Source organism: Arachis hypogaea, chromosome 14 (assembly GCF_003086295.3).
Source record: "Arachis hypogaea cultivar Tifrunner chromosome 14, arahy.Tifrunner.gnm2.J5K5, whole genome shotgun sequence".
NCBI lineage: Eukaryota > Viridiplantae > Streptophyta > Magnoliopsida > Fabales > Fabaceae > Arachis > Arachis hypogaea.
Genome location: NC_092049.1, coordinates 132,260,226 through 132,332,113, shown reverse-complemented (window position 1 = coordinate 132,332,113; position 71,888 = coordinate 132,260,226). Strand labels below are relative to the sequence as shown.

General features: G+C 39.4%; 4 protein-coding genes and 1 non-coding gene across 5 annotated transcripts; 3 read left to right on the top strand and 2 right to left on the bottom strand.

Annotated features, from left to right (window-relative positions):
• Positions 1–33,806: 33,806 nt before the first annotated feature.
• On the top strand, positions 33,807–35,020 carry LOC112744211 (RING-H2 finger protein ATL67-like). Its single transcript, XM_025793761.3, has one exon. It carries the CDS (start codon positions 34,114–34,116, stop codon positions 34,681–34,683), a length of 570 nt encoding a protein of 189 aa, XP_025649546.1. The 5' UTR covers positions 33,807–34,113; the 3' UTR covers positions 34,684–35,020.
• Positions 35,021–49,313: 14,293 nt separating this feature from the next.
• On the top strand, positions 49,314–51,365 carry LOC112744210 (reticulon-like protein B3). Its single transcript, XM_025793760.3, has 5 exons — positions 49,314–49,787; positions 50,217–50,397; positions 50,484–50,625; positions 50,748–50,817; positions 50,911–51,365. The coding sequence occupies exons 1-5, from the start codon at positions 49,550–49,552 to the stop codon at positions 51,078–51,080; spliced, it is 801 nt and encodes a 266-aa protein (XP_025649545.1). The 5' UTR covers positions 49,314–49,549; the 3' UTR covers positions 51,081–51,365.
• A 164-nt stretch (positions 51,366–51,529) lies between these two features.
• LOC112744209 (golgin candidate 3) lies at positions 51,530–58,134 on the bottom strand. The gene is made up of 15 exons (XM_025793759.3): positions 57,606–58,134; positions 56,300–56,398; positions 56,070–56,165; positions 55,690–55,845; positions 55,162–55,294; positions 54,999–55,063; positions 54,442–54,609; positions 54,192–54,305; positions 53,940–54,086; positions 53,404–53,700; positions 53,187–53,252; positions 52,791–52,993; positions 52,522–52,576; positions 52,111–52,296; positions 51,530–51,995 (listed from the first exon to the last, which is right to left on the bottom strand). The coding sequence occupies exons 1-15, from the start codon at positions 57,852–57,854 to the stop codon at positions 51,678–51,680; spliced, it is 2,352 nt and encodes a 783-aa protein (XP_025649544.1). The 5' UTR covers positions 57,855–58,134; the 3' UTR covers positions 51,530–51,677.
• A 431-nt stretch (positions 58,135–58,565) lies between these two features.
• TRNAA-AGC (transfer RNA alanine (anticodon AGC)) lies at positions 58,566–58,638 on the bottom strand. The gene has a single exon. It is a non-coding gene; the product is annotated as a tRNA-Ala (tRNA).
• Positions 58,639–64,516: 5,878 nt separating this feature from the next.
• On the top strand, positions 64,517–69,746 carry LOC140178748 (uncharacterized). The gene is made up of 5 exons (XM_072215985.1): positions 64,517–65,627; positions 65,720–66,216; positions 66,379–67,136; positions 67,245–67,889; positions 68,810–69,746. The coding sequence occupies exons 1-5, from the start codon at positions 64,517–64,519 to the stop codon at positions 69,744–69,746; spliced, it is 3,948 nt and encodes a 1,315-aa protein (XP_072072086.1).
• Positions 69,747–71,888: the final 2,142 nt, after the last annotated feature.

The following is a 71,888-nucleotide window of genomic DNA, read 5'->3' as shown; positions in this document are numbered from 1 at the left end:
ATCACCGCGTCGACCCCGTACGTTAGGCAAAAAGGGGTTTCCCCCGTAGAGCTTTGTTCGGTTGTTCGGTAGGACCAGAGGACCGAAGCCAGCTCGTCGGCCCATGCGCCTTTCTTGTTGTCTAAGCGCTTCTTGAGGCCAAGTAGGATGACTTTATTTGCGAACTCCACTTGTCCGTTTGTTTGGGGATGTTCCACTGAAGAAAATTTCTGTTTTATCCCTAGGCCGGTGAGGAACTCCGTGAACTTCTTGTCAGTGAATTGCGTCCCGTTATCCGAGATGACCACCTCCAGGATATCGAAACGGGTTATCACCTGTCTCTACATGAATTTCCTGCAATTGGGGGAAGATATGCTGGCCAGTGGCTCAACCTCTATCCATTTGGTGTAGTAGTCGATGGCCACTATAAGATACTTGACTTGCCCTGGGCCAACCGGGAAAGGTCCTAAAAGGTCAACTCCCCATTGAGCGAAAGGTCGTGTAGACGTCAGCAGGCTCAGCTCGAAAGCCGGCGCCTTGTGGAAGTTGGCGTTTTGTTGACACTTTACGCACTTTCTGACAAATTCCCTGGAGTCTTTCATCATTGATGGCCGGTAATATCCAGCTCGGATGAGCTTCCTCGCTAGGGCCTTGCCCCCGATGTGGTGGCCGCAACATCCCTCGTGTACTTCTCTAAGTACATAGTCCGTCTGGTCGGGGTGTAAGCACTTCAACAGGGGTTGGCTGAGCCCCTTTCTGAATAGTTGCCCTTGTATGATTGTGTATCTGGCTGCCTCCCTTCTCAATGTTTTGGCCGCCTTCTCATCGTCAGGTAACTTGCCAAGTTCCAGGAAGTTCGTGATGGGGTCCAACCAGGAGGGGCTTGACTCCGTCAAATGGAGGGCGACAGTCGGTTCCTTCACCATGCCCTGGATGAGAGACCGGTTACCCGCTCCTGGCTTCGTGCTTGCTAGTTTGGACAGGAGGTCTGCCCGTGTGTTCCTTTCTCTTGAAACATGTTGGACCGTGACCTCTTGGAACTCTTTGGTCAATTCTCTCACCTTTTCCAAATATTTTTGTAGAAGGGGGTCCCTTGCTTGATAGCTTCCGTTTACCTGTGAGGTGACGACTTGTGAGTCGCTGCATACCTCCAGCCTTGCTGCCCCGACCTCCCGAGCTAACGTTAGTCCACCTAAGAGGGCTTCGTATTCTGCTTGATTGTTCGACACAGGGAACTTGAACTTGGTCAATTGCTCATAAATGACCCCCGCCGGGCTTTCTAAGATGACCCCGGCTCCCCCGGACGTCTGGTTGGAGGCCCCGTCTACATGGAGCCTCTACCGTGTGCCCGCTTCCTCGAGGGGATCACCGGTCACCTCTACCAAGAAATCTGCCATTGCCTGTGCCTTAATCGCATGCCGGGGCTCATACTGCAAGTCATATTGGGAGAGCTCGATGGCCCAGGTCATCATCTTGCCGGCCAAATCGGGTTTTTGGAGTACTTGGCGAATTGCTTGATCCGTCCTCACGACTATACGGTGACCCTGGAAGTATTGCCTCAACCTTCAGGAGGAGGTCAAGAGTGTCAGCGCCAGTTTTTCTAGTTTGCTGTACCTCAGCTCTACTCCTTGTAGAGCCCTGCTTACGAAGTAAATTGGTTGCTGAGCTTTCCCTTCTTCTCTTACGAGCACTGCTGCAAGTGCTTCCTCTATTACTGCTAGGTAGAGGTAGAGTGGCTCTCCGGCCTTGGGCTTTCCGAGCACCGAAGGCGTTGCTAGGATCTCCTTGAAGTGGTTGAACGCTTCCTCACACGCTGGGGTCCATTCGAATGCTATCCCCTTTTTCATCAGATTGAAGAAGGGTAGGGCTTTTGCTGCCAATGCGCCTAGGAAGCGAGATAACGCCGTCAGCCTTCCCGCCAACCGCTGGACGTCTTTGATACAACCCGGGCTCCTCATCTGGAGGATCACTTGGCATTTTTCAGGATTGGCTTCTACTCCTCTTTGGGTGATCATGAATCCCAGGAACTTCCCGGCCTCCATGGCGAAGGCGCATTTGAGCGGGTTGAGCCTCATGCTGTGTTGTCGGAGGGAGGCGAACACACTCCCCATGTCGCTCAGGAGATCGTCGGGCCGTGCGGTTTTCGCGAGGTCTACTGTCTTGCCTATGAGCTCATTGAATATCTTGTTCATCAGTCTCTGGTATGTGGCGCCAGCGTTTTTCAGACCAAATGGCATCACCTTGTAACAATAGATCCCTCCTGGCATTATGAACGCCGTTTTGTCCTCGTCGGGTCGGTGCATCGGTATCTGATTGTACCCAGAGTAGGCGTCCATGAAGCTCAGATACCGGTACCCCGCCGCTGCGTCGACGAGTGCGTCAATGTTGGGCAGGGGATAGTAGTCTTTAGGACATGCCTTGTTGAGGTCGGAATAGTCTACACACATTCTCCACCTCCCACTGTATTTTTTCACCAAAACCACGTTCGACAGCCAAGTCGAGTAGTCCAGTTCTCGGATGAACCCTGCTTCAAGTAGGCTGGCCGTCTACCTGGCCACCTCCTCTGCCCTTTCCTTTGACATCTTCCTCCTCCTCTGGGCAACTGGCTTGGCCTCCGGCTTGACCGCCAGATGGTGTGACATGAGCTGGGGATCTATTCCTGGCATGTCGGCTGGTGTCCAGGCGAAGAGGTCGGCATTAGCTCTGATCATCTCCATCAAAGGTTCTTTTAATTCGTGGGGGAGGTGGTGCACGAAATTGTGATGTCCAGGCTCGAACAAATCCTGGTAATGGCTCCAAAGCTTGGTGCTCTGATCTTAATTCATAATTGTCACAACTTCGATACAACTAACCAGCAAGTGCACTGGGTCGTCCAAGTAATACCTTACGTGAGTAAGGGTCGAATCCCACGGAGATTGTTGGTATGAAGCAAGCTATGGTCACCTTGTAAATCTCAGTCAGGCAGATATAAATTGATAATGGTGTTTTCGAATATTAATTAATAAAATAGGGATAAAGATACTTATGTAAATCATTGGTAGGAATTTCAGATAGGCGAATGGAGATGCTTTTCGTTCCTCTGAACCTCTGCTTTCCTGCTATCTTCATCCAATCAGTCTTACTCCTTTCCATGGCTGGCTTTATGCAAGGGCATCACCGTTGTCAGTGGCTACATCCCCTCCTCTCAGTGAATAATATGCTCACGCACCCTGTCACGGCACGGCTATTCATCTGTCGGTTCTCGATCATGCTGGAATAGGATTCACCCTCCTTTTGCGTCTGTCACTAACGCCCAGCACTCGCGAGTTTGAAGCTCGTCACAGTCATTCAATCATTGAATCCTACTCAGAATACCACAGACAAGGTTTAGACCTTCCGGATTCTCTTGAATGCCGCCATCATTCTAGCTTACGCCACGAAGATTCCGGTTAAGAGATCTAAGAGATATTCATTATAGCTTATTTCATGTAGAACGGAAGTGTTTGTCAGGCACGTGTTCATAAGGGAGAAGGATGATGAGCGTCACACATAATCATCACCTTCATCACGTTCTTGGGTGCGAATGGATATCTTAGAAGCGAAATAAGAAGAATTGAATAGAAAACAGTAGTACTTTGCATTAATCTTTGAGGAACAGCAGAGCTCCACACCTTAATCTATGGAGTGTAGAAACTCTACCGTATGAAAATACATAAGTGAAGGTCCAGGCATGGCCGAGATGGCCAGCCCCCTGAAACGTGATCAAAGGATCATAAGGTAATCCAAAGATGAACAATGGAATAAAACTGAGACCAAAGATGGTCAAAAAGACGCCTAATACAATAGTAAAAGGTCCTATTTATAATAAACTAGCTACTAGGGTTTACATGAGTAAGTAATTGATGCATAAATCCACTTTCGGGGCCCACTTGGTGTGTGTTTGGGCTGAGCCTGAGTGTTGCACGTGCAGAGGCCATTTGTGGAGTTGAACGCCAGTTTCTGTGCCAGTTTGGGCGTTCAACTCTGGTTTTGGATCCTTTTCTGGCGCTGGACGCCAGATTTGGGCAGAAGGCTGGCGTTGAACGCCAGTTTACGTCATCAATTCTTGGCCAAAGTATGGACTATTATATATTGCTGGAAAGCCCTGGATGTCTACTTTCCAACTCAATTGAAAGCGCACCATTTCGAGTTCTGTAGCTCCAGAAAATCCACTTTGAGTGCAGGGAGGTCAGAATCCAACAGCATCAGCAGTCCTTCTTCAACCTCTGAATCTGATTTCTGCTCAAGTCCCTCAATTTCAGCCAGAAAATACCTGAAATCACAGAAAAACACACAAACTCATAGTAAAGTCCAGAAATGTGAATTTATCATAAAATCTATTAAAAACATCCCTAAAAGTAACTAGATCCTACTAAAAACATACTAAAAACAATGTCAAAAAGTGTATAAATTATCCGCTCATCACAACACCAAACTTAAATTGTTGCTTGTCCCCAAGCAACTGAAAATCAAATAGGATAAAAAGAAGAGAATATACTATAAATTTCAAACTATCAATGAAACATAGCTTCAATCATATGAGCGGGACTTATAGCTTTTTGCCTCTTGAATAGTTTTGACATCTCACTTTATCCATTGAAGTTTAGAATGATTGGCATCTATAAGAACTTCAGATTTCGAATAGTGTTATTGACTCTCCTAGTTCAGTATGATGATTCTTGAACACAGCTTCTTTATGAGTCTTGGCCGTGGCCCTAAGCACTTTGTTTTCCAGTATTACCACCGGATACATAAATGCCACAGACACATAATTGGGTGAACCTTTTCAGATTGTGACTCAGCTTTGCTAAAGTCCCCAATTAGAGGTGTCCAGGGTTCTTAAGCACACTCTTTGTTTTTGCTTTGGACCTTAACTTTAACCGCTCAGTCTCAAGTTTTCACTTGACACCTACACGCCACAAGCACATGGTTAGGGACAGCTTGGTTTAGCCGCTTAGACCAGGATTTTATTCCTTTAGGCCCTCCTATCCACTGATGCTCAAAGCCTTGGGATCCTTTTTATTTGCCCTTGCCTTTTGGTTTTAAGGGTTATTGGCTTTTTTTGCTTGCTTTTTCTTTTTGCTTCTAATTTTTTTTTTTCGCCTTTTTTTTTTCTGCAAGCTTTGTTCTTTGCTGCTTTTTCTTGCTTCAAGAATCATTTTTATGATTTTTCAGATTATCAAATAACATGTCTCCTAGTCATCATTCTTTCAAGAGCCAACATATTTAACATTCTTAAACAGCAACTTCAAAAGACATATGCACTGTTCAAGCATACATTCAGAAAACAAGAAGCATTGTCACCACATCAATATAATTAGGCTAAGTTCAAGGATAAATTCGAAACTCATGTACTTCTTGTTCTTTTGAATTAAAACATTTTTCATTTAAGAGAGGTGATGGATTCATAGGACATTCATATCTTTAAGACAAAGTTACTAACTACTAATGATCATGTAATGAAGACACAAACATAGATAAGCACATAACATAGAAAACAAAAAAAAGAGAAAGCAAGAACAAGGAATGAATCCACCTTAGTGATGGTGGCGTTTCCTTCTTGAGGAACCAATGATGTCCTTGAGCTCTTCTATGTCTCTTCCTTGTCTTTGTTGCTCCTCCCTCATTGATTTTTGATCTTCTCTTATCTCATGAAGCATGATGGAGTGCTCTTGATGTTCCACCCTTAGTTGTCCCATATTGGAACTCAATTCTCCTAGGGAGGTGTTGATTTGCTCCCAATAGTCTTGTGAAGGAAAGTGCATTTGAGGCATCTCAGGGATCTCATGGAAATGAGTTTCTTGCGCCTCTTGAGCTCCATGACTGGGCTCTCTTGCTTGCTCCATCTTTTTCTTAGTGATGGGCTTGTCCTCTTTGATGAGGATATCTCCCTCTATGTCAATCCCAGCTGAATTGCATAGGTGGCAAATGAGGTGAGGAAAGGCTAACCTTGCCATAGTGGAGGACTTGTCAGCCACCTTGTAGAGTTCTTGAGGTATAATCTCATGAACTTCCACCTCTTCTCCAATCATGATGCTATGGATCATGATGGCCCGGTCTATAGTAACTTCAGACCGGTTGCTAGTGGGAATGATTGAGCATTGAATAAACTCCAACCATCCTCTAGCAATAGGCTTGAGGTCCAATCTTCTTAGTTGAACCGGCTTGCCTTTGGAGTCAATCTTCCATTGAGCTCCTTCTACACATATGTCCATAAGGACTTGGTCCAACCTTTGATCAAAGTTGACTCTCCTTGTGTAGGGGCGTGCGTTCTCTTCCATGTATGGCAAGTTGAACGCCAACCTCACATTCTCCGGACTAAAATCTAAGTATTTCCCCCGAACCATTGTAACATAGTTCTTTGGATCCGGGTTCTTACTTTGATCATGGTTCTTGGTGATCCATGCATTGGCATAGAACTCTTGAACCATTAAGATGCCGACTTGTTGGATGGGATTTGTTAGAACTTCCCAACCTCTTCTTTGAATTTCATGTCGGATCTCCGGATACTCATTTCTTTTGAGTTTAAAAGGGACCTCAGGGATCACCTTCTTCTTGGCCATAACATCATAGAAGTGGTCTTGATGGGCTTTGGAGATGAACTTTTCCATCTCCCATGACTCGGATGTGGAAGCTTTTATCTTCCCTTTCCCTCTTCTAGAGGATTCTCCGGTCTTAGGTGCCATCAATGGTAATGGAAAAACAAAAAAGCTATGCTTTTACCACACCAAACTTAGAATATTGCTCGCCCTCGAGCAATAAACAAAAGAATAGAAGAAGAAGAAGAGGAAATATGGAGAGGGAGAGGGAGATGTGTTTCGGCCAAGAAGGGTGTAGAGGGGTGTGTTGTGTGAATTTGATGAAGAATGGAGGGCTTTATATAGGGAAGGGAGGGGGGGTATTGGTTCGGCCATATGGGTGGGTTTGGGTGGGAAATTGGTTTTGAATTTTGAAGGTAGGTGGAGTTTATGAGGTAGGTTTATGGGGAAGAGTGGATGGATGTGAGTGGTGAAGAAGTGATGGGGAAGAGAGTTTGAGGTGATTGGTGAAGGGCTTTTGGGGAAGAGTGTTTATGGGGTTGTGTGAAAGAGAAGAGTGAGAAGAAGTGAGTGGAGGTAGGTGGGGATCCTGTGGGGTCCACAGATCCTGAGTGGATCCTGTGGGGTCCACAGATCCTGAGGTGTTCAAGGATTTACATCCCTGCACCCATTAGGCATGTAAAAATGCCTTTGTATCCAACTCTGGGCGTTCAGCGCCAGGTTGGTGGCCATTTTGGGCGTTCAGCGCCCATTTGTGTGCCATTTCTGGCGTTGAACGCCAGAACCATGCCTGTTCTGGCGTTCAACGCCCAGAAGCTGCCCATTTTGGGCGTTCAGCGCCAGAACCATGCTCTGTTCTGGCGCTGAACGCCAGACAGATGCTCCTCCAGGGTGTGATTTTTCTTCTGCTGTTTTTGATTCCGTTTTCAATTTTTATATTTATTTTGTGACTCCACATGATCATGAACCTAAGAAAACATGAAAAACAATAAAAATAAGAATTAGATAAACATTGGGTTGCCTCCCAACAAGCGCTTCTTTAATGTCAATAGCTTGACAGTGGGCTCTCATGGAGCCTCACAGATGTGCAGAGCTTTGTTGAGACTCTCCAACACCAAACTTAGAGTTTGGATATGGGAGTTCAACACCAAACTTAGATTTTGGTTGTGGCCTCCCAACACCAAACTTAGAGTTTGACTGTGGGGGCTCTGGTTGACTCTGCTTGGAGAGAAGCTTTTTCTGCTTCCTCTCCATGGTTGCAGAGGGAGATCCTTGAGTTTTAAACACAAGGGAGTCCTCATTCCATTGGAGGACTATTTCACCTCTGTCAACATCAATCACAGCTCTTGCTGTGGCCAGGAAAGGTCTTCCTAGGATGATGGATTCATCCTCTTCCTTTCCAGTATCCAGGACTATGAAATCAGCAGGGATGTAAAGGCCTTCAACCTTTACTAACACGTCCTCTACTTGTCCATAAGCCTGTTTTCTTGAGCTGTCTGCCATCTCTAATGAGATTTTAGCAGCTTGCACCCCATAGATTCCCAGTTTCTCTATTACAGAGAGGGGCATGAGGTTTATTCCTGAACCAAGGTCACACAGAGCCTTAAAGATCATGGTGCCTATGGTACAGGGTATTATGAACTTTCCAGGATCCTGTCTCTTCTGAGGCAATGTCAGTTGATCCAGATCACTTAGTTCATTGATGAACAAGGGAGGTTCAACTTCCCAAGTATCAATGCCAAATAATTTGGCATTCAGCTTCATGATTGCACCAAGAAACTTGGCAGTTTGCTCTTCAGTAACATCCTCATTCTCTTCAGAAGAGGAATACTCATCAGAGCTCATGAAGGGCATAAGGAGGCTTAATGGAATCTCTATGGTCTCTAGATGAGCCTCAGAGTCCTTTGGTTCCTCAGAGGGAGGCTCTTTATTGATCACTGGACGTCCCAGGAGGTCTTCCTCCTTGGGATTCACGTCCTCTCATCTCCTCACAGGTTCGGCCATGGCGCTTATGTCAATGGCCTTGCACTCTCCTTTTGGATTCTCTTCTGTATTGCTTGGGAGAGTACTAGGAGGGATTTCAGTGATCCTTTTACTCAGCTGGCCCACTTGTGCTTCCAGATTTCTAATGGAAGATCTTGTTTCATTCATGAAACTTACAGTGGCCTTAGATAGATCAGAGACTAGATTTGCTAAATTAGAAGCATTTTGTTCAGAGTTCTCTGTCTGTTGCTGAGTTGATGATGGAAAAGGCTTGCTATTGCTAAACCTGTTTCTTCCACCATTATTAAAGCCTTGTTGGGGCTTTTGATCCTTCCATGAGAAATTTGGATGATTTCTCCATGTTGAGTTATAGGTGTTTCCATAAGGTTCACCTAAGTAATTTACCTCTGCTATTGCAGGGTTCTCAGGATCATAAGCTTCTTCTTCAGAAGATGCCTCTTGAGTACTGTTGGATGCAGCTTGCATTCCATGCAGACTCTGAGAGATCATATTGACTTGCTGAGTCAATATTTTATTCTGAGCCAATATGGCATTCAGAGTATCAACTTCAAGAACTCCCTTCTTCATAGGCGTCCCATTATTCACAGGATTCCTTTCAGAAGTGTACATGAACTGGTTATTAGCAACCATGTCAATGAGTTCTTGAGCTTCTGCAGGCGTTTTCTTCAGGTGAATGGATCCACCTGCAGAAGTATCCAATGACATCTTAGATAACTCAGACAGACCATCATAGAATATATCCAGGATGGTCCATTCTGAAAGCATGTCAGAAGGACACTTTTTGGTCAACTGTTTGTATCTTTCCCAAGCTTCATAGAGAGATTCACCTTCTTTTTGTCTGAAGGTTTGAACATCAGCTCTAAGCTTGCTCAGCTTTTGAGGAGGAAAGTACTTGGCTAAGAAAGCCGTGACCAGCTTATCCCAAGAGTTCAGGCTGTCTTTGGGTTGAGAATCCAACCATAATCTAGCTCTGTCTCTTACAGCAAAAGGGAAAAGCATGAGCCTGTAGACTTCAGGATCTACTCCATTAGTCTTAACAGTATCACATATCTGCAAGAATTCAGTTAAGAACTGAAAAGGATCTTCAGATGGAAGTCCATGAAACTTGCAGTTCTGCTGCATCAGAGAAACTAATTGAGGTTTCAGCTCAAAGTTGTTTGCTCCAATGGCAGGAATGGAGATGCTTCTTCCATGTAAATTGGAATTAGGTGCAGTAAAGTCACCAAGCATCTTCCTTACATTATTATTATTTTCGGCTGCCATCTCTTCTGCCTGTTCGAAAATTTCTGAAAGGTTATCTCTGGATTGTTGTATTTTAGCTTCTCTTAATTTTCTCTTCAGAGTTCTTTCAGGTTCTGGATCTGCTTCCACAAGAATGTTCTTATCCTTGCTCCTGCTCATATGACAAAGAAGAAGGCACAGAAAAATAATAATAATAATAGAGATCCTTTATACCACAGTAAGGGGATCCCTGTATGAGTAGAAGAAGAAGGGGAGATAAAGAATGTGATGTAGAGGAAGAAACACAACTGTACAAATGGAAGAGATGTGAGATGAGATGTTAGGATATGAATGAATAAATAGAGTAAGATGGGGGAGGGGAAATTTTCGAAAATTATTTTGAAAAAGAGTTAGTGATTTTTGAAAAATGGTTTTTGAAAAATGTTAGTAATTTTCGAAAATTTTTGAAATCAAAAACAGAAAATAAAAATAATTAGTTAATTAAAAAGAAATTTTTGAAAAAGAGGGAAGATATTTTCGAAAATGAGAGAGAGAGAGTTAGTTAGGTAGTTTTGAAAAAGTTAAGAAACAAACAAAAAGTTAGTTAGTTAGTTGAAACAAATTTTGAAAAGATAGGAAGTTAGGAAGTTAGAAAAGATATTTTGAAAAGATATTTTTGAAAAAGATAAGATAAGAAGATATTTTGAAAAGATATGATAGGAATTAGTTTTGAAAAAGATTTGATTTTTAAAATCACAATTAATGACTTGATTCACAAGAAATCACAAGATATGATTCTAGAACTTAAAGTTTGAATCTTTCTTAACAAGCAAGTAACAAACTTCAAATTTTTGAATCAAAACATTAATTGTTAGTGTTATTTTTGAAAATTTGATATAAAAATAAGAAAAAGATTTTTGAAAAATATTTTTGAAAAATTTTCGAAAATAACTAAGAATTTTGAAAAAGATTTGATTTTTGAAAATGGTTTTGAAAAAGATAAGATTTTCAAATTGAAAATTTGATTTGACTTATGAGAAACAACTTGATTTTAAAAATTTTTGAAAAAGTCAACTCAAATTTTCGAATTTGATGAGAGAAAAAGGGAAAGATATTTTTTGATTTTTTTGAATTTTTATGAAAACATGAAAATTATGCAATGCATGAAATTTTTAGATCAAAACAATGAATGCATGCAAGAATGCTATGAATGTCAAGATGAACACCAAGAACACTTTGAATGTCATGATGAACATCAAAAACATATTTTTGAAAAATTTTTAATGCAAAGAAAACATGCAAGACACCAAACTTAGAATTCTTTAATGCTTAGACACTAAGAATTCAAGAATGCATATGATAAACATGAAAAGACACAAAACAAAAAATCATCAAGATCAAACAAGAAGACTTACCAAGAACAACTTGAAGACCATGAAGAACACTATGAATGCATGATATTTTCGAAAAATGCAAGATGCATATGCAAGTGACACCAAACTTATAACATGACTCAAGACTCAAACAAGAAACAGAAAATATTTTTGATTTTTATGAATTTCTAATTTTTTTGGATTTTTATTTTATATTTTTCGAAAATTAAAAGGAAAAATAAGGACTCCAAAATTTTTAATATGAATTCCAGGAATCTTGCCATGTTAGTCTAAAGCTTCAGTCCAGGAATTAGACATGGCTCACTAGCCAGCCAAGCTTTCAATGAAAGCTCCAGTCCAAAATACTAGACATGGCCAATGGCCAGCCAAGCTTCAGCAGGTGATCATGAATCAGCAGCAGGTGGATAAGCAACAACTAAATTGCTCTTGATAACGAATTGCAAGCCTCAGTCCAAATGAATTTAGACATGGCTTTACAGCCAGCCAGGCTTCACATGCTTCATGAAACACTAGAATTCATTCTTAAAAATTTTGAATAAATTTTTGAAAACATTTTTTTTTTCAAAAACATATGAGAGATTTTTGAAAAATTTTTTTGAAAAATTTTTTTGAAAAGAAAATAAAAAGAAAAGTACCTAATCTGAGCAACAAGATAAACCGTCAGTTGTCCAAACTCGAACAATCCCCAGCAACGGCGCCAAAAATTTGGTGCACGAAATTGTGATGTCCAGGCTCGAACAAATCCTGGTAATGGCTCCAAAGCTTGGTGCTCTGATCTTAATTCATAATTGTCACAACTTCGATACAACTAACCAGCAAGTGCACTGGGTCGTCCAAGTAATACCTTACGTGAGTAAGGGTCGAATCCCACGGAGATTGTTGGTATGAAGCAAGCTATGGTCACCTTGTAAATCTCAGTCAGGCAGATATAAATTGATAATGGTGTTTTCGAATATTAATTAATAAAATAGGGATAAAGATACTTATGTAAATCATTGGTAGGAATTTCAGATAGGCGAATGGAGATGCTTTTCGTTCCTCTGAACCTCTGCTTTCCTGCTATCTTCATCCAATCAGTCTTACTCCTTTCCATGGCTGGCTTTATGCAAGGGCATCACCGTTGTCAGTGGCTACATCCCCTCCTCTCAGTGAATAATATGCTCACGCACCCTGTCACGGCACGGCTATTCATCTGTCGGTTCTCGATCATGCTGGAATAGGATTCACCCTCCTTTTGCGTCTGTCACTAACGCCCAGCACTCGCGAGTTTGAAGCTCGTCACAGTCATTCAATCATTGAATCCTACTCAGAATACCACAGACAAGGTTTAGACCTTCCGGATTCTCTTGAATGCCGCCATCATTCTAGCTTACGCCACGAAGATTCCGGTTAAGAGATCTAAGAGATATTCATTATAGCTTATTTCATGTAGAACGGAAGTGTTTGTCAGGCACGTGTTCATAAGGGAGAAGGATGATGAGCGTCACACATAATCATCACCTTCATCACGTTCTTGGGTGCGAATGGATATCTTAGAAGCGAAATAAGAAGAATTGAATAGAAAACAGTAGTACTTTGCATTAATCTTTGAGGAACAGCAGAGCTCCACACCTTAATCTATGGAGTGTAGAAACTCTACCGTATGAAAATACATAAGTGAAGGTCCAGGCATGGCCGAGATGGCCAGCCCCCTGAAACGTGATCAAAGGATCATAAGGTAATCCAAAGATGAACAATGGAATAAAACTGAGACCAAAGATGGTCAAAAAGACGCCTAATACAATAGTAAAAGGTCCTATTTATAATAAACTAGCTACTAGGGTTTACATGAGTAAGTAATTGATGCATAAATCCACTTCCGGGGCCCACTTGGTGTGTGTTTGGGCTGAGCCTGAGTGTTGCACGTGCAGAGGCCATTTGTGGAGTTGAACGCCAGTTTCTGTGCCAGTTTGGGCGTTCAACTCTGGTTTTGGATCCTTTTCTGGCGCTGGACGCCAGATTTGGGCAGAAGGCTGGCGTTGAACGCCAGTTTACGTCGTCAATTCTTGGCCAAAGTATGGACTATTATATATTTCTGGAAATCCCTGGATGTCTACTTTCCAACTCAATTGAAAGCGCGCCATTTCGAGTTCTGTAGCTCCAGAAAATCCACTTTGAGTGCAGGGAGGTCAGAATCCAACAGCATCAGCAGTCCTTCTTCAACCTCTGAATCTTATTTCTGCTCAAGTCCCTCAATTTCAGCCAGAAAATACCTGAAATCACAGAAAAACACACAAACTCATAGTAAAGTCCAGAAATGTGAATTTATCATAAAATCTATTAAAAACATCCCTAAAAGTAACTAGATCCTACTAAAAACATACTAAAAACAATGTCAAAAAGCGTATAAATTATCCGCTCATCAGGAGGTTTCTGTTTATGAATGTGAACTTCTCGTCCCTGTCACCGACCCTAAATTTTTCCAAGTCCCCTTCTGGCTCATCTATCCTGGCGTCCAGGTCGGCAAGGAAAACCCCCGTTGCTTCTTTGGACTTTTTCCTGAGAGAGAGGCTGGCGTGGTCGCAAGCGACTGCCGTTTCTAAGTCTCCTCTGATGGATCCTACGGATCCGTCATCAGTAACAAACTTCATTACGAGCAGCTTCGTACTGATCGCCGCCCCAAGGTCGTTGATGGTTTTTCTGCCCAGGATGATATTGTAAGCTGTGGAGTCTCGTAAGACAACAAAATCGGCTATTATCATCCTTCGCCTCTGTCCTTGTCCCAGGGAGGTCGGGAGTGAGATGATCCCATCTGGCTTGATGAAGTGGTCTCCCAGCCCTACCATGCCGTGCTGGTGGGTCGCCAGATCGGCATCACGCAGTCCCAAGGCATCAAAAACGTTGCAAAACATGATGTTCGAGTCCGCTCCCGTGTCTACTAGGATCCGTTTGACGAGTCCGGTTCTGACTCTGGCCGTGATAACCATGGGGGGACTTTCCAGTACCTCATCGAACCATTGGTCCTCGGTGCCGAAAGAGATTGATGGGAGTCCCCGGGAATTTCTAGCGGATGAGGAGGAGGCCGCCAGGATCTTGGCGTCTTTTTTCTGCGCCGATTTCGACCTCGGGGCGGAATTCCTCGCTGTTACTACGTTCACCACCGTGAGACCGTGGTCGTCCCCCTCGGGTTCTTGATGTCGTCTTGTCGCCCTGGACCTGTCCTTGCTATCTTGATCCCGATTCCGTCTCCTCGATTCCCTTATGAGGTGGGAGAAGTCGGCGAGCTTTCCATCCCTGATTGCTTGCTCCAGGGCATCCTTTAGATCGAAGCAGTCTTGGGTCTTGTGCCCGTATCCCTTGTGATATTCGCAGTAAAGGCTCTTGTTTCCCCCCGTCCTGTCCTTCAGAGGTCGGGGTCTCGATAGTATCCCTTTCTCGGCTAACTGTTGGTAAACTTCCGTGATTGGAGCCGTGAGGGGGGTATAGTTGGTGAATTTTCCGACTCGGGGAAACAGCTTTGGCGCCTTGCTCGGACCGCCGTCCCTGGCGTGTTCCTTCTGTTTTTCTCCACCCTCGTAGTGTCAGGCTTGGTTGTAGGGGGGTTGCCGTTTATTGGCAGCCACGACCCTGCTGACTTCTTCGTCGTTAATATACTCCTTAGCCACGCACTGGATCTCCTGCGTGGTCCATACCGGCCTCGTGGTAAGGTGCTTTCTGAAGTCTTCATTCAGGAGCCCATTCGTTAAGCACAGACTCGCCACCGAGTCCGTCAGCCCATCAATTTCCAAGCATTCGTCGTTGAAACGATCTAGGTATTTCCTGGTCAGCTCCCCGGCTCTCTGGGTTACTCCCAGCAAGTTGATCGGGTGCTTGGCTTTGGCGATCCTGGTCGTGAACTGAGCCAGGAAGGCGTGGCTGATGTCAGAGAATTGGGTCACCGAGCCCTATGGGAGGTTATTGAACCACCGTATTGCAGGCCCCGCTAGGGTGACCGGGAAAGCACGGCACCTTACCTCATCTCCCACTCCTTCTAGGTTCATCCTGGCCTCAAAAGCCGTGAGGTGTTTCAGCGGGTCTTGCGTTCCATCGTACCTCATGTCCGTTGGCTTGTCAAAATGTTTTGGCAGCCGGACTTCGAGTATAGAACGGTGGAATGGGGTCGCTCCCATTATTACGGGTCCCCGTGTTCCCGTCGTTCTTCCCTCGTCGCTTTCCCGACGAGTGTCCTCGTCTCTGCGGTTCCCGGTACGCCGCCCCTCACGTCTGGCGTAAATGACGGGGTCACGACATCTTCTCGCGCGCCCTCTCCCCCCGGTGCTTTTGGATTCAGCTTGGGGGCTAGGCGTGCGTCTGGAGCGACTCCTGGAGCGAGAGCGGGAGTGACTCTGCTCTGGGGTGTGTTGGTCGCGTTCCCTATCTGCTAGCCGGCGCTCCAAGTCTTGCATCCTGTGGCGTAGCTCTTGCATTATTCTGGCGTGGTTGTCTCCGGTCCCCCCAAAGGGGTGTCTCTCATGCGACTGGGTTGCGTCCCTTGGGGGTGACCTTGGATGTTGTCGGGTTCCCGTCCCGGCGGTGTCGCCTCCGGGCACGGCCTCGCGGCCTGTCTCTGTTTCGACTAGCACGAAGTCCATGGACGATCCCCACAGACGGCGCCAATGTTCGGTAAGTCGGTTACCGGTCGATTTGGGTGATGATCCTGGGAGATGGTGGGGGCTCGTCAGGTCGTGGACTGCCGGTCAGAGGTGTGCGAGGTCCCGAGTACTTTGTGTGAAAGGGGGGTGCCACCTGCAAAGACACTTCGACGCCCTTGTCAGTAAATGTGCAGGCGGAAAGGGTGATGTGATATGTGACGTACCTCGGGGGAAGAGCCAATCTTCCCCTTATATATTGTCAGAGGTGGGCCCTGTGAAGGCAGGCCCACTATTCCCGAGACGCTCCCTTCACAGCTGTGGGTGAGCTGTTGCAGACACGTGTCCGGGTCGGCGATGGAGCGTCCTATCCCTGACCGCCCGGGTCAGGTGGAGCTCGGGTCGGCCCAAGCCAGCAGAGAGTTTGGGCCAGGTCGTAACACACGTTAATATCCAAAAGTTATAGCATTTTCTTTTAATTTTAGTGAGACTGGAAAGATATAAAATGAAAGATGACGTGAATTAATTGAAACATTAAAGTTTAGTTTGGGTAAACAGTTTAATTAAACTCTTTTTAAAAAATAATTTAAACAATAAATAACTATATTAAAAGTAGTTTATGAAAAATATGTTTCGACAAAAAAAATTAAAAATGGATTGTTTTCGCTCTACTTTTTCGAGTTGGCCGTGAGAGAACTCTATTTTATATATGTACTATCGTCCTAGCTATGGACATTTTTTATTTTATCCTTGAAACATAAAATATCTTAGTTTTGAAAAAAAAAAGTCTCTGAATATTATTCTTATTATATATATATATATATATATATATATATATATATATATATATTCTTAACAAATGTTAATATATATAATATAATTAGATCTAATTTGTCTCAAAAATTTTTAGAATAATACTGTAAACTCCGTTAAATTAGTAAATAATTAGTCGATAAATTAATTTTTAATAAAGAAGGTTAGAAACATGAATATTATATTAAATTAGGATAGAGCTCATCGAAACGAGAATTTTGACACTAATTTAAAAAAAAAGGGTCCAAAATTAGACCGAACGAATCGAACCAATTGAACTGGATCTAAACCGAACCCGTGAATCCAACCGGTCTAGCACTTAAGAAGACCGAAGCCATTTCTTTTCTCCCATTCAGCAGAAACGAAGCTGAAAGCTTTCAAGGGAGAAGAGAAACGAAAATTCCCCAACCCTCTTACGGTGATTTCAAAATTCTGTAACTTCTCCGTCCGAGCTCCGATCGTCGTACCGTTTGCGACCACGCGTCCACCACGTCGAGCTCTACGTTTCTACCGAAACAATTTTATAGGTAAGCTATTAATCACTCTCAGCCACTCATTTCCCCAATTTTTGAAAATATTGTAGGGGTATTGAATTTATTTGTTTTTTGATATTTTAGGATCCAATTAGCTCGAGGAAAACGTTCACTCTTACTTATATGAAGTTTAGGTAAGGTGAAGATACCATAAATTCGATTTAAATTACTTAATTTATGTTTTGAGTATTAAATTGGGTATATATGTGTTATAAATGTGTATTAGGTTGTGAATAAATAATTTGAGCTTGAAATTGTAAATGTCGGAACCTGGAGGAAGCTATTTTATTGGGCTTTTGAGGGCTGTGTTCTTTTTAGTAAAATTGCCTTGGATAATACGTGGGAATCGGCCAAGGTATGGTTTAGGTTTCTTGTATTTAATATATAATGTTCTGTGAAAACTTAGGTTAGATGACCATAGGATAAATTGGAATACAGAAGTATATTTAATGTTTAGTGACTTGTTATGAACATGTTTGGTTTGGTGCTTGTTAGATAATTGGTAATTTAATTAAGTGGTGGAGATTGTTATTATATTGATGTTAGAAAGAAACATAATTGAGTTATTGATGATATTATTGCAAGTATATTGAAGGAAAACATGATCGAGTTGTTGAAATATGAAATCGTATAAGGTTATTGAATGATGGTTGATGAAATGGTGTAGAGCTATGTTGAGTTTTGTTGTTGGCATTTGGATTGGTATTGGTAGGTTGGGTAAAGAATGGAATGAAAATGTTGATTGAAAATAAGGTTAAAGAGTTTGCAAAAGTTGGTTTTTGTCCGAATTTCGGCGGGCTATAACTTGACTTTCAAACACTCAATTTGCTTTCAACTTATTTTAGAGTGAAAATTGGGTTCATAAAGTTTATGCCATTCGAAGAACGGGTGAAAAATATTTTAAATCAAAGAAGTTATGGGTGTTGAAAGATTATGTCCAAAAACTGTTTTTCTCCAATTCTGCAGCTCGGCTACTGAATCTGATTTTTTTTAAAGAACGCGCGTCCACGTGTAGGCGTGGCTCATGCGTACGCGTGGCATAGAATTTTGGCAATGCGTATACGTCTGGATCTATGCGTATGCGTAAGGAGTTAGCAAGCATGTCCACGCGTACGCGTGACATAAAGTAACCACCTACGCGTACGCATGACAAAGTGATGCGCGCGCGAGCTACATTTTTACACTCCCACGCGTATGTGTGGCCCCTTTTTCAGTAAACATGATTTTTCTGGGTTTTAAATTCTATTTCAAACTTTTAAACCTTTATTTTCATTCCTTTAGTCATAAATAATAGAATTAAGCCTTATAATCAGATGAAGTTTGGAAAAGGAGATAACTTAGAGGTGAAGTAAAGCTGAAAAGTGATGAATTGATTATGAAATGTTACAGATGATTATGTATGATACTTGGCTTGATAATCAAATGAATGATCATGTATGATACTTGGCTTGAATGATTAAATGATCTAAGATACGAGATTCCCTGGATAAAGTACCGTGGCTTACCACCACGTATACCAGGTTGAAAACTTGATACTCTGTTGACCCTACGACGTAAGGGTAACCGAGCACTTATAAATTCCCGAGAATGGTACCCCCATTGAGCGATTTGATATATATATAAGAAAAAGCTATGCATAGACTCATGGGGATGCACGTCAGGGGACAGTCCAATGGTTTAGTAAACCGAACTTATCGGGTTGGCTTGATAACCGACAGATGAAACTCATCAGCCATAGGACAGGCATGCATCATGTGCATACTATTTGAATTACTTGTTTGTGCATTAACTGGGTGTGCCTAAGTGTACTAGCCATGCTAAATGTATATCTGTTACCTGCAATATTTGTAACATTCTTGTGCTTGCCTTTATCTGTTTATTTATCTGTGAAATGCTGACGGAGATAGAGGTATGGAGGAATGGCAGTATGGGACTTAGATTTAAGATTAAGTTAAGTTACGCTTAGATACTCTTAGAAAACCACCTTTTATGGCTTCTATTTAATACTTTAAGCTCTACAATCTGAGTGTCAATGTTCTAGGATTGCCTTTGGCATTGCCAGGACCTTATATCTTATGTGTGTGGCACCTTTACCATACTTAGAACCTCTGGTTCTCACCACGTACTATGTTGTTGTTTTTCAAATACAGGTCGAGAGACACCTCGTTAGGCGTCTGGATTTTTGAAGCAAAGTGGTTATCAGGTTATTTTGTTGTAAAGTGATGTATATATATGTACTTAGCTTTTTCTCCGCATAACTTGTTCCTTTTGATCCTCCTAGAGGTTTTGTTTATGTACATTTGGGTTTTGAATATATATATATATATATATATATATATATATATATATATATATATATATGTGTGTGTGTGTGTGTGTGTGTGTAAATATTCTCCGGACAGCCTTGACTTCGCGGGTTGAGTTAGGAGCTTGTTATTTTATACCTTTGGCACTTTATTTCTACTTTTATTATCTTATATTTGATAGTTATAATTTTCTTAGCACGCAAGTTAACTCGTTTCCTGAGCATTGCGTTTTTATTTCGCGATTTTTATTTCATCTATTCTTCAAGGCTCCTAGTATATTATAATCTTTCTGCTATTATATATATACATTTTACGATGGAGGTCGTAATATCACACTACCTCTATTTTACGGATTAAATATAAAGTTCAGTAGAGTGTTACAAATACAATCTGTTAGAGAATAACATATTCAATTCAAGAATTCACTACACAATATATTTCACCCTCACGTTTTTTTCCTTAATTATATAATAACAGGACAAAATAAATATAAATATAACAATAGGACAAAATAAGTAGAAATAATTTCCTCCCATAAATACGCATCATATTCAGTGATTGCATAACTAAATTCATATATATAATACAAAGATACTTCAATGGCATCCAATTCAGAGCCTGTACTCAGTTTTTGTCTGTCATCATTTGATGGGAAACATATAATATTGTAAAGAAAGAACAACCTGTGCAGTGTGCTACACCATTTTTTCAGCCATTTAGGTGTAGGTTTCAATGATTTATTGATCCCATAAATTATAATTGCCTTTGTTTGTTACCTTCAAGTTAAGTGATATCAATTTTTAGAAGGTATATTAATTTTGTTTAAAATCTTTATATGATATAACACATTAACATAAAAATATTCTTTAATTGGTATAGAGAAGTTAATTGAGCTGAAGAGATATATATAATTATATATACACAACCCCTTCCTCTTTCTTTGAGAAGTAATAATAATAAATGTCATAAACGAAGCAAAGTTGGCTCCACATATTTTATTTTTGCCAACAGAAACCCCGATGTTCACTTCAAATATTATATTCTTTTGATCACTCAATTTTATATTATTTAATGACAAGGAGTAACTCTTTGATATCGCATTATTACATATAAAGAAGTGAGCACTAGAATGAGTGCATGGTTTTTATTCTATGAACTCATGATATATACCCATGTATGCTTCACAATGGAGAAAAGAAGAAGATTAAACGAATATAATAATTAATACTGTGATTTGCACTTTCACTATCGAAGACACAAGTTTTTCTGGAAGAAAGCAGTGGCTAGCCACCATGTGCTTCAAGTGGAGACTCGAGATTCTGCTGATCCTATGTCGTAAGTGTGGCTGGATACTGTGAAAGTTCTAGATGAGCTCGCTCCCGTGAATATAAACCAGTGAGGATGTTGGATATGTATTATGATTATGATCACGATGATGATCGAGAATAACTCGAGTTGGGGATGCGTGACAGAGGGACAGTCCAATGGTTAGGTACCAGGACTTCTCGGGTTGGCTTTATAACCGACATATGATATTATCAGCCACTAGGATAGGCATGCATCATATGCATCTATGTGACATTATTTGGGTGTGCATATTGTACTTGGTTTGTCTTTGTGACTACTTGTGATTAATTGCTAATTGTTCTACTTGTAATAACTATTTGTTTGTGTTTGAATCTTCCTATCTGTGTTTGCGACTGAGACTCTGTTGGACTGTGGTGATTGGTTGTTGGTTGGAGTGTTTGGGCCTAAGGCCGTGGTTGGAATGAGATGGACCGATGGTTGGTTTCGGTTTTGTGTTTCTGGTTTGGAAAAATATGAAAGGCTACTTTGGTTCAGCATAGATAAACTTTTTTGAAAGGCTTTTGAGTTTTTGAGAATTGAACGGTTCTTCTTTCAGAAAAGATTTCCGACTTTACTTTTATTGTAAACCGTTATTTTTGAAAAGAGGCATAAGACAGTTATTAATCACTGGTACGATTTGCCTTCACGTATCCTATTACAGTAATTCCCAAAAACCCTCTACTGAGAACCCTTTCGAAGATGATGTTCTCACCCCCTACAATTTTTTCCTTTCAGGATATGGACGCAGAAGTCACGAAGAGCTTATTTAGTTATTGTTGAGATGCTCTGTATTACTTTAGATTATTATTTATTGTACCATCGCCTTTACCTTTATATATTCTGTAAGAGAGATAGGAATTGTATTGGATAATGCTTGTAATATTATTTTTATATATATACATATAGATATGTATGTACTCTTTGAGAGTTTTTTGTAAGTTGTATTATATGTATGGATGTACGTTGCATAGCAAAAGTGTTTTTGGATTGGTTTTGCGTTTTAAAGTTTTAAACAGGCTCATATTTTAGTATTAAATAGTATACGAGTCGTCGTAATGTCCGAACTATCAGAGTTGCGCAGCCGGAAGCGTGAGCTTTGGTAGTTAGGGTGTTACAAAACCTCTCTAAAACCTTCTCAATATACTTCTGCCGTGACAACCACTGTTTCTCATTCTTCCTGTCACGAGTGATACTGTAACACCCTCACTATCAGAAGTCACGCTTCCGGCTGTGCTACTCTGATAGCAAGAAGTATTACGACTACTTTACATACTAAATACTAGAATAGGAGCCTGTGACTCGATACTGTATCGCTGATTTCTTGAAAACCGAAAATAAATACTTTATTTTAAGAAAAATACAAGAAGGCATAGATTCATATACAAGACTCCTTACATAATGACTCAATATAATATACGTATAAAACATACAATTCCTATCCCTCTTACAAACTTGTAATAACAAAGACGAGGGGAGAAAATAATCTAATTAATACAACAACATATAAACCAAACGTAGTATAACTCTTCTTAATGCTTCTTCATCTGGTTCCTGAAAAGGTAAAGCATTAGGGGGGTGAGAACCTAACCACATGATCTCACCACGGAGTTTCAAAGTTGTCATAAGAAGATATTTAACAAGAAAATTGTTTTCAAGCTCAGTGATTATCATTGCCTTATGAATCTTTTAAAAACCAATAGGTAATTGTTCAAAACCTTTTCAAAGAAACAATGTTTAATCTTTCAGAAATTCAAAACCTTTCCTTTCTTATAAGAAAATCTCAATCAGAAACCAACCACGCAATAAAACAACACAGTCATTAATTCAGCACCAAAGTTCATTCTCAAATGTAGCACGCCAGAACAAACACAGGCAAGACAGACAAGGAAAGCACAAGTAGATAGCAGTTACAGCAAATAGTTTAAGTAGCAGTTAAGAACAGTTTAGCAATTAGGCAAACCAAAACAATTTCAAACCCAAGCAAAGCATACAAATGCATATGATGCATGCCTGTCCTATGGCTGATGAGGCTTATCTGTCGGTTATCCAGCCAACCCGATAAGTCTAAATTGTCCTTAGACTGTCCCCCGACGTGCATCCCCAAGAGTCTATGCATAGCTTTTTCTCAAATAATCAGTGTTGCTCAATGGGGGTAACATTCCTGGGAATTTATATAGTGCCCGGTCACACTTACGTCTTAGGGTCAACAGAATATCGAGTTTTCAACCTGGTACACGTGGTGGCAAGCCACGGCACTTAATCCAGGGAAACTCGTATCTCAGATATTTAAAATTCATAGGCCATATGAATAATTCAAAGATCATATCTCAACATTCTCAACGTCATAATCATTCATCAATCCAAATCTCATTTCCAAATTCATTCAAAAACCATATTTCAAAAAAAAATCCTCATCAATCCTCACCATCTTTCTTTCTATCCCGTTCATTAACAATCTCAATTCAAAACACAATTATTTCTTTGATAAATAAATCAATCTTAAAACATATAATATTTAAAAACAAATCTTTCTGATTAGTTACTTCAAATAAAACTTCCAATTTTATAAAATTTTGACAGCATCTCCTCTAAAACTTGGACACTGCCACCCTTTTCGGGTCCCAACCAAACCAAACCAAATGCCTGTTAATCAGTCAAATCACTTTCAATAGCCATTATCATAACAACACTCAATCCAAGAAAATTGCAAAATTCATAATTCAATCAACCAATCCTATAAATCGTAATTTAAACCGATTTCAACCAACAGCATCAATCAATAGTTAAGAATTCTCAGTCTTCTCAAATAGTTTCAAACCAAACCATTCAGCAGGGTTAGGATTACCAACAGACACAGGCTTGAAAGGCGGTTTCTGGCACCAGCAACAGCGGCAAGCTATTAGAGTTGCTGCCGCTGCTAAAATTAACAAAAGTGGAAGGGAGTTATCATGTTTAACCTATGTGAATTCAGCTAGTCGAGGTAGGGGCTCTTTTCTTAAACTTGTTTTACCTTCTAGAGTTGTTATAAATCAATATTAGTGCGTAAGATATATTTTTATGATTTCGTAAGTCTTATAAATTGAATTGAGTTGTTTTGGATGAATGGGATTATTAGTTTGATTGATAAACTGATCAATTGAGAAAGTTGGATATTTGAATTAATTGATTGATGTTATTAAAGTGGTTTTTCTTGAATTATTAGAGAAGATTTATTATTGCCTTTTAGGTTAATTTTGGAAACGGTTTGATTTTAGAAAAAATTTAATATTGAAATTTGATTTGATATTAAACCCGAATTGATATTTGAATTTGATTTTAAAATAAATTTGGAAAGGACTTGATATTTGAAAACGGGTTATTTATTGAGAATGATTTGCTATTTTGGAAATGATTCGAAAAGTGTTTGAGGAATGGTTTGGTTTGAAACTGTTTGAGAAGACTGAGAATTCTTAACTATTGATTGATGCTGTTGGTTGAAATCGATTTAAATTGCGATTTATAGGATTAGTTGATTGAATTCTGGATTTTGCAATTTCCTTGGATTGAGTGTTGTTGTCATAATGGTTATTGAAAGTGATTTGACTGATTAACAGGCGTTTGGTTTGGTTTGGTTGGGACCCAAAAAAGGTGGCAGTGTCCAAGTTTTAGAGGAGATGCTGTTGAAATTTTATAAAATTTGAAGTTTTATTTGAAGTAACTAATCAGAAAGATTTGTTTTTAAACATTATATGTTTTAAGATTGATTTATTTATCAAAGAAAGAATTGTGTTTTGAATTGGGATTGTTAATGAACGGGATGGAAAAAAAGATGATGAGGATTGATGAGGATTTTCTTTGAAATATGGTTTTTGAATGAATTTGGAAATGAGATTTGGATTGATGAATGATTATGACGTTGAGAATGTTGAGATATGATCTTTGAATTATTCATATGGCTTATGAATTTTAAATATCTGAGATACGAGGTTCCCTGGATTAAGTGTCGTGGCTTGCCACCACGTGTACCAGGTTGAAAACTCGATACTCTGTTGACCCTACGACGTAAGTGTGACTGGGCACTATATAAATTCCCAGGAATGTTACCCTATTGAGCAATATTGATTATTTGAGAAAAAGCTATGCATAGACTCTTGGGGATGCACGTCGGGGGACAGTCTAAGGACAATTCAGACTTGTCGGGTTGGCTGGATAACCGACAGATGAGCCTCATCAGCCATAGGACAAGCATGCATCATATGCATTTGTATGCTTTGCTTGGGTTTGAACTTGTTTTGGTTTGCCTAATTGCTAAACTGTTCTTAACTGCTACTTGAGCTATTTGCTGTAACTGATACCTACTTGTACTTTCCTTGTCTGTCTTGCCTGTGTTTGTTCTAGCGTGCTACATTTGAGAATGAACTTTGGTGCTGAATTAATGACTGTGTTGTTTGATTGTGTGGTTGGTTTTTGATTGAGATTTTCTTATAAGAAAGGAAAGGTTTCGGATTTCTGAAAGATTGAACATTATTTCTTTGAAAAGGTTTTGAACAATTACCTATTGGTTTTTTAAAGATTCATAAGACAATGATAATCACTGAGCTTGAAAATAATTTTCTTGTTAAATATCTTCTTATGACAACTTTGAAACTCTGTGGTGAGACCATGTGGTTAGGTTCTCACCTCCTACAGCTTTACCTTTTCAGGAACCAGATGAAGAAGCATTAAGAAGAGTTATACTACGTTTGGTTTATATGTTGTTGTATTAATTAGATTATTTTCTCCCCTCGTCTTTGTTATTACAAGTTTGTAAGAGGGATAGGAATTGTATGTTTTATACGTATATTATATTGAGTTATTAAGTAAGGAGTCTTGTATATGAATCTATGCCTGCTTGTATTTTTCTTAAAATAAAATATTTATTTCCGGTTTTCAAGAAATCAGCGATACAGTATCGAGTCACAGGCTCCTATTGTAGTATTTAGTATGTAAAGTAGTCGTAATACTTCTTGCTATCAGAGTAGTGCAGCCGGAAGCGTGACTTCTGATAGTGAGAGTGTTACAGATACTCATGCCAAGGATTTTCTTTGCAGGACCCAAATCTTTCATAGTAAAGGATCGGTTCAAGTCTTTTTTAAGACTTTCAATCTTCTTAGTGTCATGACCAACAATCAACATGTTATCAACATAAAGCAAGAGAATTATAAAATCACCATCAGAACATTTTTTAACATACACACAATGATAAGAAGAAGTCTTACTATACCCATGACTTTCCATGAAGGAATCAAACTTCGTGTACCACTGCCTTGACGCTTGCATCAACCTATATAAGCTCTTCTTCAACTTGCATACAAGGTGCTCCTTTCCTTTAACCTTAAAATTTTCTGGTTACTCCATATAAATTTTTTTATCTAGCTATGTCACCGTGAAGGAATACAATCTTCACATCAAGCTGCTCAACCTCTAAATTCAAGCTAGCCATCAATCCAAGCACAACTTGAATAGAGGAGATATTTACAACTGAAGAGAAAATCTCCTCAAAATCAATACCTTTCTTTTGCTCAAAGCCTTTCACAACCAATTGAGCTTTTAATTTGAACAACCATTTATTCTTAAATACTCTCTTACCCTTCGATAGCAACACCAATTCAAACGCATGATTCTCATGCAAGGATTTCATTTTTTCTTGCATGGCCTTCAACCAATCTTCCTTATGGTCATTAGACATAGCTTCCTAGTAGCTCTCTAACTCTTCAATCTCAGTGTTCATTATATACTCATGAGGATAGTATTTCTGAGAGAGATGACGCTCTCTAGTAGATCTTCTAAATTCATGCTCAATTGGTGGTTTAGGTGAAACTTCAATATCTGGTGGAACTTCTGTATCTAACACCTCAGGTTCAGGTGTAGGTTCATCATGCAAATCATCACCATCATTATCAACTTGTACATCTCTTCCATCAACAGGAGGTCTAGTGAAAGGACCAGGTTCATCATCAGCAGAACGCCTAACAGTTATTGTTGGTTTGTCTGTTTTCTCAAAATCTTCAATAGTTTGGTCTTTAAGAAAAATCACATCTCGACTTCTAATTATTTTCTTGTTCACTGGATCCCATAATATGTAACCAAAGTCTTCGTGACCACAACCCATGAAGATACACTACTTTGACTTTCTATTAAGTTTGGACCTTTCATCTCTTGGAATGGGAACAAAAGTCCTACAGCCGAACACTCGCAAGTGACTATAAGAGACATCTTTTTCTCTCCGAAATTTTTCTGGAACATCACCATTTAGTGAAACTCAAGAAGAAAGGTTGATTAAATCTACTGCAATCCTCATTGCTTCACCCCAAAAGAATTTAGGCAACTTTGCATGAGAGAGCATACACCTGACTCTATCATTGATAGTGCGATTCATTCTCTCTGCAACTCTATTATGTTGAGGAGTCTTAGGAACTGTCTTCTCAAACTTGATCCCATGTCCTTTACAATATTCTTCAAATGGACCCCTGTATTCACCACTATTATCTGCTCGAACACATTTCAATTTTCTTTCTGTTTTTCTTTCAACACTTGCATAAAAGTGTTTGAAGATACCGAGCACCTGGTCTTTTAGATTTCAAAATAAAAATCCACACTTTTAGAGAATAATCATCAATAAAAGTAATAAAGTATGATGCGCTACCTAGTGTCTTAGCATCCATAGTGCAAACATCAGTGTGAAATAAATCTAGAATATGTGATCTCCTATGAGGTCCAGAACTATGAAATGATACTCTAGCATGCTTTCTAACAAAACAATGAATACAAGTATTTAAAGTTGTATCTTTCACGGGAAGTGAGTGCTTCTTGACTAAGATGCTTAGTCCTTTCTCGCTCAAGTGACCAAGACGTATATGCCACAAATCAGAAGAGGAATCATTAGGTACATTCGCCTTTTCTTTGCACAACTTTTTTTGTAACCGGTAGAGAGTAGTGAGACTATTGTTTTCTTTAGCAACAATGAGTGCCCCTTTGGTAATCTTGCATTTTCCACTACCAAAGGAAGTGTAATACCCCTCTTGATCCAATGTCTTCATTGAAATAAGATTGAACTGCATATCTGACGCATGCCTAACATTCTTTAACTGCAACTTGCATCTCATGTTGGTTTAAACCATATACACCCATACTAATGACACACACTCCTTTATCTCCTAATTTGATCTTGCCAAAATTTTCAGCAGTATAGAAAGTGAAAAATTCACGCCTCGGAGTGACATGACATGAGACACCAGAGTCTATAATCCAAGTAGAATCATCACAGACAAGATTCACATAATTTTCATCATATGTGATAAGAACATCTTCATAAATAATAGCAGTAGTTTCTTTATCATTATCTTTACCTTTGTCTTCGTTTTCCTCCTTGACTGTTCTCTTTTCAAGAACTAATATACCTCTTGATACGCCCCGACTTGCCACAATAGTGATAAATGAACTCCTTTCTTGGCTTGTACTTTACTCTTGATTTACTTCGACTCTCTGACCTCACAGAACTCTGAAATTTTCTACGTTGACTTCTCTCCCATGACTCTGAAACAAGTGCTTCTGACTGGGAGGAGGCATTAATCAAACCTCACTCTCTTTTTCTGGCTTCTTCATTCAACATGCTCTCTTTAACCATTGCTAACGTCAACTTTTCATTTGGAGCTGAGTTAGTCAGTGTCACAACCAGAACTTCCCAACTATCAGGCAAAGAACTCAACAACAACAAGGCTTGCAACTCATCATTCAAAGTGATTTCATTATTTATCAATTGGTTCACCGTCTCTTGAAAATGCTCAAGTGCTCCGGCATTAATTTAGCTTCAATATACTTCATATTGACAAGCTTTCTAATCAAGAATGCTTTGTTTTGCACATTCTTCCTCTCATATAACTCCTTTAATTTCTTTCACATCTTCTCGACATTCGTTTCGGTGTCAACATGTAGATACATGCTAAGATCGAACCATTGCCTAATCAAAGCAACTGCCTTCCGATTCAACTTCTTCCATTCAACAAGATTTAGTACCTTTGAATTTATCTCCCTCCACAGGATCATACAAGTTCTTGTTATACAACATATCTTTCATGAGGGTCTTTCAAATTTAATAATTTTTGAAATTTAATTTGACCATATTTGGCTCATGATTATTTTTCTGAATTTAATCAGCACAGAGATAAACAATCAAAGCTCTAGATACCTCTTTGTTGAAAAAACAGAAGTTCGATAAGAACCAATCTAACAGCGAAAGCACCAAAAATAATTTTTTCACAACATGTGCGATTAAATAGGCAATACCAAAGATACTCCAAACAGCAAATATAATGGCAGAAATTAAATAATGAAATACTAGAATTTTATCATAGGAAAACTCCCAAAAAGAGGAAAAAAACTCATGGGACTTGGTCTAGTAAAAACTTCCACTATCAAAATAATGGGTACACAATCAGTCTTCCTAGTAGCACTAGGACATCTCAACAATCAACAAAATATATTATCAAAACTGATGGAATCAACATAAACTTTTCACAAAAGTGGGTATCTCAAATCACACAAAAAGGCAATACAACTAGTAAGTTATATCCTAATATTCATCTCTACTCCAGAAATAACATCTCAAATTTCATAAGAAATGGAATAAGTTTACCAATTTAATCAGATCAAAATGGCATGCCCTTTTTCCTTAGTTTTTCTTCTTCTTTTTGTCGAAGCGTTCTGTTTCGTTCGCTTTCTTTCAAAAATTGAAAGAAGTTTCTCTCTCTGGTGGCTTTTAGCCACTTCTTTCTTTTATTTTATTTTTTTTATTTTTAACTTGTGGCCCTACTTAATTGGAAACCCACCAACAATAATAAAACAGTAAAATTTTAAAAGAGTTATAATTTTAAAAATCTAACTTAAAATATATATTTTTAAATCTTTGTTGAATTTTTTTGTTTTCACAATATTTCACCGTTACAGTCTAGCAGATCAAGTATTAATATATACATTACAGATTTGAGTTCTATTTAAAAATTTGTCACTAATTAATGAGTTACTATATATACAATACAATATTTAAATTTCAACACTTGTTTAAGTAGAATAAACTAACTACTTATTTTTGTTTTTTCTTTTTTTCTAATTTCTTTATCGGGTTAAGTTTGTTTGTTCATTGGGCCAAGTCCCGAATTTCTTTTGACATTTAAGTCAACCAGTTCATCTCTGAAAGTCAACGACCTAATGAAGATTAGGTAGGTCCCATGTAAGGGCATCAATGCATGTGTTATTCTCTGGTGTGTCACTTTTAGTGAGTGTGCGTGTAGGATGTTTTTAAATTAATTTCTAAATTTTCTTTTATTTTTCAAAATCCAACAAAAAAAAAAAATCCTTTAGTGTAAATGTGAATGACCATTGAAAATCCAACATAGAAATTATTTTATAGTATTTAAATAATGAATTTAACTAAATGACAATCAATGGAGAAATTTTAGGGTTTTATGGTTTATATTTTCATTTTTTATTTTTCAAATGAAAAAAATTTATTTTTATTTTTTTTATAAAATTATGAAATACAAATATGCTAAAATAAATTTAAAAAGTATTCTTTTTTCAAACTAAACAAATTTTTATTTTTCTCGTGTTAAAAAGTAAACTATCATTTTTTTACCACATGAAAGATTAAAGCATAGACAAATATAATGATTAAAAAATATAAACTAATTTGATATTCATAAAAAAAATTAGATTAATTTGACAGAACTATTTATTTTGGATATATAGTCTATTAAATTTTTTTATTAAACTAACCAAATTCCTAATGATATAAAATTAATCTATAATTCAAATTATTAACACTCAAATTTTTTTATCATAGAAAATAATAGTCTAATACCCTACCAAGTATGTGAACTAAAAAGATATAGATCTAAAATCAATGATAATGTAGCAACAAAAATGGATAGCTAAACTAGGTAGCATTATATATCCAATCAACATAAATGAATGTGAACCAATTTGTCCAACACTCGCTTTCAATCCCCACCACCACCATCACCACCAACAACCACCAAACCTTCTTATTTTCTCATTTGAAGGTTGTGGCATTTGCAAGCACCAACAATGGAACAACATGCACTCCTACCCTTTTTCATTGTACCTCTCAATTTGTAACCTCTGCCACCACCACCAACAACCATTACATATTTAATTTCTAGTTTCATTATTATTTTAATGTATAAATAAGGCAAAACAAGAAAGAGAACAAATGAAAGCTAGGAATCTTAAAAAAAGGAGTGTTGTAATTGACTAGTTTTCTCAACGTGTCAAAAAATTAAACGGGAATAAAATTAATTTCTAATTTAGGATTCAATGAATTTGAATTTAATTAAAATAGAGTAATATTTGGAAAAAAAATGCTCAATAGGAAGTTTATTATTACAACATTAACTGTTCAATAGGAACTAAATTAAAGTAATTAAAATTTCAAATATTAAATTAAACCTCGAATATAATTTCAGAGATCATACTGGCTATTTTCTCATGTTATTTCCTTTGAAAAGAATCAAAATCAAAGAAATTTGTAGGCAGGTGATAAATTTTCAAAGATACTATTGAATATTTTTGTCATTTTACCAAAATTAAAAATGTTTAATAATACAAATAATTCAATCTATATTGAATTTGATTAAAGAGAAAAATCTTTTTTAAAAGAACAATTATATAGTTCAAATCTTAATCAAAAGTAGGTCGAATAGGACTTTGTAGCTGGCTGTGTTTTTTTTTGTTTTTTTTTTTACCAAATAAGTGTTTATATCTAATATCATCATATTTTTTCTTAAAAAAAACTAAAATCAACGTGGCTATAAAAAACCTTAAAAGATTATATGAACTCAAATTATGGCGACATACATTACATTTTTTTTTTTAACCAAAGATAGGAGACTCGAACCTGCAACCTCTTAATTGAGTATGGGGAGACTATGCCATTTGAACTATTACACATTGGCATACATTATAGGTTATTACACTAATAAAAGTAGTTATTTTTATGCCTATGTAGTTATATTTTCAAATTATATTTAAAGATTGATATAAATCATCACATACAAGGGATTTTTATAAAATTAAAATACAGTAGTACAAATTAAACTCTTTTTTCTTTTCTAACACCGACGAAATTCAAAATAATTTTTCTTTATTATGATGTATTAATTTCATTTAACCTCAAAAGTCAAAACATGCCAATATAATTTATGCTAAAATATAGTAATATTAACATTAATGAATATGATTTTAATTTTAAGGTTGTCTACAAATTTCTGTCCCAAAATGTATAGTGGAGAAAGAAAGCATGGTTGTGATAGCTACAAAAAGTGCAAAGGTCCAAAGTCTAGCACCCTCTTCACTTTTCCACACCACAAAAACAAAACCACACACAAATATTTTTTGTTCTCATTCTTTTTCAACATTTTAGTATTATACTTAGATGTTTCTTTTATCCTTCTTAAATTCTTGACACTATTACTAAATTAATGTAACCAACACTCAAAATGTTCCTTTAATTTTCACCTTTTTAAATTTAGTTGGCAAGTAATTAAATCTTAACTTTTGTACGATCAAATAATTATTGTATTTTTTTATTATGAAAAAACTTAAAAATTTTGAACTAACTTCAATTTTTCACCCATTAAAACTCTTATTGAATTCATAGTATAGTAATTAAAATTTTGATTTAACTCTTAATTTTTAATATTATAATTTTAAATAAATCAACCGTTTTTAATATAAATTTTTAAAATCTTATGATCAAACTTATTTCAATTTTATATTTTAGAATTTAATTTATTCTTTTCACTATATCTTACATAAAATTTTAATTTTTCGTGTCTTACTTACCACATATGACTAAACTTTTTAAATTTAGGGAGAAATATTGTGAAATGCAAAAATATTGTGATTTTTTGTGTTTTACCAAAATATGAGAGACAATTTATAACATAAAAAATTATAAAAATCAATTTGTAATTATTTTTACAATTTTCAATTATTATTTTAAAAATAAAATATATAAAAAATTGCCCTGTAATTTATATTTTTAAAAACCTAAATGCATTATTTTCTAGTTAAATAACATGCAACATGCCTATACGGCTATACCTATAATAAAAATAATAATTATATTAGATGTATAAAAAAAATAATTATTTATATATAAATATATAATTATTTATCTATTATTTTTATAATAACTTGAATTGATTTACTGATTATCTTATATATTGATTCACTTAAATAAGTAATAAAAATTTAAATCCTACTTTATATATGTAGAAATATATTGTTCAACCACTAAAAAATATTATCTTTGTAAAAATAATTTGGCACATTAAATACCCAAATTTGGAAAAAAAAAATCAATTAAAGCTTAGTGTAATGAACTACCAATTCGACTCTTGTCTATTTTTTAGAATGACAACATAACTCCTCAACATAAAAACGATTTATTTTGGTCCCTATCTTTTACTTTTGTGACACAATATGGTCCCTAGAGATGTTTTTTCGTCAAATTTGAACGAAAGATACTGACGTGTCAGATTCAGAAATAAATAAAAATCTAATTATCTCTAAATTTAAATTGATTAGAGGTTTATTTTTCTTTATTTTTTAAACAATATCTTTTATAAATTTTTTTATTTATTATATTAATATTTTTTTAATAAATTATTAAATATATAGTATAATAAATATAAATTAATTAATAAATTATTCAAATTTTAAAAATATTATTTATTATGAAATTTAATAAATAATTTTTAAATATATAAATAATAAACATTAAAATATAATTAATACATTAATAATAATCTTATGATATATTATTAATTTTATAATTTAAATAATTTTTACAATAAAATAAAAATTAGTAAATACATAGTAAAATTATTTATCTTAAAAAATCAGATTGTTATTCTGAGAAATGGATAAAATGGGGTTGGTAATTCCCACATTAAAGTATTAAAGCTTAGTTCATGTGTGACCGACTGAGGGCAGAGGCTATTACTCTTTGGCAACGGATTCTGCCGTTAACTACTCTTTCTCTCTTCCTTTATTCTCTCTCTCTACCAACAAATTTAATGCATTCTACCTTCCCTCATTTAAAGCTTTTGATTTCAATCTCATTGAGCCTCTCCCCATAAACCTTACTATTAAATGCACCACTCTCTCCCCCCCCTCCCCCCTCTTAAAATATCCCCACACGCTCTCTCTCTTTCTCTCTCACTCTTCTCTCTCTCTCTCTCTTCACAAATGGATTCACCAAAGAATCACAACAACGCTTTCTCCTCCTTCTTCTCCCTCTCCTCAAACCCATGTCCATGTCTTCAACCTCATCATTCCTCAACCACCTTGGCCTTGGCTACTCCATAGCCATAGCCCTTGCTTTCCTCGTTCTCCTCTCCACCCTCATCTTATCTTCTTACCTCTGCTGTAACCGCAACCGTAACCGCAACCCTCACAATAATAATAACAACTCCACCACCACCCACCGTGACGGCGTCGTTCTCCCGCGAATAATCTTCGTCGCAGAAGGCGATGATGACGAAGACGGAGACGAAGAGCGCGGCGCGGTGGGGTTGGAACAGAACGTGATAAACTCGTATCCGAGGTTTCAGTTCAGCAGGGACAGCAGTAATATCGGACAGAACACCACGTGTTCCATATGTCTGTGTGAGTACAAGGATTCGGAGATGCTGAGGATGATGCCAGAGTGCAGGCACTATTTCCACGTCTGCTGCCTTGACTCCTGGCTTAGGCTTAATGGCTCCTGCCCCGTTTGCCGGAACTCGCCGCTTCCGACGCCGGTTCCCACGCCGCTGTCGACGCCGCTGCAGGAGGTGGTGCCGCTGTCTCAGTATGCTGCTGATAGGAGGAGGAGGTGATGCCTCTTTTTCAAGGGAGAGGGGAGGGGTAATTTGGGTATTTTATTCACTAATTTTAGGAGGAAAAAACATGGGGATCTGATTTTTCTTTTTAATTCTTATTTTGGGACTATTGGGGTGTTGAAAAGGTTATAAAGGAAGGATTTTTAGTTTTTCGGGTTTGATGTAAGTGGGAATTAGGGAATAGAGAAGTAGTAGAATGCTTAGTGCTAGTTGTTGGACTAATGGAAATTTCATAGGAGTTTTTATTTTTTTTCAATTAGAATTTAACGTATCATAGCATAAAGTTAAATAGTTTGATTCTTGCTTTATGAATTAGAGATTTTTTGTGTTACAATTCAAAGGTGCTGGAAAATGATTTTATCTTTAAGAAATTCAGATTTGAAAATAGAATTTCATCTTTGAGCATTTGTTCTGTGAATATGAAACCTAACTTTTTATGTCTGTGTTTATTTTTTAACAAGATCTTTTATGGGATTGAATCCTATTAGTAAAGTTGAATGTTAAGTTCCCTTATCTATTTTGTACCTGTCATTAACCTTGGTGTAGATGTGACCTAAATAAGATGTTAGATTTGAAACCTATGAAGGGTTTTTCTTTCTCTTTGTCCATATTATTGTACTAGTAGATTATGGTGAACATATTTATAGTGTTGGTGCCATGTTTTTAGTGTTGGTGCATACTGTCCGCTATTAGAAGACAATCTGAGTTTGTTTGCTCAATGTATTTTTGGCGGTTTGGACACTCCCTCCTTCCAGTTCAGTGTTGGCTTTCTGAGTCTTGACTTATTTTGGTTGAATTTCAATCCTTTTTTATTTTCTTTTAATTTTTATTTTGCATTTTATTGGTTCAGATCTCCTTTTATGGCAATAATATAAACATACTACCTTTATTACTAATTAGAAAAGAAGAAAAAATATTGAGAAATTCTTAGGGGTATATAACTTTTAATATTTTTACTTTTTAGCAATTATTTGTGACAATTATTTGGTCAATATAAACAGAAATTGTCTTTAATAAATAATTTTTATTAATTTATTTTTATAAATTTAAAAAATATAAATATAAATTGTATTGATTTATGTGTATAAAATTATAATAAATATAAGTATAAATTATATATTTTTTATATGTAAAATATTTGTAAATATAAATATAAATTATTATTAATCAAGTATTAAGTAAAAAATGATAATATTTGTTAGTTACATAAGATTATTTAAAAATATTATATCTGATCGTCATTATTTTTTGGTTGAAATATTTAGTGTATATCCCTGGCCCAACTCCAAAATTATAATACCCTTTAATGAACTTTATTCTTTGTTCTTTGGCTCCACTTCATTTCAGAATAATATATAGCTTACTTTTTTAGCTTCTCTTTCCATGGATTCATTTATTTGTCGTCATATGTAGATAGTTTCGACATGGGATCCACCAATTCTTGATCCTGTTTAATTTTCTCTCCACATTTTTCTTTTTTATATTGTACCTTCCAACTTCCAAGCACGGTTTAAAAAACAGCTACAAAAGTGTCTTTTAATCTTATCAAATAATTAAAAGAATTAATATCAACTTAGATACTTGACAAAAATAATGAACAATATTACTAGTATATGGTTTATACTTCATTCAGAGATCAATTGAAGTGGTCAAGATATTCTTTTCTAGGTACTAGTGGTCAATGATATTTTACGCTTTGCTTCATCTACAATTAATGCTTTCTCCACCTAGAAGTCAAAAGATTGTGTATAATATGTGGTGTGGCGATAATTAACAACATAACATTTCTGCTGTTGTTGGTTTTTAATTTTATTTACCTTTTTCTAAGTTCTTGTCTTCCGGAGTTAGTAGAAGACATGAACTGTTGTACTTGTACATGTGGTCTCTCTCTCTCTGTCTAAAATTTGTTTAGAGATTATTTATTTTATTTTTAACAATAATAAAAATAGCTATTAATATATGAATAATTCTCTGTATATATAAGTATTTTTTTCGTACAAATCTTTACAAGTCATTTATATTCACGCATTTTGAGTCGTTACTGCACGTTTTTTACTGCACATTCTTCTTCTTCTTCTTCTTCTTCTTCTTCTTCTTCTTCTTCTTCTTCTTCTTGCACCTCCTCCTCCTCCTTCTTTTCTTCTTCTTTTCTTTTGTTATCGTCATCATCAATACCACCACTTCTTTCTTCTCCTCTTCCTCCTTTTTTTTATTGGAATTTCTTCTAGTTAATTTTTTCGTTAGTAGTTTATGATTCTGTAGGTGAATAATGTTTCATTGTTGATGGTTTGAATTGAATATAATGTAAAAGTTCTGCATTAAAAAAATATTGAAGGTTGTGGTAGGCTTAGAGAAGGGGGGTTGAATCTATGCCTTCCTTTTCGAGTTGCTATTATGACCCTTTAAAACAAACTTTCAATTCTGATTCTGTTTGTACTCAGCAGCGAAAATTTATGAGACAATTTATTTTTGTCTCATGAATATCAGAAAACAGAACACAGCAGAAAAGAGAAAAGCTAACACCAGTATGTATCCTGGTTCGGTTGCCTTGTGCTATGCAACCTACATCCAGTCTCCTCCACAACAGTGGAAGAATTTTCACTATAGTTAACAGTATTACATACACCAATTTCACATGATTGACCTAATCCTTTCACACTCAAGTTCTAACCTAACTTGACATTGGCTATGCTAATACCAAACTATTCACTCTTAGTGCTAACCCAACTAAGAAAGGGATACCTCACAGGTACAAGATACAAGACACTTAACCAACCTAAAGAAATCAGAAAATAACTCTAGGCTTTTCTCTCAAGTGTATCACTCAGCCTTTTTCCACTCATGGCTTTTACTTGAACTTTCTCACAATGCCTTTTCTCACAAGAAATTATAGAAAGATAAACATAGAAAAGTACATCACAATCTGTAAAACATGAAGGAGATTGACTTCATCAGCAGTCTCTTTGCTATGTGCAAAACCAAATTCGCAAACCTCAGATACAGTTCTTCAGTATTGGCCGAATGCTTCTTTGAAAGAAAGCATTATCCAAGTAGAGGAACTTCTTTGCACAACACTATTCTCAAACTCTGGTTTACTCTCCTTGACTTCTGAATGAGCAGCAAGCCTCTTTTATCTCCTTGCATGTTGCTAGGTTCTTCTTCCAAGGTCAGCACCTTGAGCCTTGAGCTTCACCAACTCACAGACTCACTTTTTCTCCTTAATCCTCAGAGTAGAAACTTTGCTTCCGACTTCTTCATCTTGACCGAAAGTCATAAAGCAGCAACCATAAAAGTCTTCCAATGATCAACTTAATCTGAACCCTTGAAAACCAACTTGGTCCCCAAGACATGTTTGAGACCGTGGATATACAGCAGAGAGGAATAGAAATCCTCTTTTCCATATAGCTCAAAACGGGGATACAGAGAGTTGAAGATGAAGAGAAGAAAGTGTGTTGCATGTAAAAGAAAATGGGTTACCTTTAACCTAAGCTTGATTTGGTTTGAATTTTCTGATTAGACTTCTGTGTTTCAAGCTTGGACTTTCTCTTTCTTACTTCTTTGAAGATCATCTCGGGGAAGAAGCTTTCTCTTTCTCTTTCTCACTTTTCTGAGTGTGTGATTTGACTAAGACAGAGGGGAGAAGAACGTTGCTTTGGCAAAAGCAAGTAAGAGGGAATGAAGACTTCAATCTTGTATGAGAAGTTTGGTGGGATCAACTTGGATTTATGGATATGGGCTTGGATCGGGTTTGATTTGCTTGGCCCGTTGGTTCCTTTGGCTTTTTTCTTTTGAACTTTGCTTGTTTATTGACCCACTAGCCTTGCTATATTATTTTCATACCAATTTGGGCTGCTTGATTTAATTTTGGCCTGCAACAATTTTATAAATAATTAGTAACATATAATTATTAACACTTAACACTAATTATTTATTTTGCCCAAAAATAATGTTTGTCATCAATAATTTAATTTAGTTAATTTCTTAACTCAACAAATATTTTTTTGTATTTGCAGTAAATTTAGGTGTAATACGAAGATATTTGGGTATAACATGAAGATATTTGGGTGTATTTTTATTCTAATAAATTCTGCATAATTCAAAACTTTTTCTCTTCCTCTTTTTCATCTTCTACTGCTTCTTTTTTTCATCAACATCACTATCTTCTTCTTTTTTCTTATTCATCTTTTCCTTTTTGTTTTATCTTCTTAAGTTTCTTCTTGTTTTGCTCTCTTAACAAGAATAAAAACAAAAAAATCAAACAAAGAAGAAGAAAGAACATATAATGCTGCAAAATTATTTGGAAGAGGATGAACTTACATTCATTTAACTAAAAGAAAGAAAGAAATAAGAAAAAAAGAAGAAAAAATGCAGCATTAGAGGAAACATTTTTCTGTATTTACAGCAAATTTGGATGTAACGCGAAGATATTTGGGTGTAACACGAAGATATTTGGGTGTATTTTTAAGAATTTTGGGTGTATTTTTATTCTAATAACTTCTGCATAATTCAAAACTCTTTCTCTTCCTCTTCCTCCTCCTCATCTTCTACTGCTTCTTCTTCCTCATCTTCTTATTTTGTTTCTTATAATTCTTCTTGGGAGAAAAAATCAAACAAAGAAGAAAAAAATATATAATGTTGCAAAATCAATAGAAAGAGAAAAAGGAAAAAAATGCAGCAACAACAGTAAAAAAACAACAACGATGAAGATAAAACACGCGAAGAAAAAGGAGGAGAAACGCAAAGAAGAATGAGAAGAAGAATGAGGAAGAGGAGGAGAAATACGAAACACACTATGAAAATCGTTGAGTAGCGTGCGTATAGTTTGACCCAACTTGTATGACTTATAAACCCAAACGACTTGTATACGTAGCACTACTCTTAATATATTTATTGATAATTATATATTAATTATTTTATATTTTATCATTAAAATTTTTTTTGTAGTAATTATATAATTTCTGGTAAAAAAAAATTTAATAGTCACTAAAAGTTATTTTTGTCATAGTAATTCAGCTTTCAATTTTTTTTTTCTTTTAATTACTAGTTTAATATACCTTTTCATCTTTATGTTAGTTAAATTGCTGAGGTTAATCTTAGCAAATAGTGAAATTTGAATTATGAAAGAATAATAGTGTTCTTTATGATTCAAATTAAATCTATCCTATTGAGTGAGGATGACTATGCGAGCAAAGACAATAATATGATCATGATGCAATTTCCTAAATATGGTTGCAACAAATAAAAATAGAACACAAAGGAAAAAGCAATAACATAAATAGTTTTCAAGCACTGCGCTTAAGAACTTACTAATTATTATCATCCTGTTCTAAGCTATGTCTCAACTCTCAATGGAATGACACAGAAGGAAACCTTCTAGAATTAGATATAAACGATAAAAGATTAATGTATTTAAATATAAGAGCGCAGACGTCATAGATAACCCTAAAATCTAGTTAGGCCAACTCGACACGCCAAATTATTTACTTGTGCATTGTACCCACAACTCTCTAATATAAAGTCTAATCTAAAAATTTGGGCAAAAAATCATATTGAGCCAAAGCAAGAATCTTGTAACCAAAATGTGCCAAATTCAATTTCGTTTCAGCAATGAGCCAACGTGTATTTTAATATAATTCGAATCAAGCTGGTTCGAATTGCACTCCTTCATAATTCGAACCAACATGGTTCGATTTAGTGTTGTACGTATTTGAATAATTCGAACCAATAAGGTTCGAACTCCTCCCATACATAATTCGAACCACCATAGTTCGAACTTCTCTCATGCATAATTCGAACCAGGTTGGTTCGAATTATGCTTTGACATCGATTCCATGTAATTCGAACCAGGCCGGTTCGAATTACTCCTAGTGCACTCCTTCATAATTCGAACCATTATCCCTTCACCCCTACCCCACAAAATCTCAGAGAAAACGACCCAGATTCTCTCCGAGGAAGACCTGAACGGACTACTCTGCTGATGGGGGACGATCCGGCACAGTTATATCGGTTGGACGGAGTCGCTCATATAGCCGGGGTCATCAACGACGAGGTTAGTACGGAAATATTTTTGATTCAAGCGTTAGTTGTGCTTTAGTGGTTTTGTATCTTGGTTAGACGGTACTTTATGTTAGTGGTTTATGTAGGTGGTTTAGGTGAGGGGATTATGTAGGTGGTTTATGATAGTGGTTTAAGCTAGCGGTATAAGTTAGTGGTTTATGTTAGTGGTTTAGGGTAGTGGTTTTTGTTAGTGGTTTAAGTCAGTGGTTTTTGGTAGTGGTTTATGTTGGTGGTTCATGTTAGCGGTTTTTGTTAGCGGTTTTTGCAAGCGGTTTTTATATGTGGTTTAGGGTAGTTGTTTAATGCTAGGTGGTTTAAGTAAGCCGGTTTATTGAATTTGTTTCTTGTTAATGGCTCTCGTTAATTGTGGTATATGCTAGCGGTTTAGTTGTGTGGTTTAGGGTTTGTTTTCCAGTTAGTTATCTTTCATGTGATGTTATGCTGTTTAATTTAGCGAAATGGTTAATGTAAACCGGTTTATGGAAACCGTTTTATGTAAACCCGTTTATGTAAATCGGTTTACTGTAAACCGGTTTATGTGAACCGGTTTACTGTAAACCGGTTTATGTGAACCGGTTTACTGTAAAACCTGTGTAGTTATATATCTCAGTATGCGTTTCTTTTCATGCGCAGCCCGAGCAATGCATTAGGAGCATGAGGCGGCAGCAGGGCATGCGTCTTGATGACAGATACGTTCCATACTTGCAGATGGCAGGGCTATACCATCTTGCAAGGCTGAACGACCGGTGGTTCCGGCTAGACGAGGCGCTCGTCAGTGCATTCGTGGAGAGATGGCGTCCCGAGACGCACACATTTCATATGCCGTTCGGAGAGTGCACGATCACACTCCAGGACGTGGCATACCAGCTGGGTTTGCCAGTCGATGGCCGTTACGTGAGCGGGTGCCTGTCAGAGTTCCATATATACATCGATGGCGGCCGTCCACCCTGGGTCTGGTTCCAGGAGTTGCTAGGAGTTATACCTCCTCCCAGTCAGGTTCAGAAGTACGCAGTGAACTGCACCTGGTTTCAGGAGACCTTTGGTGAGTGCCCTGAGGATGCAGATGATGACACTGTTCGCCAATATGTCCGTGCGTACATCATGATGTTGCTGGGCACGCAGCTGTTTGCGGACAAGTCTGGCAACCGGATTCACATTAGATGGCTTCCATATGTAGCGAGGCTGGAGGAGCTGGGTACGTACAGCTGGGGTTCGGCAGCACTGGCCTGGTTGTACCGGTGCATGTGCAGGGTGGCAAACAGACATGTTGTGAAGTTAGCGGGCCCGCTCCAGCTACTGCAGTCTTGGATCTTTTGGCGGTTTCCTCAGTTTAGGCCTACAGGATATGAGGCCTTCAGCTGGCCGTTGGTGTCGAGGTACTATACTGGGCCTATTCTTTTTCAATATGACTTACAGAATTGCGTGTATGTTAATACTCTATTGCATAATGTAAACACATATATTAGTATATGTAACTCATGTGTATGGTGCAGATGGGCAGGTTACAACCCTTCCGGTAGCGAGAAGGGTCCGAGAGTGCGGGCGTGGAGGCTTAGGATAGACCGGTTACAGTCCAGGGAGGTTAGTATGCTAATTAATAACTGATGCTCTTTTAGTTAAATATTTTACACTTGGGTCGTACAGTTGCCCTGATAAGGGTGGGTTTGTTCTGCAGTTTATATGGATGCCGTACAGTAGCCCCGACGTACTTCAGGTGTTGCACCCGGAGGTTTTGGAGCCTCGGCACATGGCGGTGTGGCGCTCTGTGACCGCGCTGATCTACTTTGCTGTCATAGAGTGGCATCAGATAGATCGTGTTCTTCCTCAGTTTGGAGGGGTACAGGCCCCTCCGCGTCCCGCCTTGAACATCGACTTTTTGATGTCCAAGGACGGGAGAGGCGGCGATCGATGGTTCCCCTCTTCCATGCCGAAGTGGCATGCATACTGGGACGCTCGTCAGGACAGTGTATTGAGGTTCGATGTTGTTGCCGACCCTGGACCGTCTCATCAGTTCCTTCAGTGGTGGAGTCAGCATGGGAAGAGGTTCCTGGCACCGGACACTCAGCTGGGGGATCCGAGATCAGTTCCTATACCAGTTGAGGCCTCACAGCGGGGTCCGGGGCGTGTGCCTGACATGGATCCTCCGGATGACGTGCCTGACAGGCGCAGGGTTGAGAGGAGGATGGGTGTAGGGACACGGAGGAGCCAGCGTCAGTGGAGGTGGCCGGATCATACGGCGAGGAGTGGTTCTGACCATGGGGACGACGATGACGACCAGCCTGGCCACGTTGGAGGATGCACACACGATGGAGGTACTAGTACACACGATGGCGGTCATGGAGGTAAGTGGTATGGCACAGGGCTCGGTGACGGGGCTGACACTGGTGACGCTGGACCTGGACCTGGATCGGGCCCGCTTGGAGATTACTTCGTTAGTGTGCCAGCGGATGATCAGGCTGAGCAGGGTGGTACACCTTGGCGCATATCAGGATCACAGTGGGCAGACTTTGTTGGGTCAGACTCGTTTGTTGGAGACTTCGGGAGTCCACGCTTCCTAGATGAGATCACCGCCATCATGCAGGGTGAGGTGACCCCCCGCAGAGCTGGCCAGACCTCAGGGATCCAGGCCCCCTTAGATGTTGATCTGAACGAGCCTCCATCCTCATCCGCTGGTCAGCAGTTTCGTCTTGGAGGTACCCCTACATCCGCCTTCACCGCTGCATCAGAGTCTATCGCAGCATCGTCTGCAGCACCGTTGCGTGTTGCACCACCAGTACAGCCTGCTCCGCAGGAGGATGAGGATGAGATAGAGGATGAGGAGCCGCTTGTCCGTCGAGGTCAGAGGGCACGGATAGCACGTCGCTGTGGTACTGGTTCGCACCTGTTTAGATGAGTCACATTTCATGTATTTGGTTTCCTCTATTCCAGTCATGTATGATAGTTAGGTGTAGTTTTCTTGTTATGTAGTGCTCTGTTTATGTCTGTTTATGTATTAAATGAAACATGATAAGGTATAATGATTTCGTTTAGTTATTAAAATGAGGATCAACGAGTCCTGTAGCATAACGTGTAATGGAAGACAACATATTCATTACTACTCACAAATACCAAAGTTCAATGCATTAATCTCAACAAGTTAGATACGCAGTCAAGCAATGCATCTAACAAGACAATTTAAATGTAAATAACACTAACAATAACATCATGGAAACTAATTTCGCCCTGTCTGAGACGATCCTACTACCTGTGGGCATCTACGTCTAGTGTGTCCGGGTTGGCGACAAAGGCCACACCGTTTTGGCCTGTTTGGATCTGCCTCATCCATATTCGTCCGTATCCTTGTGGATCTAGGCCTCCCCTCTCTCGCACGCCTTCTGTTTGGGTCCGGAATCACCGTGGGCCCATCGTAGGGTGGCCAGTAGCCCTCCGGGATTGGAGGTGTGAATCCCATCCAATAGACATTGAACACCGAGCTAATCTGATAGACGCTGTGAACATAGGAGCTCCAACTCACACGTGCGTAGGCACAACATGCAAGTGCGTGCTGACACGGGAAATGAAGCGCCTGAAAGTACCCACAGTCACATGTCCGGGAGGCAAGCGATACTCGGTAAGTACCCAATGAGAAAGTACCAGTCGGAGTGGTCTCCGCTACGGTGAACTCGGAGTTATCACGGTCATACAACGTCACAGTGAAGCACCTGGCCGTCTTCAAGTTGGCCTCGATACACTTCACCAAATGCTGACTGAACTGCTGTCCGGTGCCCATCTGGGCCTCAGCCTCTCGCCCCTTGCGAACAAAGAGTTCGGCCAGCCTGCCATATGTTGCCTTAACCAGGGATGCTACAGGAAGATTTCTTACACCCTTGAGGATTGAGTTCACACACTCGGAGATATTCGTCGTCATGTGACCGAATCTCCTCCCCTCATCGCGATGCTGCGTCCACAAGGAGTAATCAATACGGTTCGCCCACTCACACATCGCCGGGTCTTCAGACCGCAGTATATCAAACCAGTAATCAAACTCAACCTCAGTCTTCGCGTACGCTGCATTCACGAGAAGCCTCCTAGCGTCTTTGCCCTTGAAGGTAAGGGCGAAATTAGCCGCTACGTGTCGTATGCAGAATGCACGGTACGCAGATGGTGGTAACCAACCTCCGTCCGGGGCCTCAAGCGCAGACTTGATGCCGTTGTGCCTATCCGATATAACCAGCAGACCGGGCTGCGGGGTCACGTGCTGCCGAAGGTGCGAGAGAAAGAATGTCCACGACTCCGCATTCTCACCCTCTACTAGTGCGAATGCGACAGGTAGAATGTTGGAGTTCCCGTCCTGTGCAATCGCAATGAGCAACGTTCCCCCATACTTACCATATAGATGTGTGCCGTCAATGCTGACTAGCGGCTTGCAATGCCGGAATGCCTCGATGCACGGAGGGAAAGTCCAGAAAAGTCTGTGGAAATAAGCTTGAGAGTCGTCCACCTGTCCTCCAACTATAACCGAGCTCGTCCTGAGGACCGCAACAGTACCAGGCATCGTCAGCTGGACACCCAACACCCACCTAGGTATCTCGCTGTATGACTCATCCCAGTCACCGTAGATGAGGCCAACGGCCTTCTGCTTCGCCATCCAAACCCTCCTGTAAGTCGGCCTAAAACCAAAATGCGCTGCCGTGGCGTTCAGGAGCACCTTGATGCTAACCGATGCGTCAGCCCTAACCATTGGCATAATGAACGCCGAAATCACAGAATGATCCAAACTTCTGTGATCACTTGATATGGATGTGGCTAGGCAAGTGTGAGGGCCATTGTACCGTTTGACCTCCCAAATGCCCTTGCGCTTCCGGAGACTGAGCCGAATCAACCATGTGCACCCATTCCCGAACTCGGAACACTTGCCCACATACCGGCGGTGATCGGACTCCACCACCTTGTACTGTACCCCTCGCCGGATGCTGTAAGTCTTCACACTTAACAGGGCCTCATCTTTATCCTGGAATTGCTGACCAACTTGGAACTCTGTGAGACCAGCATTCCCTTCCGCATCTCTAGCTCCGAATCCAACAGGGTGCCCTAGCGCACCCTCATGCGTCATGGCGTCCAGGTCCAGCGAAGAAAAATATGGTGGATACTGCTGTGTGCCAGAGCTAGAACCACCGCCAGCCAATGCAGGCCCAGCCGCTACAACCTCGTCCCCGCTATCATCCTCAATCGTTTCGGGCTCAACGTCGTCCTCATCAGGATCACCCAATTCTCCGTCTCCGACGCCAACCGGTGGAACGCCGTGTAAAGCGTTTGGCAGAACATCAAAGGATCCTACCTCGTCGCGGACGCCGTCATTCAAATCAACAGCAAATGACGGAGAGGCGACAAGTTGGGCCGCTGGCTCGTAAACTGGGACGGAGGAAGAAGCCACAGCAGCCATCGAACTGGAGCCAGCTGCAGTGGCTACATTGGCGGTATTCCGGTTCGAACCACCTGAGCTGGATACCACATCAACCAGCTTTGCCAGCAACTCTGGTGTGCGGACCTCCGGAAACTGCCTCCGACAAAGAAACATGACTTGGAGGTCCTCATCACTACCAATCGTGAGACAATCATACTTCACCGTATCGTGCAGGATCGTGACTGGAATGCGATAGAAAAACTTCTTAATCCGCTTCGCACCTTCCAGGCCAAGTTTCATCAGCACAGCTCTAACCAGGTCATCATAGCTTGTCGTTCGATTCACCACAATATAGAGAGGATTCTTATCTGTGAACTTCACTCCGGACCGAGTTTTCCTCTTGATGGATCCTCTGTGGTGTACTAAAACAGCAAAACTCTCCTCTTCACTAGCCATCTTAAGTCCTCTAATGAGAGCAAATCACGTTTACAGCGTTTATATAGAGCTCTGACTCCTACTAATTCGAACTAACCTGGTTCGAACCATGATACATGTAATTCGAACCAGGCTGGTTCGAATTATAACAATCAACCTCTCTTTGGTTCGAACTAACCTGGTTCGAACCATGATACATGTAATTCGAACCAGCCTGGTTCGAATTACTTCAGTCGACCACTCTCCCCATAATTCGAACCAACGTGGTTCGATTTATTACACTAGACTAATCTCCACATAATTCGAACTCAACCGGTTCGAATTACATGCTCTCCTGGTTCGAACCTGACCGGTTCGAATTATTCACATTTTTTTAGTAGTAGTTCGAACCAATATGGTTCGAATTACTTGCTAATAGAGTTCGAACCTTGTTGGTTCGATTTATATAAAAATGCCTCTTGGCTTATTGCTGAAACAAATTTCTGTTTGGCGTATTTTGGTTAAACTTTTCTGCATGTGGCTTAATATGGTTTTTTGCCCTAAAAATTTGGTAATAACTCAACACCAATTATTTACCAGCGTATTGTTTGAAAGTTGTTATATGATGGTGGATGTCTTTTTTAACCTAGATTAATTATTACATTTTTTTTATATATTGTGTATTATTTTAATAATATATAATTTTAAGGATTTATTGTTATCAATGAATTATTGAATATATAAAACTGAATTTAAATTTTTACACTTTTTAAGCAAATTAGTAAATTATTCACTAGACGAAAATTTTTAACTTTTTTGTGATTTACATTAGGGTTAAATACGATTTTGATCTTAAGGTGTAGACCGAAAATTTTTTTGTCTCCAACCTATTTTTGCATATAAAATCGTCACTAAAATTTAACTTAGTTTTAAAATTGTCTTTTTTACTTAAATTTTAAATTTTATTACCAAATCACTCCTAACTAAAAAAATTATAAAAAAAAGGAAAAAGAGAACGGACGAGAGGGAGAAAGAGAATCACGGGAGGGGGGAAGAGAAGAAGAAAAAGAGGAAAGGGAATGACGACAACAACAACGCCAATAGATCTGTGGAGAGGACGTTTGTCGCGTCGCCGTTCTGCTCCTCCTCGCAAGCTTGCCGCTCGCCGCATTTACCCTCATCAAATCCACATTCACTAAATCCATTGCCACGCCAAAGCCCTCACCTTCCCTCCTCAACACTTCTACTTCTTCTTCCGCCGCACTTTCAAAGCAAAGTCTCGTATTTTCTCTAATTCAATTAATAAAGGAACCACTTTTTAGAATACTTGTTTTTCATTTTGATTCAGTGTTCAATCTTTTTTATTTTTGTATATTTTTAAATTATTTTACAGGTTAGTTTTTCAGCTGAAGTGTGTGTAGTCCCTACTTTCACTGCACTCGGTGGTGTCTTTGGCGCGCTTGATGTCTTGCCTCAGCGTTGATTCGAGGAGCTCAAGATCGTTGTCTCAGGGTATCCTCTGCAATGCCAACCCCGGAGTTTGATAAAAATACTCCAAATTTATTTTTCTATTTCATATCTGTAAGCAACTTTTTTGTTTTCTTGCAAGGTTTAGTGGGTGGGACAAGTATCTCCAATCTCAGACACAACTTGTTGCATCATTTCATTCTTCTATTTCTAATTCTATTGTTGTTGTTGATTCTTCTGCTTCTGTTGCCTATTATTGTTGTTCTTTCAAGTTAAGAAAGATGGTGATTGTTTCTCTCCTTTTTTTTTTCTTCTTTTTTGCTATTACTGCTAGTTGAAATGAATTGTGTTTTGATTTTTTTATATTTACTAGTTAAAATTCTATTGTCGCTGTTGAAATTCTAGTTGACGAAGAAAAAAAAGAAGAAGGGATACTGCTGTGATGAGAAGAAAAAGAAGAATAGAATCTGAGTATTTTGGTAAAGAAGTAGAATGATATTTTAGTTCGAATAACGATTTTAAAATGAAGTTAAATCTTAAAAATAATTTTGTATGCAAAAAAAAATTGAAAACGAAAAAAAATTTCAACCTATACTTGAACCAAAATTATACTTCACCCTTTACATTACATAAAATATTTTTTGTTATTTTTTTTATTCTTTTACTATTTTGTTTCTCATTTTTTTAACGATCATACATTCGTAATCACTTTATAAGAGAATCAATAATTTATTTCTCCTATATATATATATATATATATATATATATATATATATATATATTATTGTATTATTTTCTTTTTAACTATTTTACAATTTAAAAAATGCACTTTATAAAAATTGAAACAATATAGCTCTGATTTTTTTTTAAAAAAAATAATGTTCTACATATTTGTGAAGTTTAAACATTTTATCACAGGTTTAATTTAAAATATATTCCTAAAAGAAAAATTAAGGTTGAAGAAGATTAACCTTGAAAAAATTTGAGCGAGCATTAGCTCTATTTTTAACACTAAACATTTTTTGTATCAACTTCAACTATTTCTACATTTGTGTGTTATAAACTTTTGATTATAACAGGCTAAATCATAAAAAATGCATTGGAATTATTTTGTTATTATAAAAAATATTTTTAAATTTTATTATTAAAAAAATAATTTTAAATAATTTAAAAATATATAAAAAATACACTCTTATAAATTAAGATCTTTTATATTAACAAAAAATAAAAATATTTTTTTATATTTTTAATAATTTAAAAATACTTTTGCCAACATTAAAATAATTCGGAACAGTGTTTTTGGTTTACCCAATATTATTATTTATTAACTTATTAAGTGATGCAACCCATTCAAAGTAGTGAAGAGTGGCTATTTGTGCGTATTTTCATTTTAATCTTTATTTTGTAAATGAAAATATTTTCACATCTCGAAGTCACACTTGGCGCACAATCAATCACTTACATTTGCAGTTTGCACAATCCGAGTGCCGAATTCCGAAATCGAAGCATTAGGGTTAGGGTTCAAAAATTTCAGCGAGCTCAATGGCGGAGGAATCCAACAACACACTCAACAATCCTGCTGTTGCCACCGCCGGCGGCGGCGGAGGAGGAGATTCGCTGACGGAAGAGATATCCGAGAAGCTTCACTCTCACCATTCCTCTTCTTCTTCTTCGGATTCCGATTCCGAAAAACGTGCTTCTTCACCCGTCAAGGACGCCCGTGTTTTCCGCCTTTTCGGAAGAGAGAAGCCTCTTCATTCCGTTTTCGGCGCTGGAAAACGTAACTCTTTCTCTCTCTTGAATGCTACTAATTTTTGTTAAAAAAATATATATTTTTATTGCTCTTGTTTCTTTTTGTGGCCCCTGAAAATAGTGGGATGTTGTCAATTTTTTTTTTTAATTATAATTATGTTACTTTCATGACACTATTTTCTTTTTCCAGCTGTGACCTGTGAGCTTTTACTGTCTCTTTTTTTTATTTGATCATGTCGTGTTAATATCTGCATATTTTGAATTTGAGAATTTATGTTTAATTTATATATACGGATGCTAGAGAGTAAGAATTTGAGCGAGTTGTTAAAGAGAAGATAATCAAAATGGAGAACTTGTATACAGTTATGGGTTCTAGAGGGACCAAGAAAAGAAGCTGCCTTCGTATTTTTATGCTGCTATGTTCTTATGACTCTTTATTGTTAATTATTGGTTGCAGCTGCTGATGTGTTGTTGTGGAGGAACAAGAAGATATCTGCCGGTTTACTCGGCGGAGCCACTGCCGTTTGGGTCCTTTTCGAGTTGCTCGAGTTCCACCTCCTTACTCTAGTGTGTCACATATCAATACTATTGCTAGCAATTCTGTTCTTGTGGTCCAATGTCCATACTTTTATCCACAAGTAAGTTCATGTTCTTAAAGTCTATGTTGTTTTTAACTTAGCAATTTGGATTTGATGATGGAATATCAAATGATGATATATTGTAGAGCTCTGCCTCGCATCCCTCAAGTTCATCTTCCTGAGGAGCCGTTTCTGCAAGTTGTGTCTGCATTGCGAATCGAAATCAACCGGGGACTCACCAGTCTGCGAGATATTGCTTCTGGAAGAGATTTGAAGAAATTTCTCGTTGTATGTTGCTTTCTAGCATCTTATGTTGCTTTCTAGCATCTAATACATGCTGCTTTGCTTTAATAATTAAATGGATGCCTAAATTTAGTACGTTGAGGATTCGATTGTGGATACTATGTTAGGTTATTGCTGGCTTATGGATTCTATCAATCGTGGGGAGCTGGGGAAATTTCCTCACATTATTCTACATAAGTAAGAGCAATTAGTACTTCAGTTAATTACATCAATTTCTTCTTTCTAGTAAGAAATCTCATTTTAATTTGCTTATTTTCTCTTGTTGAACAGCCTTTGTTTTGTTGCACACGGTTCCGGTCTTGTATGAGAAATACGAGGATAAGATAGACCCATTTGCTGAGAAGGCAACCATTAAGATTAAAAAGCAGTATTCTCTGTTTGATGCCAAGGTCTTGAGTAAGATCCCTAGGGGTCCTTTTAAGGGTAAGAAATTAGATTAGTAAATCGAAACATCAGAAAGATAAAAAGGGCTCTACTTGTTTATAGGTTGCCAGAGCCTCGTTTCTATGTATCAGATACCACCCTTTATCATGTCCGGGATGGGTTTTAGGTGGTTGTAATAAAGTGTAAAGGGTTTATCTTAACTTCAAGTAGTTCCTAACAGTGCAAGCATAGGGGTCTTGCTGGCTTCTACTATGTGTCTTGACTTGTAAAATTTCAATAATTTCCACTGTAAGGTAAAAGTAATAGTATGCTCCCTTTTTTTTTTCTTGGTTTACCAGAAATATAGTGTGTGATGTTAGCTGTTGTTTATACCTTAGCCCCAAAAATGGTGGAAAGGTTCTAATTCACTAGTAATTACAACTTTACAAGCCAGGCCAAATAAGATAGCTGGTAGTAATAAGCTGTGTACTACATAGAATTTACATCAATTTTCCCAAGTTCCACATTACGCAAGAGAATCCAATCTATGTAACCTTTTTGTGAATAAAATAAAATACATTCATTATAATGAAAGAATTAATTGAACAAGGCATGCCTAAAATTTAATGATGACCTCTATACCTGTGATTCATTTTGACAAAACGAATTTATACTTAGTATCTAGTGAACGGTTTTGAACTAGGAGTTTTGCTATCTGATGATGTAAGAGGAACAGTGGAGAACTCGGAACCATTTTCGTCAGATTGATGAAAATATCCACGAGGCAGAGGACTTTTGTTATTAATGGATGAATTATATGGCGATGTATCAGTGCTGAACCTCTGATTAGAAAATGGTGAAGCAGCAGAATTAGTATTTGAACTTGTATCTTGCGAATCTTCCATGGATGTACCTGTAGTTCCAGCTGACTCCCTCTTCTCTCTTTCTTCAGTCTCCTTGAGAAGAAAATCAACCCACAAATCCGCAAAGGACTGAAAGGGAAGAGTAAAAGCACTTATTAGTAATCAAAACAAATAATCAAAATATAGAAGTCTGGTTAGAAGTGACGGTGAATAATTCTCTTTTGGTACAAGATTTAGAAGTTACCTGGTTATCAGAACCCACATTCGCAGCTGATTCAGCCGAAACTCCTCCCAATATACCTCCAACCAGGTGGCCAGGCAGCCCAAGAACTCCCCGGACAACACCTTTTCCTGGACCTTGCTGAGCACTGCCTATCCTTTGCTTGTCCTCTTCAGAGAATCCCAGCATGCGAACCATTAGATCCAATACCTGCCCCAATGTCAAATTTTAAGAAAGTGGAGTACATGATAACCTTGTGCACTGAATTGAGCCTTACAACAACTTAAAACGAAACTCGTATCCAATTCTTCAAAACCCTAATACTTGCATGGTATTTATTTTTTCATAGATATCTCCTAAATAAAATTAATAAACTAAATACTAATTTGCATGATGAATCTAATTGATGGAAGTATAATTTGAAGATTTCCATACCTCTTTGCTGTGATTTCTTTGAAAATATGTTACAAGTAACTTTATAACAATGCGCCTGTATGAATAAAACTTAGATTAGTATGTTGATTTACTCTCTCAAAAGGAAGCAGGCCAATCCTACTACACAAGTCTAAATTGAAACCCGTTACAACTTTTCAAGAAGGAAATTTTGCAAAACTAAGAATAGATACAAGAAAACATAGCCAAGAGTGTCTTCAAAAGAACAAATCCCTGCTTATCCAAACAATACTTTAAAGAAGCGTACTAACCTGTCAACGAGAAAATCAGAATCCACTGACATTCTATTTAGCCGTGTCATACTCTGCTCAAGAGCTCGTCTCAATTTGGCATTGTCTTCCTCTAGTTTACTTACTCTACTTCTCCATTCTGATTGTACCTTCTCAGATTGAGAAAGCTTGGCTAAAATTTCTTCTTTTTCACCCCTCAATACATTGGCTTTCGAATCTGCATCCTGTCAATATGGCTAATTAGAGACACCAAGTAGTTAAAGAGAAAAATAAAAGAAAACAAAATTTGAATAAGATTAAACAGAGTAGTCCCTTAAAAAAATTTTACAACCTATTCTAAAGTGAAACACATTGTAAGAAAGTGTTTCCATCTAGAGTGAAAGATGTTTAGAGAGAGAGAGAGAGAGAGATCTGTACTTTCAACAGCTGAGAAAGCCTAGCTGTTTCTTCTCTTGCATGAGCCAACACTTCCTCTAAATGTTCCTGAAAAAACAAATTGACAGTGGATATAAGCTTACTCGATGAGCTTACTCGATGCAACAATAGACATACAGATAATAAAGATACTCAGAAAGAGGAAGTTAAAGGGAACATTAACAACTCAAATTATGTTTGTTATGTGAATAGAGACAACCTTAGCTTCAATTTCAGCATAATACTGTCCAAGAGCTGTCTGTAGATTTAAAAGTTCCATATTCTTAGCACATATTGTGCTCATACAGTTGGTAAGCTTTTTGTTCAGGTCATCGATGATTTCCCTGGACTTTAGAATTTCATTGTTGTTTTCCATCTTCAGTTTCTCCTGGCTTGAAGTTGCTTCCTTCAGAGTTCTCTCAAGATTTGATATTTGTGCCCTTAAATAATTGTTGTTATCACGTAAATCTTCAATGATTTTGCTATCCTCATCCATTTTTTCTGATTCTTCCGATTCCTAGACAACACAGCAATGTTAACATCTTTGACTCAACCACACAAGTGATATGTGAAATTCATCTGGATGTATGCAATTTTAGTTCATTCTCTTGGACAGTTAAGGGGGAAATATATTATGTGACTGACAATTTATGAGATCAAACACAGATAAAAAATAATGAGCAGATCATTTGGTTCTTAAATGACATCATGCTCAATCATCCTTTATTCCAAAATTAATGGGCAAATAAATGAAACCTTTTCTAACAAATGTTGTTTAAGGCGGGTTAATTCTTGTACGGCTTTGTCCCTCTGCTTTTGTGTTTCCTTCAAATCTTTACTTAGCTTTTCTATGGACCTTTCCATGTCTTCTTCTTCTGGAAAACTTTTGGATGGGTCTGATGTCTGTTAACAGAAGGGAGAAAAAAAACAAAAATAGAGAAGATAATGATTATTGACATGATTATTAATGCACAACTGGAAAACTAAGTATTGCTATTAAATACTGACATCACTGCTAATGCCTGCATCCTTGTTCTGAAACTGGGAAGCATCAGATGACATTTTCCCAGTGAAAGACGCCCTGCTTGTTTTAAGTGCAGCTTCAAGTTCATTCTTTTCCATCTAATAATAATAACATAGGGTATATTAGAGTGCATTCTGAAATGCGATATCAAAAATCATTATCAATTTGAGTGATAATATGGTGGAAAATCTTTATGACAGAATGTATTAGGATACAGTAAAAATATCAATCAACCTGAAGAGCAGTGTTTTCCTTCTCTAAAGTTTGGATTAATCTCTTCAAGGTGTCCACAGCTTCAACTGGTTCTTCATCTTCGCGTCTAGTTAGCTCCAGTTGCAGAAGTTTTACTTCCGATACTCTCTCATTCAATTCATCACGCAATTTGCTCATCTCCTGTGTTGTCTGCCAAGCAACAAAAATAATTCAGCTCATAATTTTGCAAACTACCATAAAACCAGCTTCTAGATTCCTCGAAAAGACATAACCTACTACCCAATAATACAATTAAAATTATCAACAAAATGATCAGATTATTCCTTCCCAGTTTGAATAATGATTTGGAGATTTTGAAGAATTGGAAATTGACATACCAAACTACACAGAAATTGAAGTATAACTATACTTTAGTTTGATAATATAGGCCTATTGATTATGCCAAAAGCTCCTACAGCTTGTAAATTCTCTCAATAATAAACATACATGATTTGTTTCCTCAGGAAGCTTCTAACATAGAAGATGTAGTGTTTTAGCAGCATGATCATAAAAAAAATTTCTATTGTTTACAAACTTACTTTTTCTCTTTCCAACTTTGATAATTTAAGCTCATCCTGGAAAGACTTGTTCAATTTCTGTTCCTCTGAAATCGAAAGAAAGAACATGATAGTTAGCAATTATTTAGTTTACACTCCCAAAATGTGACAAAATCTAATAGATACTGAAGTGCTGAATATAGACCCTGGTATTTTAGTTGAATGTTTGCCAATTTATTGCGCTCTTGCTCCAATTCCAACTTTAATTTTTGTATCTCACGAGTATGTAGAACAGCTGCTGTGGGGCTATGTTTTTCCTCTGTCAAATCTGCAAGCTCCTAGAAGTCATTCATACATCTGTTGTCAAGTTCATTCATCACTAAAAATAACAATATCATGAATTCTAAAAAAATAAAATAAATCAAATTAACCAAACAAAGAAAAGTTTTCTAACAACAAAAACATTAAACAAAATAAAATAAAGGGCAATCCAGTGCACAAGCATCCTACGTTAATACAGGATTCTAGGAAGGGTGCACCCAAAAGCAAAATAAAATAAATAATATTTTTTCTAAAAAAAGGAAAAAAATCAAAAGCTATTTTCATTGAAGAAAATGATTAAATATACTTGATCAAAGATTTGGGCAAGACATATTAATGAATGCCACCTAATGGTCAATCTTCCTAAGTTGAGGCATTCTTTAAAAAAAACCATAATCTAAGGCATCATTACCTTCTCTGTTACTTGTAAGTTTGAATGTTTTGAAGTCATCTTACTTTGAATGGCATCGGGATCCAAAGCAGACATGGATCCATTGTTTGCAGCATAGTGATTTTTAATATGAGGTGTGTATCTATGCTGCCTATTTGAAGATTGGTCACCATTTCCCTGCACAAATATTTATAAGTAATGAGTAGTCAATAAATCCTTAGTTATTGTCAGCATAAATGTGACATATAGCAAAATTCTATCAACTACATCACAATAGGATGTACGGGGTTTACAACTTTACATACTTTCATGTGATGAAGTACTTACAGCATGGGTAAAATATTTTACAAGACAGACACTAAATTTCCTTTAATAGAAATTTCATTAGAATACTAGTTAACCTTGATCATGTATGTGCCATTTGAAGATGCTGGACTCTTAGGCTCCGAGTTCTGTTTTAATGAGGTATTTTCTTTACCTAACCTAATAATCTGATCCTGTGACATAAAAATAGTTAGAGGGTTAAAACTCATGTGGAGCAATAAAAAAAAAAATCTGCACTTGATTGTTGAACAAATTGAAAAAATTGACTCAGGTACGAAGATGATGAAAAACTAATAGCCAGCCATACTTCTTTTTCTTTTAATAGAGCTGCATAATTAACTGATAGCGCTTTAATTTCTGCCTCTGATGCTTGAAGCCTCTTGATTTCTGCTTTGTATTGTTCTATCTGCAAGAAATTTTAAAATGACATCTTTGACCAAACTACTTACCAAAATCAACTACAGTATTCAATGGGAGAATTGTAATGCACAAACTCTTAATGCATTACACTTGTAATATATAAATTTCATTAAAAAGAAAATCTCTAGATTAAATATTAAGCTCCATGAAGCCAGCACCAAGAATAGGCAATTTAATCCTACTAGCTCAGTCATCAATACACAATCTTTGAAAAGGTGGCAGAGCCAATATATCATTAGCAATCACTTATAATCATTAACATTCCCATCCTTACAATGATAAAAAATCAAAACCGCCTTAATAAGCAATAAACAAACAAAAACTAAGCCTATCATTATAGGTACTCATAGAACTCTAAATAAGAACATAGAAGAGCCACGGGATGTATAAATTGCATTACATGTATGCCTAAATTCACAATACTCTCATGCTCATAACAAACTTCTTCACTACTTCAAACAAGCTGTGATAGATAAAACTATTATCAAGACACCAAGTAAATATTGATTGAGATGGCCCTCTTGGTAAGATGTAGGCGATCCGTAAGTACCCTATGTAAGCCCTCACTGAGCCCTAAGGCATACACTGTCCTACAATCTAGATGCACTGACACTGCCGAACCTGCCTAAATTGTTATGTAACCAAAAAATCTACTGACTGAAAAAAAAAAATCCAACAAAAAGATGTCTACACCTCATGACCTAGGACATGCAAGGATCATGAATAAGTCAATTTGATCCTTCGAAAATTCAACGAATCAATTTGGTAGATCCTAACGTGAATCAAGTTGGTCTTAAGTCCTAACCTTAACTTCCCGATAACGTCTCACTGATAACCGCTGTAGTGCGAGGGAAAATTTGCCTCAGGTCACGTTCTTAACGGTGACTCGCCGGCACAAAAAGTTAATAGAAGGACCAACGGTATATTTTAGGAATCAAATTGAAGCATTGAACATTAACCCGATACATTACTATTTGTAATTTTCAATCATCTTTCGATGGTGGAATTATTATGCAGTAACTTCCAGAACTGATTATACATATTATGCATTTACACACACTGCTAAATACATACAATTTCAAGTAATATATATAAAAGTATAAAACCATCACAAAACCTTATCCTAAAACTAAATTTATTGAATAAGAGTTGAAAGCAAAACGCAAAAAGCACAGAATTAAAAAGGAGCTTACCTCAGAAGCAGAGTGAGGATCCGTTGTTACATTGGAAAGCGGCGACCTAGGAACCGGAGATTTGGAGTGCGCGAAGCTGTGAGAGTTCCGGCGATCGGAGACGGAAGAGTGGTTGTTGTTGTCGGCGGCGGCGGCGGGGGATCTGTAGGAGGAGAAAAAGACGGCGTTGTCGTCTTCGTCTTCATCGTCGTGAACATCGAGGGCAATCTTGTTGAGATTTTCCTTCAAATTAGCAATGGTTCCCCACATGATTTCAGAATTGAGTAGAACCAGATTACCAGATTGAGATTTTGATTTCGAATCGGTGATTGTTGTTGTTGTTGGTTGGTGTTGAATCTGTGATTAGGTGTAGACGCACCCACTGTAAACTATGGTAGATCTCTTTCTTTCTCACACGCCTGGGAAGTGAGAATCTCTCTGTTCTTCGTTTTTGTTGCCACAATGTTTTCGAACTCCGTTGTCTCTCCATACATCTGAGTATTTTATTTAAATAATAAATAAAAAAAACTTATGTTGAGAAATCAAAATCGAATAAGATTTTTAGTTATTTTTTTTTTTAAAGATTTTATAAAAAGTGAAAACAATTTTACGTTTGAATATTTTATTTAAAATTTTTTTATTTATCAATTATATTTGAGTATAATAATATAAAAATATTTTTTTATATATTTATTATGTAAAAAATATTTTTAAAAATTTTTTTTTAAATATAAATTATAATTTTTTAAAAAAATATTATTTTTTAATATTTTTATTTTTACTATTAAAAATTTATCAAATATATTAAAAAATAAAAAAATATTTTTTTTATCAACATAACGAAATCCAACAAATATTTCTTGTTTTTCTGGTTGATCAAGTAAATATAAATAAGTTTTTTATTTTCAATTTATTTGGAAATTTTTTAAAAAAAATTATGGAAAAAATTCATTAAGTAAAAGAAGGATAAAAAATAGAAAATGGAGATGCGGGGTATCGATCCCCGTACCTCTCGCATGCTAAGCGAGCGCTCTACCATCTGAGCTACATCCCCACATGCTTGAAGTGCTCCAAGTAACCATTAATACAAATTCATATTAGTAACCAGTTTTTGTGTAACTTAATTATCACTATTACTTATGATGGAGCATCAAATTAGAGATGCTAATGTAAAATTTCAATCTCCCACACTACATAGAAATTACCCACTATTATTTTGACTTTAACCTCTATATTTTTCCTTGACCTGAAAAACTATCTGGTTTCCTTACATTCTTCCAATTGTGTGTATTGTGTAAATGTACAGTGAGTGACATAGAAAAATAAGACGAAACTATGCCCACATTATTATTAATACTCCATTGCAAAACTTGTTTTAATTTTAGGGTGAAATATATTTGTTATTATCCTAACGTTTATAATTTTTTTTAAATATTTTTAACATTAAATTTTATTTAACGTTATCCTTAATATTTTAGATTTATTTAATTTTATCCTTAAAATTTTAGATTTGTGTCAAAATTATTTTTAAAAATTTTAAATTTTGTTTGTAATATTTTATATGGAATTAATGTCTAAAAAAATAATTTTAACATAAATTGAAAACGTTAAGATAAAATTAAATACAATTAAATATTAAGAATATTTTTTTAAAAAATTGCAGAAAAAAATACTTTACTATTAATTTTATTGAGTAAATAGTCAAATTGGTCCCCGAAAGATAGCCCGATCTCCAAACGAGTCCCCGTAAGAAAAAGATCATAAAAATTATCCCCAAAAAATTTAAAATTGGTTACGTTAGTCCTTCCGTCAAATGTTTGAATAATGGCGTGAACATATACTGACCTGGCCGTTAGTGTGACACGTCAGCAAAGGCTTAAACGGCGTCGTTTTCGTTGCTCCCCGTTACAACGCTTGGGTTTTCATCCCTGTTTCGTATTCTCTCTCTAGTTGCATCCTTCTTCTGAAAAGAATGAACCCCTGCAATCCCTTCGTCTTAGTTGTTTCCTCCAGGAAGACGAAGCATTGAACGGCGACGACCAGGCTTGACCGATGACGACAGTGTGCTGGAGTTGTTGGTGACCGGTTTGCGACGACGTTGGTCAACCGAAAAGGGCACTCCATCACCTTGCGTGAGAGGTAGGTTAACTTTCTTTTCTTATTTTGTGAGAGTGATTGTGGTTTTATCTCCTGATCAATGTGGTTGTATTATCGTTGAAAATCCATTGTTACTGTTTGCAATGTTAGGGTTTAGGAGAATGTGTTAAGGCTTAGGGCTTTGGTGATTATCCATGATATGACCCTATTTTTGGATTCTTGAGAACGTTGTTTGTGCTCTGTGTAGCTGCATGTGTGTGTGTTAGATTCATTTTGGGAGTTGATGTTGAATATGCTTTGCCTCTCCATGAAAAAAATTTGCATCAGTTGTATGTGTTGCTGTTTTGGTTTCAGATGGAAGGTCCCCCAATGACCTTTGTATTTCACCATAGTGGGAAGTTCCAAACAGATGAATCAGGCTATCTGTGTTATGAACCAGATAATACTGAAGTATTAATGGGTGTAGATTCAGACACTCTAGACATTTTCTTTGTGAAGGGATACTACAAGGAGTTGGGATATGCTGTGATGAACAATTGCTTGTGGAAAGTTCCTGGAACGCTGTTGGATAATGGGTTGAGGAAGCTAGAAAATGACACTGATCTGTTGGAATTGGTTAAGAATTGCAGGAGGAATCATCACCTCATCAACATCTATTTTGAGCATGTAGTGTCTAAGCCACACGTGGTTGACTGCATGAGCGAGGATGATGATGAAGTACTTTGTTTGCCAACCATCCCTGAAGAAGCAGAGAAACTGAACAAGGACCACAATGATGCAATGTCCTAAGATTACTGTAAGACAACAAAAAAATTACCTAAGCCAAAAAGAACCAAAACTCAGCCCACTCCTAAGGCCACTCCTCAGCCCACACCTAAGCCTACAAAAAAATCACCTAAGCCAAAAAGAGCCAAAACTCAACCCACTTCTAAGGCCACTCCTTAGCCCACACCTAAGCCTACTCCTTAGCCCACACCTAAGCCTACTCCTCAGCCCACACCTAAGCCCACTCCTCAGCCCACACCTGAGCCAACTCCAACCTGCAGGAGAAAGCAAGGATGATGCAATTGCAGCTTGCAGCTGTTCAACAACCACAACCTGCACCTGGTCCAGAAGCAGAAAAGGAAGTAGCAGTAGCTGCTCCAGATGAACAGACTGAAAATTCCTGTTACTTAGCATGCTCAGCTTTCACTGACACAACAATCCCAAACCTCAACCAATGTCACTCAGGTAATCTTCTAAAGAGTTTTAATTTGAGCATTGGTTACTTGTAGCTATTTTTGATTTCAGACAATGATGATAACTGTTTGATGCAGACTAGAAAAAGAGGAAGGCCTCCAAAACTCCATGTCACCAGGGCCAGGGCAAAGGAAAATGCCTCTCCAGGAGCAGTTATTGTATCTGCTGAAACCATCAAGGGTAGCAGCTCTGCAACAGCCAAGAAACTTGCCAGCTTCATGACATTTGTTCCAACTCCGGGTTTCAAACCTCCCAGAAAAAAAGACATGGAATGACTTCAAGACTTGAAGACATAAAATATAGGGCATTTAGTATCTGTTATTTTGTCGGGGCTAAATTTTACCATTTATAAACAATGTGGTAGTTGTGGTATCTTCAATAGCCCTGTTTTTTATATAGCCCTTTATGGTATAATGCTTTCAACTGTCAGCTACTACCTTTTGGATTATTATCATGTTAAAACAATGTTGTTATTTGAATCTGAGACAATGGAAACTAGTACACCATTGGTGATGTTATGATGTTATGCTATTTCTACTTCACTTAATTTTAATTCTGCTTATTCTGATTTGCTTACATTATGTTATGATCAACAACAATGTTGCATGTAAATAACCTTTTTACTACTAAAGAAACATGAACATACAAGGTTTTCACAATAACAGAAAACTGTCAAGGTTCACAGCATCATCCTTTTCACCTTTTCACAGTAACTGCTTCACTTCCCACTAAAGAACATACACATAATCATAAAAACCACAATCACAACTATTAATCCAAAATACAGTTGCAGCCTAAGTGCTTTTACTTCAGCTTCTAAGGTCATCATTCTCCAAGATATGTTATGGTTCAACAAAGCAGCATCACTCTTCATTTGTGCATCAGTTTTAACTTCTCCTAAGTGCTCTAATTCTTCATACTCGTCGTCCTCAGCCCACCTAAAGTAATTGCAGTGGCTGCCCTTCTGCACAACATCAGGGTACCAAAATGTCAAAATCCAACTCAAATAATTTGAAGTTTCAAGAAGACTACATTGATAACTCACCCGGTATCTTGGACAAGTATGGAACAATCTATCGGGATTTTCTCTTGTCCCAGACTTCTTGATCACTGTCTTCAGCCCACAAAAGCAAACTTGGTCGGAGTTCTTCCTCCGCCACCGCAGCGAAGAGCTCGAGGCATAGCTTTCGTGTGATTGCGACACTTGTCGACTGCGACCCCCACCTACGCTACCCATCGTGCAATCGGTCATGAATTTTCGGCCTCTGCAGAATCAATCTCAAGCTGCAGCAACAATGGCAATTTAAAACGAAGAGGTGATTAGGGTTTACAGACCTAGGACTAATTTGACATACATATGGAAACATATCTTGTTACCAGCCACTCTGCGCCAAGCTGGCATGCTGATATGCCACACTGATAGCCACATAAGCAATAGTTAACGGCGTCACTGACAGAATTCATGGAACGTTGACAGAAGAACTAACGTTACCAATTTTAAATTTTTTGGGGACAATTTTTACTATCTTTTTCTTACGGGACTCGTTTGGAGATCGGGCTATCTTTCGGGGACCAATTTGACTATTTACTCTAATTTTATTATTACACGATTAGTCTAACAATACAATTCATTTTCATCGTATTAAACTATTAATACATGTATGAGATTATATGTGGTTTAATTACTCTACAGGTCCCTATAATTTTACCGAATTTTCAATTAGTTCCCTATATTTTTTTTTCTTTTCAATTGGGTCCCTAAACGTTAATTTTTTTAATTTAGTCCCTACCGTGACAAAACCGTTTGAGATAACAGAATATTCCATTCAAAAATCGAATATTCTCCTAATTAGGTTGGAATTACTAATTGAATCCACCCTTTTTTTAAAATACCAAAACTAACCCTTAGTATTTGGTCCCAAAAGTGTAGAACCCTAGCCATGGCATTTCTCCTCTGTTCATTGTCGTCGTCGTCCATCTGCGTCATTGTCGTCGTCGTCCTTGTCAGCGTGAGCGTCCATCGTCGTCGTCGTCGTCCGTCGTCCTTGGTCTGCGCTGTACTGCTCTGCGCTAGTCGTGCGTCTGCTCTGCTCTGCTCAGCACCGGTGGTGTGTCGCTTTCGTCGCGTTCCCTCGCCGCGCACCACGCCTCGCCTGGCCGCACCTTGCCTTGCTGTTCTGTTCTTCGGGTATCGATGTTGATGGTTGAATCTTCAAGAAAGGCCCTATTCTAATCTCAGGTTCGTTGGGGAGCTATGGAGCTTATTTGGCTTATGGGTCAAAGAACAGGTGAGATCTTCAAAGGAGTGATATCAAGTATTTAAGAATTAGCTGTAATTACTGTTTACTTGTGGTGTTTGTTATATTTTCTTATTTTCTATGCAGCCATTTAATTGATCAACATAGTTAATGTTATTCTAGATATGATGATATTCCATCTTTGCTTCTTCATCTTGGCGTCCCATTTTAATCTCTTATTATTATTCTTGATAAGTGAAAGAGTTTTTCTGTTACATTAGTTTAACTTGCTTTTATTCAGTGTTACCTTGAGTTACCAAAACCATTGATATATGAACAGAAGAATTGAAATTGTTTGTATAGAAGTTCTGCTATATGTTCAATCTAAGACATTTCAAAACAGAATACATTGACTTTAGAGGGAAATAACCTATCATATTTGTAGTTTATGTTCCAAAAATAAAATATTTTATGACAATATTTCTTCATGAATAATTTGACTCTCACATGTATGATTAGTATATTTATTTGATCCTTTGCAGCCTAATATATGTACAAACTGCAGGTACCGGGATAAAAAATTAGGAAAATGTTACTTGTACAATAAAATTCAGTTTTTATTCAGCCTTTAAATTTAATATTTTATTATTTTAATTTTTTAATTAATCATATTTCTTATTTTTAAAGAATCACTCTTATTTTAAATACTTATCATCGTAAAATTTGTAACCACTTGCAATACATTAATTTTTTGCAAATCAAACCATAAAACTCGCAACAACTTTTCGTGTACTAATTTTTAAAAAATCAGTGAAGTTTTCAAAATGAATTAAACTCACTTCAATTTTTTTTATTCAAAACATTCAAAACTCATGTCAAAAACACATCTAAAATTAAATAAATAACAGAAACACATTTAAAATTGTTACGGCCTGGCCCAAGATCCCCACGGGTCGACCCGACCCGAGCTCCACCCGGCCCGGCTACGCACCCTTCAACCAACCCGGACACGCGTCCTGTACGGCTCGCACGCAGCTATGGGACAGTGCCCTTGAAGATATGGGCCTATCTCCATAAGGGGCCCACTACTGACATGTATATAAGGGGAAGACTGGCTCTTCCCCCGAGGTACGTCACATTTTCTACGCCACCCCTTTTTCCGCCTGCACATTGTCTGACAAAAGCGTCGGAGTGTCTTTGCAGGTGGCACCCCCCTCTCTACACGAAGTACTCGGGACCTCGCATCCATCCGGCCGGAGAATCGTGACCTGATGAGCCCCTTCCATCACTCAAAATCTTGACCCGAACCGTCCGGTAACCGAGATACCGAACATTGGCGCCGTCTGTGGGGACTCGTCCATGGACTTCGTGCTAGTCCAAACTGGGACAGGCTGCGAGGCCGCGCCCCCCGTGCCTGGGGGAGGCGCCGTTGCGACGAAAACTCGACAACAACAGAGGTCGCCTCCAAGGGACACGACGCAAACTCACGAAAGACGCCCCTTCGGAGGGACTGGCGACAACCACGCCAGGATAATGCAAGAGCTACGCCACAGGATGCAAGACTTGGAACGCAGGCTAGCGGACAGAGAACACGACCAACGCACTCTGGAGCAAAGCCCCACCAGTTCCCGCTCGAGGAGCCGCTCAAGGCGCACACCCAGCCCCCAGTATGAGTCGGAAAGCACAGGGGGACGGGGACGCGCCAGAAGAAGAACTCAAGACCCCATCATTTATGCCAGACGCGAGAGGCGATGCGCATCGAACAGGGGTGACGAGGACGTGCGTCGGGAGAACGTCGAGCCGAGAAGAACTACCCAGGGACCCGTGATAATAGGAGCGACCCCTTTCCACCGTTCCGTACTCGAGGTCCGGCTGCCAAAACACTTTGACAAGCCAACGGACGTGAAGTATGATGGAACACAAGATCCCCTGGAACACTTAACGGCCTTTGAGGCCAGGATGAACTTGGAAGGAGTAGGTGACGAGGTAAGATGTCGCGCCTTCCCGGTCACCTTGGCTGGCCCAGCAATACGGTGGTTCAATAACCTCCCGCAGGGCTCGGTGACCCAATTCTCTGACATCAGCCATGCCTTCCTAGCTCAGTTCACGACCAGGATCGTCAAAGCTAAACACCCGATCAATTTGCTGGGGGTGACCCAGAGAGCTGGGGAGCCGACCAGGAAGTACCTGGATCGCTTCAACGACGAGTGCCTCGAGATTGACGGCTTGACGGACTCGGTGGCAAGTTTGTGTCTGACGAACGGCCTCTTGAATGAGGACTTTAGGAAACATCTTACCACAAAGCCCGTCTGGACAATGCAAGAGATCCAGTGCGTGGCCAAAGAGTACATCAACGATGAGAAAGTTAGCCGGGTCGTGGCTGCCAATAAACGGCAACCCGTGTACAACCAAACCCGGCACTACGAGAGCAGAGAGAGGCCAAAGGAACACGCCAGGGACGGCGGTCCGGGTAAAGCACCCAAGCCTGTCCCGAGAGTCGGAAAGTTCACTAACTATACCCCCTCACGGCATCAATCACCGAAGTTTACCAACAGATCGCAGAGAAAGGGATACTGTCAAGGCCCCGACCTCTGAAGGACAGGACTGGAGGAAACAAGAACCTCTACTGCGACTATCACAAGGGTTACGGGCACAAGACCCAAGACTGCTTCGACCTAAAGGACGCCTTGGAACAAGCAATCAGGGATGGGAAACTTGCCGACTTCTCCCACCTTATAAGGGAGCCAAGGAGACGTAATCGGGACCATGATAGCGAGGACAGGTCCCAGTCAACAAGGCGACGCCAAGAACCAGAGGGTGACGACCACGGCCTCACGGTGGTAAACGTAGTAACAGCCAGGAATACCGCCCCAAGGTCAAAATCGGCACAGAAAAAGGACGCCAAGGTCCTAGCGGTCTCCTCCTCGTCTGCTAGAAGTTCCCGGGGTCTCCCATCCATCTCCTTCAGCCCAGAAGACCAATGGTTCGACGAGGTGCCAGAAAGTCCACCCATGGTCATTACGGCCAGGATCGGAACAGGCCTCGTCAAACGAATCCTGGTAGATACGGGGGCAGACTCAAACATCATGTTTCGAAACGTTTTCGATGCTCTGGGATTGAGAGACGCCGACCTGGCGACCCACCAGCACGGCGTGGTAGGGCTGGGAGGTCACTTCATCAAGCTGGATGGAATCATCTCACTCCCGACCTCTGTGGGGCAGGGGCATAGACGAAGAACAGTCATGGCAGATTTTGTAATATTACGAGATTCCACGGCTTTCAACATCATCTTGGGGAGGAAGACCATCAACGACCTGGGGGCGGCTATTAGTACAAAGCTACTAGTGATGAAGTTTGTTGCTGATGACAGATCCGTTGGATCCATCAGAGGCGACTTGGAAACGGCGGTCGCTTGCGACCACGCCAGCCTTTCTCTTAGGAAAAAGTCCAAAGAAGCATCAGGGATCTTCCTTGCTGACCTGGACGCCAGGATAGACGACAAGCCCAGACCCGAGCCAGAAGGGGACTTGGAAAAGTTCAGGGTCGGCGAAGAGGACGATAAATTCACATTCATAAACAGAAACCTCCCCCATGAGATAAAGGAGCCTTTGATGGAAATGATCAGGGCTAACGCCGATCTCTTCGCCTGGACGCCTGCCGACATGCCCGGGATAGACCCCCAGCTCATGTCACACCATCTGGCCGTCAAGACCGGAGCCAAGCCAGTGGCCCAGAGAAGGAGAAAGATGTCGCAGGAAAGGGCAGAGGAGGTGGCCAGGCAGACGTCCAGCCTCCTGGAAGCAGGGTTCATCCGGGAACTGGACTACTCGACCTGGTTGTCGAACGTGGTTCTGGTTAAAAAGCACAATGGGAGGTGGAGAATGTGTGTGGACTACTCTGACCTTAACAAGGCATGTCCTAAGGACTGCTACCCCCTACCTAACATTGACGCACTCGTCGACGCAGCGGCGGGGTATCGGTATCTGAGCTTCATGGACGCCTACTTTGGATACAATCAGATACCGATGCACCGACCCGACGAAGAAAAAACGGCGTTCATAACGCCAGGTAGAATCTATTGTTACAGGGTAATGCCTTTCGGTTTGAAAAATGCTGGGGCCACGTACCAAAGACTGATGAACAAGATATTCAGTGAACTTATAGGTAAAACAGTAGAAGTCTACGTGGATGATATACTCGCGAAGACCGCACGACCCGATGACCTCCTGAGCGACCTTGACGGCGTTTTCGCGTCCCTCCGGCAACACGGCATGAGACTTAACCCACTCAAATGTGCCTTTGCCATGGAGGCCGGAAAGTTTTTGGGATTCATGATCACTCAAAGAGGAGTGGAAGCCAACCCCGAGAAGTGCCAAGCGGTTCTCCAGATGAAGAGCCCAGGTTGTATCAAAGACGTCCAACGACTGGCTGGGAGGCTAACGGCTCTATCCCGATTCCTAGGTGCGTCGGCAGCAAGAGCCCTACCTTTCTTCAATCTAATGAGAAAGGGAATAGCGTTCGAATGGACCCCGGCTTGCGAAGAGGCGTTCAACCACTTCAAGGAGATCTTAGCAACACCTCCAGTTCTCGGGAAACCGAAGGCCGGAGAATCACTCTACCTCTACCTGTCGATAACCGAGGAAGCACTCGCCACGGTGCTCGTTAGAGAAGAGGGGAAAACCCAACAACCAGTTTACTTCGTAAGCAGAGCTCTCCAAGGACCAGAACTAAGGTACAGCAAGCTGGAAAAACTGGCGCTGGCGCTCCTAGTCTCCTCCTGAAGGTTAAGACAATATTTCCAGGGCCACCGGATAGTCGTGAGGACGGATCAGGCGATTCGTCAGGTACTGCAAAAACCCGACTTGGCTGGCAGGATGATGACCTGGGCCGTCGAGCTCTCCCAATACGACCTACAGTATGAGCCCCGGCATGCAATCAAAGCCCAGGCAATGGCAGACTTTTTGGTTGAGGTGACGGGGGGTCCCCCGAGGAAACGGGCACACGGTAGAGGCTCCATGTGGACGGAGCCTCCAACCAAACGTCCGGGGGAGCATGGGTCATCTTAGAAAGCCCAGCAGGGATCATCTACGAACAATCAACCAAGTTCGAGTTCCCTGTATCGAATAACCAGGCGGAATATGAAGCTCTCTTGGGCGGGCTGATACTAGCTCGGGAAGTCGGGGCCACGAAGGTCGAAGTATGCAGCGACTCACAGGTTGTCACCTCGCAGGTAAACGGGAGCTACCAAGCCCGGGACCCCCTCCTGCAGAAATACTTGGAAAAAGTTAAGGAAATGACAAGTCAGTTCTAGGAGGTCACCATCCAACACGTCCCAAGAGAAAAGAACACACGAGCGGACCTCTTGTCTAAGCTGGCGAGCACAAAGCCAGGATCGGGTAACCGGTCTATTATCCAGGGCGTGGTGAAGGAGCCAACGGTCGCCCTCCATTTGGCGAAGTCAAGTCCCTCATGGCTAGATCCCATCACCAACTTCCTTGAACTCGGCAAGTTGCCTGACGATGAGAAAGCAGCTAAAACTCTGAGAAGGGAGGTGGCCAGATATGCGATCATACAAGGACAACTGTTCAAAAAGGGACTCAGCCAGCCCCTATTGAAGTGTTTGCACCCCGACCAGACGGACTATGTACTTAGAGAAGTCCGCGAGGGGTGTTGCGGGCACCACATCGGGGGCAAAGCCCTAGCGAGGAAGCTCATCCGAGCCGGGTACTATTGGCCATCAATGATGAAAGACTCAAAGGAATTCGTCAAAAGGTGCATAAAGTGCCAACAAAATACCAACTTCCACAAGGCACCGGCCTCCGAGCTGAGTTCACTGACGACCACTCGACCTTTCGGTCAATGGGGCGTTGACCTCCTGGGACCTTTCCCAGTCGGCCCAGGACAAGTCAAATACCTCATTGTTGCCATTGATTACTACACCAAATGGGTAAAGGCTGAACCACTAGCCACAATATCGTCTTCCAACTGCCGAAAGTTCATGTGGAGGCAGGTGATAACCCGTTTCGGTATCCCGGAGGTCGTCATCTCGGATAATGGGACACAGTTCACGGACAAGAAGTTCACGGAATTCCTCTCTGGCCTGGGGATAAAACAGAGGTTCTCCTCAGTAGAACATCCCCAGACAAATGGGCAAGTAGAAGCCGCAAACAAAATCATCCTACTTGGTCTAAAGAAACGCCTAGACAACAAGAAAGGAGCATGGGCCGACGAGCTCGCTTCTGTCCTGTGGTCCTACCGGACAACCGAGCAAAGCGCCACGGGAGAAACTCCCTTTCGCCTAACGTACGGGGTCGACGCGGTGATACCCGTCGAAATCGGCGAACCAAGCCCCCGGCTACTACTCGCAGGTGTGAACGAAACGGTGGAAAAGGACCTGGTGGAGGAGACAAGGGAGATGGCTCACTTATCAGAAACGTCGTTGAAACAAAGAATAGCCTTGCATTACAACACTAAATTCCTCAGAAGAGATTTCGAGGAAAGAGACCTCGTCCTGCGACGCAACGACGTCGGCACACCGACCTCGGGAAGGGAAGCTGGCGGCGAATTGGGAAGGTCCCTACAGAATTAAAGAGGTGCTCGGCAAAGGTGCCTACAAGCTCGAAAGACTCGACGGCAAGGAAATACCTAGAACATGGAATGCATGCAACCTAAGAAGGTTCTACTCATGACCAGACAGCTCGCCGACGTGAGAGCCTAAACGGATAGTAAATACTTGCTCTGTTCGCATGTTAATTTACCTTTCTATTTTATTAAATACTCGCCATATTGATTAACTTGCCTAGCTAACGGTTAACTCCTACTTGTCAAAAAAAAATTCGTACCTGTTTACCACTTCCCAACGCGTGCCGCGCACGAGCGCGCCTTAAAACGGCAGACCGGGACTGATCACCCCGGGAGCCATCTTCCTTACGGCCAAAGCCGATGGCCGCGACAACACGACCACCGCGGTCCAAGCCATAACAAATGTAAAAACGGAAAAACGGGCGTGAGCCCACCCCCGAAAAAACGGCGACGAAATAACGGCTATAAATATAATAAACGGCAACCCGGCCAAACGACTGAATAAGCACAAGTTATAAAGTGTCAAAATACAAAACGAGCAATAAGTTGTTCAGTGAATGCATGACAAAATATGCAAGTTACAAGATCTCACTTCCTCGGTATATCAACAATTTTTCCATCCTGGATCATCTTGAAAACCCCGATGGCCGACGTATCGAAGTCACGGGCTACAATCTTCACCTGAGCTTTCAGAGCATCCTCAGTCATAGAAATTGCATTCTTTCCCTGCTCTCTGGTCACCTTCAGCTTCTTCTTGAGCCCCTCAACCTCCGACTTAGCGGCTTCAACCAACGAGACGGCTTCGTCACGCTCTTTCTCCAGAGCTGCCACCCGACCTTGAGCGGTATTTAGCTGGCTCTCCAGAGTCATCTCCCGCTCGGCTAAACGGGCCACCGTCTCGTCGGAAGCCTTCAGCTTCTTCGCAGCCGTCGTCGCTTTTTCCTCAGAAAGCTTGAGCTTCTCCCCAGCCTCGGACAGTTGACCCTGGAGCAGCTCGACCTGTACCTTCAAATCATTGTTCGCCTTGCCAGAGGATTCAAGTTTCCTCCGGAGAGCCTGCATTCCCGACAACTCGAATTCAACCTTTCGAGCTATCACGGCCCCTCGAAGCAACGTCCGGTACATCCACCTTGCTTGCCCAGCGAGGTCGGTGCCGAGGAAGTGCTCCTCCGTCCCGGGGATCAGCTGGGAGTCTACAAATTTTGTAGCATCAAAATTCCTCTCCATGATGCTGAGGGACCCCTCCGGGCTAGCTGACGACCTCTGCCTTTTGAAAGTGTGAATAAGCTCCACGTCGTCGTCGTCTTGACGGGAAGAGGCTGAGTGCCCCCCAGTTACCTCCTCGGGAACGGGGGAACCCTGCTCCCCGATGGGCCTCTTCCCCATCACAGCAGCTTCTCGGGGAGAGGGCTCAACCTGACTCTCAGTCTCCCCGGCTTGATTCTCCGACTTCCCGGCCTGATCCTCCGGCTTCCCGGCGTCCTTCCCCTCTGCTTTCTCATCGTCACTCTCTTCAAAAAGGTCTTCATCAAATTTTCAAGTCTGGTCACGGTGGCAGACATTTCCACTGCAGCAAACAGCAGACGCATTAGTCATTAAATCGGGTAAAGAAAACAACAATAAACAAATGAAGGCAAGCAAATAAGACAACTCACGGATATAGCTCCTGGCGGCCTCCCGTTCACCCATAAGGAGATGGGGGTTCACGAGATTCTTTTCAAAAATAGCAAAAAGTACATCAGCTATTTGCTTATCTACAGGGGACAACCTTTTATACGTCACCTTAATGAAGGGGTTCGACCCCGCCCCAAAACTCCAATAAGTTGGGATAAGGCGCTCCCCCTCTAATGACAACCAAAAGGGGTGACGACCTTCGACGGGACGAACTTTGAAGTACTTATCTTTGAACCCATGGTAGGAGTCCTCGAAGAGGCTGAATATTCTCCTACCCTGGGCAGACCGGAAAGAAAGGAACCCTTTCCTCGCTTTCCCCTGTTTGGAAGGGTTAGTAAGGTTGAAGAAGAAGAGGAAGACGTCCACCGACACTGGCAGCTTGAGGTATTCGCAAACCATTTCGAAACAGCGGATTGAGGCCCAACTGTTCGGATGGAGCTGCGAGGGGGAGACGGATATCCGGTTGAGGAGCGCC

Excerpts from the sequence above, each read along its gene's own strand:
- LOC112744210 (XM_025793760.3), top strand. The coding sequence starts at position 49,550 with ATGGCGGAGGAATCCAACAACACACTCAACAATCCTGCTGTTGCCACC. Across the intron at positions 50,398-50,483 it reads GTCCATACTTTTATCCACAA|AGCTCTGCCTCGCATCCCTC; the intron begins GTAAGTTCATGT and ends GATATATTGTAG. Across the intron at positions 50,626-50,747 it reads ATTTGAAGAAATTTCTCGTT|GTTATTGCTGGCTTATGGAT; the intron begins GTATGTTGCTTT and ends ATACTATGTTAG.
- LOC112744209 (XM_025793759.3), bottom strand. The coding sequence starts at position 57,854 with ATGTGGGGAACCATTGCTAATTTGAAGGAAAATCTCAACAAGATTGCC. Across the intron at positions 52,577-52,790 it reads TCTGATTTTCTCGTTGACAG|GCGCATTGTTATAAAGTTAC; the intron begins GTTAGTACGCTT and ends TTATTCATACAG. Across the intron at positions 51,996-52,110 it reads ATGTGGGTTCTGATAACCAG|TCCTTTGCGGATTTGTGGGT; the intron begins GTAACTTCTAAA and ends CTTCCCTTTCAG.
- LOC140178748 (XM_072215985.1), top strand. The coding sequence starts at position 64,517 with ATGGACTTCGTGCTAGTCCAAACTGGGACAGGCTGCGAGGCCGCGCCC. Across the intron at positions 65,628-65,719 it reads CGCCAGGGACGGCGGTCCGG|AGAAAGGGATACTGTCAAGG; the intron begins GTAAAGCACCCA and ends AACAGATCGCAG. Across the intron at positions 67,137-67,244 it reads GACGCAGCGGCGGGGTATCG|GGTAATGCCTTTCGGTTTGA; the intron begins GTATCTGAGCTT and ends CTATTGTTACAG.
- LOC112744211 (XM_025793761.3), top strand. The coding sequence starts at position 34,114 with ATGTCCATGTCTTCAACCTCATCATTCCTCAACCACCTTGGCCTTGGC.